Below are 72,089 nucleotides of genomic sequence, written 5' to 3'. Positions count from 1 at the left end.
ACTTTATCTCCTAACCCTCGGACATTCCATGACATTATCATTAAGGCTGTTTGGGGAGACTTAGGCTCCTGTGAAGCATGTTCAGCCATCAGAGATATAAGAAGTTTTCAAATATTCAAAGCCACATTTACTACATGTAGATCCGTCACGAAAGGAGAGTGTTGCCACAAGAACATTACCATCAACCAACACACTAAAATTCAACGAAACATGTACTCCCTTATCCCAGCTCCCACCCCCCCCTTCCTGCCTCCCTGCCTAGCAAGCCTGCAACTGCCCGCCACCCCAACTTAGCAGAGTGCTTCGACCCACCCAAAAGTGCAATACTTGCGTATCGGGGGTAATGAGTTCCGCAAGGCTCCAGCCCTTCTCAGGCCCCAAGGCTTGCCTCAGTCCAAACCTCAAAACAGCTCAGTTCGAAGAGGTCCTATATCCGCCCGATGGGGCGGGAAACATTGGCATGTCTGCTTGATCTATTCCCCCTCCAGCGACGTCACCTGGCTTGATCCACGACTTCTGGAACCTCGTTTCTCCGGGTCTTCTTCCTCTTCCCCGCGGCGGCGAGAATCATTTCCTCGCTCAGCGTGGCCCACCGGACACCACCCTTCCAATCAGTCAAGAGCCGACTCCAGCGTATCAAAGAACCAGGTTCGACTTCCAGCCACTACTCTAAGCTTTGCAGGGAAGAGCATAGAGTATGGTAGTTCCTTTTCTCGGAGCAGCTTTTTGACATCAAAGAAACTTCGCCTCCGCCTCGAGACAGCTGCAGTGTAATCAGGGAAGAAGTTTACTGTAGAGTTCAGAATGCGTATTGGAGGCGAATGCGTGCCGCTTGTAAAATTGCGTCTCTATCTCTGAAGTTGAAGAGTCTGGCCAGTACTGGCCGAGGAGGTGCCTCGGCTTTGATCTTCCTCCCGGCACCCTGTGGGCACGCTCCACTGAGAAGAAACGCGAGAGTCCCTTAGGCTGTAGTTTGGTTTTTATCAGCTCCTCCACGTATAAGTCCATTGCCTTGGCGCCTTCAGATTCTGGAATACCAATAATTCTAACGTTGTTCCGTCTTGCGCGCCCTTCTTGGTCATCGAGCTTGTCTGTGAGTAGTTTATTCTCTTTTTCAAGGTGTGCCACCGCCACCTGTAGCTCTGAAGGATCTACAACCAAGGATTTTGTTACCACCTCCACCTCTTTCACCCTATCCGCCATTTTGCGGAGGTCCGCACGAAGCAGGGAGACATCAGTGGATATTGTTCCAACAGTCGTCTGGACGTTGGCTAGAGCTTGCATGATGTCCTCGAGTGTGACTTTTGGGGTTCCCTCTCCATCTGGCGTCTTATGCTCCTAGGAGCGTCCTTCCGGCGCTGTGGGAGAGTGCTTGCCGTATGCGTATTTGTCCAATTTTTGTTGCGTGGCCTGGGTTCTGGGACCCCTGCTCGCCATGGCTCAGCAGATCAGGGCAGTCTCTGGGGCCCAAAACTGTTCGTAGTAGAAGATGCAGGTGGGCCGTTTTCAGAGCAGCTAGAGGGTACGGGGGAGTGTAGGAGGGCGTAGCGCCTTGAAAATCAATCTTTTGGCGCGGCCAAAGAATAACGACTTGGTCTTATGTCGTACCCTGGAGGTAGAGCAGGTACAGATTTGGCTCTGTTCGGGGATTGTGGGCAACAGGTCGTTGGGTGGCAGCAGGATCCGTGTCTCGCCAATCGGCGTTTGCTCATTAATTCACCAAGTTCTGCTAACCGGCGTTCAGCAAGGCCTTTGTGCCAGAGGTGGGGGGAGGGGCGTAATTCCATTGGGCCTGATCTCTGGACAATACGGATGGGCCGAATACAGCACAGAACCTCTCCTAATTGTATGCCCAAAGCCGCGGGGGCACAAGGCAATGTGGAGCCGCTGGGGCCACCGCTGATAGAAGTCATGGCACTTACTTGCGCTTTTCTGCTGTTTGCACGGCAGCCGTGGTTCGGACTCCGAAGCGGCTCCTCTCCGGCGGGAAGTTGTATCGGGCGATCCCAGGCAGCAGAACCAACACGGATCGCAGGGCCCACAGTAGGGGGCAGGAGGCAGGAGGCAGGAGGCAGGAGGCAGGAGGTCTTTAGAGATGCAGCAGATATTGCCCAAACACGGGAAACAGCCGCGCTCTGCACCACGCCACAGCGGACCCCACTCTGGGCGTCAGCCTTAACACAGTCCCCGGTCTGGCCGCCGCATGTAGGCCGCTCTACTTCAAACGGTGATCCCAGCCATGGGCAGTCACGGATTTTTACCGGAGTGCCTCCGGTCGCAGCCGCTCGAGGTCAGACGTCGGCTCCAGCCTTTGGAGCCCTGCAGACGTCGGATAAGAGAATGGATGGATGCGAAGGGCTAGGTCAATCCCAGAGCTCAAAGACTAAGCGGCCATCTTAGTGGGCCGTCAGCCACGCCCCCCTCTACTGAGGAGATTTTGACAGAAAGAAAGCTGGATGCTGTAGGAGGTGCTAAAGGGGGTGGTGATGGACGGAGCATCTGAATCAATCAAACACTCACACCCAGTCAAAAGATCTGGGTTTAATCCATCACTGTTCTTTAGCCCACTCTACCACCCCAGTTCAGACATGGCTATATGCAAATCAGTCTGACCCTGTGCCTCATGGGAACAGTCCAGCCCGAACTGCCAAGCCATGTCTTCCCTGGACCGGAAACAAGCTTCCGAGGACCGGTTTCTGGCATTCTAGCCGTCTTCAGCCCGGCTTGCTTGAATCCAGTGGCAAAGTGAGCAAGGGACTCACGTCTGAGCATACCCTGCCACACTTATGGCGGCCAAAAGCGGTACAAAAGGGGGTGGTGATGGACAGAGCATCTAAATCAATCAAACACTCACACCCAGTCAAAAGATCTGGGTTTAATCCATCACCGTTCTTTAGCCCACTCTGCCACCCCAGTTCAGACATGGCTATATGCAAATCATTCTGACCCTGTGCCTCATGGGAACAGTCCAGCCCGAACTGCCAAGCCATGTCTTCCCTGTACCGGAAACAAGCTTCCGAGGACCGGTTTCAGGCATTCCAGAAGTCTTCAGCCCGGCTTGCTTGAATCCAGTGGCAAAGTGAGCAAGGGACTCACGTCTGAGCATACCCTGCCACACTTATGGCAGCCAAAAGCGGTACAAAAGGTGGTGGTGATGGACGGAGCATCTGAATCAATCAAACACTCACACCCAGTCAAAAGATCTGGGTTTAATCCATCACCGTTCTTTAGCCCACTCTGCCATCCCAGTTCAGACATGGCTATATGCAAATCAGTCTGACCCTGTGCCTCATGGGAACAGTCCAGCCCGAACTGCCAAGCCATGTCTTCCCTGGACCGGAAACAAGCTTCCGAGGACCGGTTTCTGGCATTCCAGCCGTCTTTAGCCCGGCTTGCTTGAATCCAGTGGCAAAGTGAGCAAGGGACTCACGTCTGAGCATACCCTGCCACACTTATGGTGGCCAAAAGCGGTACAAAAGGGGGTGGTGATGGACGGAGCATCTGAATCAATCAAACACTCACACCCAGTCAAAAGATCTGGGTTTAATCCATCACCGTTCTTTAGCCCACTCTGCCACCCCAGTTCAGACATGGCTATATGCAAATCAGTCTGACCCTGTGCCTCATGGGAACAGTCCAGCCCGAACTGCCAAGCCATGTCTTCCCTGGACCGGAAACAAGCTTCCGAGGACCGGTTTCTGGCATTCCAGCCGTCTTCAGCCCGGCTTGCTTGAATCCAGTGGCAAAGTGAGCAAGGGACTCACGTCTGAGCATACCCTGCCACACTTATGGCGGCCAAAAGCGGTACAAAAGGGGGTGGTGATGGACGGAGCATCTGAATCAATCAAACACACACACCCAGTCAAAAGATCTGGGTTTAATCCATCACCGTTCTTTAGCCCACTCTGCCACCCCAGTTCAGACATGGCTATATGCAAATCAGTCTGACCCTGTGCCTCATGGGAACAGTCCAGCCCGAACTGCCAAGCCATGTCTTCCCTGGACCGGAAACAAGCTTCCGAGGACCGGTTTCTGGCATTCCAGCCGTCTTCAGCCCGGCTTGCTTGAATCCAGTGGCAAAGTGAGCAAGGGACTCACGTCTGAGCATACCCTGCCACACTTATGGCGGCCAAAAGCGGTACAAAAGGGGGTGGTGATGGACGGAGCATCTGAATCAATCAAACACTCACACCCAGTCAAAAGATCTGGGTTTAATCCATCACCGTTCTTTAGCCCACTCTGCCACCCCAGTTCAGACATGGCTATATGCAAATCAGTCTGACCCTGTGCCTCATGGGAACAGTCCAGCCCGAACTTGCTCACTTTGCCACTGGATTCAAGAAAGCCGGGCTGAAGACGGCTGGAATGCCAGAAACCGGTCCTCGGAAGCTTGTTTCCGGTCCAGGGAAGACATGGCTTGGCAGTTCGGGCTGGACTGTTCCCATGAGGCACAGGGTCAGACTGATTTGCATATAGGCATGTCTGAACTGGGGTGGCAGAGTGGGCTAAAGAACGGTGATGGATTAAACCCAGATCTTTTGACTGGGTGTGAGTGTTTGATTGATTCAGATGCTCCGTCCATCACCGCCCCCTTTTGTACTGCTTTTGGCTGCCATAAGTGTGGCAGGGTATGCTCAGACGTGAGTCCCTTGCTCACTTTGCCACTGGATTCAAGCAAGCCGGGCTGAAGACGGCTGGAATGCCAGAAACCGGTCCTCGGAAGCTTGTTTCCAGTCCAGGGAAGACATGGCTTGGCAGTTCGGGCTGGACTGTTCCCATGAGGCACAGGGTCAGACTGATTTGCATATAGGCATGTCTGAACTGGGGTGGCAGAGTGGGCTAAAGAACGGTGATGGATTAAACCCAGATCTTTTGACTGGGTGTGAGTGTTTGATTGATTCAGATGCTCCGTCCATCACCACCCCCTTTTGTACTGCTTTTGGCTGCCATAAGTGTGGCAGGGTATGCTCAGACGTGAGTCCCTTGCTCACTTTGCCACTGGATTCAAGCAAGCCGGGCTGAAGACAGCTGGAATGCCAGAAAACGGTCCTCGGAAGCTTGTTTCCGGTCCAGGGAAGACATGGCTTGGCAGTTCGGGCTGGACTGTTCCCATGAGGCACAGGGTCAGACTGATTTGCATATAGGCATGTCTGAACTGGGGTGGCAGAGTGGGCTAAAGAACGGTGATGGATTAAACCCAGATCTTTTGACTGGGTGTGAGTGTTTGATTGATTCAGATGCTCCGTCCATCACCACCCCCTTTTGTACTGCTTTTGGCTGCCATAAGTGTGGCAGGGTATGCTCAGACGTGAGTCCCTTGCTCACTTTGCCACTGGATTCAAGCAAGCCGGGCTGAAGACGGCTGGAATGCCAGAAACCGGTCCTCGGAAGCTTGTTTCCGGTCCAGGGAAGACATGGCTTGGCAGTTCGGGCTGGACTGTTCCCATGAGGCACAGGGTCAGACTGATTTGCATATAGGCATGTCTGAACTGGGGTGGCAGAGTGGGCTAAAGAACGGTGATGGATTAAACCCAGATCTTTTGACTGGGTGTGAGTGTTTGATTGATTCAGATGCTCCGTCCATCACCACCCCCTTTTGTACTGCTGTAGGAGGTGCTGCCACTCCATCTGTTGCTTTGGTGTGTTGGCCTGCTGCTAGCTGCTTCTGTCCTAGTATTGGAAGGACTGGGCTTTGCTTTCTGTATCCTACCTCCAGGGTTCTCCAGGGGCTTGAGTTGAGCTTGCCTCCTGTTAAGCAGTCTCAGGGCCATCTAAGACTTCACCTCCCAGTGTCTGGGCTCTTCTGCTGAGAGTCCTGACTTGCCGAGTAGTGCCAAATCCAGTTCCTGGGCCCTTGGAAGTGTAACCTGGTGAGCTTAAGGAGAACATCCATGCATGAACTCCCAGCACCTGTTTTATCGACGCATTTCTGCAAAAGTTCAATGCATTGCCGCTGCCTTCCATGAAGAATGGTTCCCCGCTTGATGCATCGACCACGCCTTTCACCGCAGGCCCCAGCTCAAAGTCCCAGTACATCAGAAGAATCACCGCAACGTGAGCCTCGTGCTCCGTGTCGCCAACGTCCATGACACCTGCGCTGACTCCAACGTATCGCCTGCTGCACGGCTGAGGAATCGATGCAGCGCCTGCTTGGTGGCTCTGGCATTGCTGCAGCGCCTGCATCACTGCTGTTGCATTGACGCACCGCATCTGGATTTTCGATGCATCATCCCTAAGTGCCAATTCTTCATTGACACTGCAACTCAGTAAGGAACCGAGGCCGCATGTCTGGAAAACAACGTATCACCTCCCCTGCCAGTAAGGAACAAATGCATCACTTCCCCTGCCGAACAGTAAGGAACTGACGCATCATATGCCCTACCTAGTAGTTAGGAACCAATGCATCACCTCCCCTGCCAGTAAGGAACCAATGCATCATCTCCCCTGTGTAGTAAGGAACCAACTCATCACTGTTCCGGTGCCAAACCACCCCTGTGCCTTGCACCGTGTTGAATTTTTTGACGCATCTAAGGTACTTGTGCTAAAACGAATGCATCCATTGATTTCTATGAACTAAACTTGTTTTATCTTTTAAAATTGATATTTTGACTTGTGTATGATGTATTTTTGTTGTTTTGGTCTTCTTTTATTCAGATAAATATTGGCTATTTTATTAACTGATTTGGACTCTTTTGTCTTGTTTTCACTGTATTGCTGTGGGTATGTGTGTGTGTGTGTGTATAAATACTTTACACATTTTCTCTGAGATAAACCTGGCTGCTCGTGCCAAGCTAACACGGGAATAAGGAGGGGTTATCTTAGCTGTGTGATTCCCTTACTGTGACTAGAGTGACGGTCTCTGCTTGGACAGGGTGCAAACCACTGCCAACTAGAGACTCTTTTCTAACAAATACCTTCCAAGGTCGAGTGATCCCAAGCATACACTAGGACTCAGCACTAAGGCCATGAGGGACAGCATTAGTTCCTCTACAATGGGGAGAACCTAGTCAGTGGTGAGATGGGGAGCCAAACTACTTGCACTGACCTATCAGGTAATTTGTCAGGCGCAGGGCAGACCTCACAGCGATTAATCTTGCACAGCTGAAAACGGAGTTTGAATAAATGGTGACGGAAAATGTGGGGATAGACTGTCTAAGACATTATGGGGTGAACAAGCTGCTTTACCTGAGCATGGAAGTTGCAAGTGTGGTGCATGCATGGATGAAGAAGGTGGTCAATGAATGCGGAATTGACATAACTCAGCTAAATAAGTGGTAGAAGAATGCTAGGATGGCAATGACTGAGAAGGCGTTACAGTTGTTAAAGTTGAGAGTGTTGAAGACCCATGTGAGGGAACTGACTGAAAACATCAGGGAATATCCAAAAATGTAGGGAGTTGAGCTCGAAGAAAGAGAAAGTCAAGGTAAAGCAAAAGGGAGAAGGGTCAAAGGAGGAAGGGGATAAAGGGGTGACAGTAAAGGAGTTTCCCTTGCATGAAGTACAGGTAGGTGCCTATGTACTTGTCCTGTGGTCCCTATCCGACCTTTTCCATTTTACAAATACTCTTCCAAAGCAGAGAGAGCATCCCAATAAATAGTTCACACAGATGGAACGGATTGTAACTATTGCAAAGGTTTTGTGGGAAGACTTGGGTATGTTGCTTGAGGTGGCGGTGCCTAAGGATCGGGGGGGCAGAGTGTAAGAGGGCAGTCGATTGGCCAACACAAGAACCACGTCGGGTGGCAAGGACAAATTCCCCTTCGGCCATTTTTAAAAAAAAATAACTTTATTTATCATTTTGTAACACAAAAACAGTGACGCCAGTTAATGAAAACATTCACTTAAGGTACAGTCGATCACCCTGAGATGAAAGGAAGGAAATTCCATAGCAGAGAGACAAAGGTCAAAAGACATACAACAGATATTATACATATCACACAGAGGCAAGAAGGGAGGCTCATTGGTATTTGTACATTGATGCAAGCCGGTCTACAAGGCGACATATCACAGGGTCTCACAATTAAACTTAGGAGGAGTTGCTGGCAGCATCCATCACCAACAACAAATAGCTCTGCAGAGGTTCCCATATATCCTTGCACTTAGATGGCCGCCACAGTAGGGAAGGTGCATGCGCACAAATGTAATGAAATCTGTCTCTTGGACAAAAACAGGGCTATAGCAGTAAAGCAATGTACCCCCAGTGGTAAAGGTTTGAAGTATTTATTTCAAAAGGTTTATATAGCACTGGCTAGATCTGGAGGTATCAGAGCGCTTTACATGAGGATAATGGTTACAAAAGAATAGTGTTACATAGTTTTAGTAGTTTCTAGAGCATAACATCGCGTAAAGAAAGACAGTGTTAAATAAATAACATCCGTTGGTAGCGCAAAAAATAAGAAGACAAGACAAGTCCTGAGAAGCACAGATGGTAGAAGGGGAAAAGCCAGGGGATAGGAATACGTATCGAGTCAAGGAAGACCGGTCGTGGCGAAGAGAACATCTGTGGATACCAACAAAGTTAGAGTAAGTAAGTCGAACAAGACTGGCGGCTCAGAGGGGGTCAACAAAGGGCGAATGTTCAATCTGGCGATAAAGGGTGCTGACCTGTGGCAAGAAACAATCAGAGGGACCTTCGGATCTGCAAAATGGAGGAAGCACGTATCCCCAACAATGCTAACGGGATCAGGTGAGAGTGGCAGTTCAATCAAGAGTGACACAGTAGAAAAAACAGCCCTCCAGAAGGAAGCTACGTCCATGTCAAATGTGGGAAATCTGCATGGTAAGCATGCCATTTCAGGCATTTGTGTGATCTAGTAGGGTCCAGTTTAGCCAAGAAATCAGGAGTGACACACACTCTCCGTAGGTACTTGTAATGCAATATTTTGTGTCTATGGTTCCCTGACACTAGTCTAGTTGCATACAGCAATAATACCAGATAGTGTCCAAGAGTGTAGTGCCCAAATCCCACTTCCACGCCACTCGAGCCCTATTCAACCCCCATAGGCTTCAATCTAATGGAGACTAGGTAAAGTTTAGAAACAAAGTGGCTGTTATCGGGGGACGCAATCAGCAGGGAGAGCGAGGCTAACTCCCTGCTGTAGGCAGCACCGTCTGGAACATGCGTTGTAGATGGTGGAATGTATACCTGTCCAATATAAACAATCGGTCTATGTTGGCCATCGCAGAGGTGGCCTTGAGGACTCCCTCATGAAACAGGTCCCCCAGAGTTTGCACTCCATGACGATTCGAGTGTATGTTGTACCTGGCGTTCGAGGGTCAGTAGAAGCCATGGGTTACCCCAAGTGAGTTCTGTGGAGAGTACACGCCATCCCCGTCTAGATACCGCAGCAGTCTACTCCATGCCCAGCTAGTAGTCGTCACGGCTTGAATTGTGCGAGGATTGCACAGCAGTCCCTGGGGCAGATCAGCGTTGAGGGAAAATAGTGGTAGCTGCGCTCGTTCGGGTTTAAGGAAAGACAGGCAAGCCTCGTGATGGTACCAGTGGTACACATAATGTGCCTGGGCTATATAAAATTTGAGTTGGAGGTACGGCACCCCAAAACCACCGCACTCGTAGAGGAGCTTGAGGATCTCCCAGCGGACAAGTAAGGGTGGGCAGAGTTTGCGGAGTTCTCCTACGTGGAATTCCACGAGAGGTGGGGGGCTTAGTGAAATTCCGCGGAGTTCTGTGTGCGGTGGAGTGCCGCCCAGGCCCAATTAGCATTCATCCCTTCTGTCTTAAACCCAGAGAACTCCATCTGTCTTTGGTGGGTTGCTCTCTCCAGCAAGGAAGAAGGATGTCTCTTTCACCTTGCTGTTTACAGAGAAGTCCATGTGTCAGGGTGATTAACACTCAGCAAGCAGGCGGCACTGGCAGTGTTTACTGCATTTCAAATGCAAATTCCTTTCAGTTTTTTTTACTAACAAAAGATACTATTGAGTATTTTGAATCTGTATTCCTATCAGGCCCGGCTCCAGGAATCTTTATTTGGGTGGGCCAATGGTGTATTTGGGTGGGCCACTGAGTTAGTTGCGTCCGGCATGACTCGCGGGGGGAGGGAGAGGGGTCACGCGGGGGGGGAGGGGGTAATGTAATAATATCTTTTTTTTAAATGTAGCTTACCAGGTGCCACGGCTTCTCAGCTCCTGCCCAGGATGCAAGCAGCCATGCTCCCTCCCCAATGGTGCATAATTCCAGTGGCCCTGGTTATATCAATACACCCCAGCAGGCAGCAGTTAATGACTGTGCTGTCTGAACAAATAACTATGGCGTAAACATGTTCAGTTTCGCTGGTTTTGATTAAAAGGGCTTTATTTTTTTTTCCAAGGAAGGAGTACATGATCAAACATTTGGTCTCTCAGAAAAACCATAACACTTTCTGTGGTGACCCTCCTTTGACTGAGGTAACTTAAAAGTTACACTGTGGTGGCCCTAGGGCCCAGGAAACTCGCTGCCAAGGGCATCTGCTGACAAAGCCTATACATTAAATGCCACATCTCAAAGAGATAGGTATGGTGGGGGTTGGTTTCTGGTTAAATCCTGAGTTTGAGATGGGAGGTTGGTAGAGCAGTGAGGATGCCTTGCCTGGCCAGAATGAGTTGGAGTCGGGCCAGCCATCCACTGCGAGGAGGGAGGGAGCAAAACCCTGTTTATTGCCCTCATCACTTCCTGTTCCAAGGGGAGTGAAAACTCTGGCCCGTCGTAGCAGCATCTCCCGTGGTGAGGCCTCACTGTCATACCCTAAGGCAGTGGTCTTCAAACTTTTTTGCATGGGGCCCCCCAAAGCAAAATGTTTTGAAGTTGGGGACCCCTGAAAAACTTTATTCCAAGGATCGTAAAACAGGAGAGGCAGGGCTGAGAGCAAAGGCAGAGCTTTTGAGATCATATCATGGACACTTTTTTGTAGCTTATAATCCACAGTAAATGTGAAACATATGATAGGGAAAATCATCAAGCAATAACAGAAATTGACAAAAAACCTGTTCTCTCAATAAATTGGTTCTTGTGAGCCCCTCGCACTCATGGGCCCCAATGGAATTTTATTTTCTGCACTAATTATAGCTGAGACCCTAATTAGCCCCCTACCTCCTCTGCCTCTTTCACAACTTACCGACCATGGCTATCACTCCAATCTTGAAACAGGTTATCCATCACTTTTTTGGTTTTACGTAAGGAAGACCCGGCCCAAGGGCATTGGGAAACTTTAAATAAGCACCATTTACATTACACAAATACAAGTTCATAAAATTTATTATATATATTTTTTTATTTTAGGCACTGGACTATTAAGTGATTTGAGTTGAGCTGACAGGAGGACCTGAACTAGGTTCCAAAGTAGGAAGCTCTTGCCATTAGGACACAACTCCTCCCTTTTAGAAATAATGAGCTCCAATGTGCTGTCCCCATCTTTTCGCAGTGAAGGTGCTCTCATCTCTCTGTGAAACGCCCTACGCAAAGCTTGACTGGTCACCTTTCTTTTGCTTTTTGCTATATTTGGGTATTAAACCAGCATTAATGAGGTAAAATCAATGCCCAAATAGTTTTTACCAAATGTAAAAATGACAAAGTAGATGCATGACAAAATGTTCTGCATAACCCCACATAATTTTCCTTTTCTTGCCACATAATTTAGTCAACCCTGCCAAATGATTTGGTCCTCCCTGCCGCATGATTCCAGTGACCCTGGCTTTAATCGGCCTCTCATGACACTGGACCCTATGCAACTTATTAAGCAACACACATAAAAGCAGCCGAGGAGCTAATATATTCTTTATGTGATACCATAGTGCTTTTTACCACAGGCATGGAACGTGTAGCTCTATAAATACACTAGTTACTATTTCCCACTGTGAAAACCAGGATTCAAATCGGCGACTCTCTGGTCAGACACAGAAATCTGCAGTGATTGCTTTAGATAACTGAGGTTTATAACGTAAGAGTATATTTTTGCAAAATTCGTTCCATTTGCTTTGTTTTTTCATTTACTGTGTGTGCGCTTTTTTTTTAAATATGCAATTATATGAAGATGAAAAAATTACATAGTTATTAGCATGTTGTGTTTACCCTCGAGCCCCGTCTCCCTACTCACTGACAGCGCCCCAGGAAACACTCAGGATTACAGGTGCAAACTTTTTATGCTGTTTAACTTCTGCAAATAAAAGAAGACAGCCTGTGAACTCAACAGATACACGTCGACGCTTGCAGGCGATCTTCATTCACAATTCCTTCCTTGCAGATGCAGTTGTGCCCCCCTGGGAATGCAATCACGGACCCCCAGGGGGGTGTGCACCACCGTTTGAAGACCTGTGCCCTAACGCCAGGGCCGGAGCTCCCACCACATGCTGTGCCTGCTGGCTTTGGCCCATTGTCATTCTATATGTGACAATGGGCCGCGATAATCTGTGCTGGGCTGCGCAGAGGCTGCAGCAGCCTCTTGACTTTGAATCAGGAGAGCCAGCCCGAACACTTGATGGGGGAGGAACGGCTCACATCAGGCCTCAGGCCAAGGCTCCTGTTTGGGTGGGCCAGGCTCATGTTTGGGTGGGCCCGGCCCACCCGGCCCACCCTCTAGAACCGGGCCTGATTCCTATCCTTACTGTGTTGTAATTTAATTACAACAACACAGTCATGATAGGAATACAGATTTAAAAATGCATGGTATTCATAAGCCCTGCACCCCATCGGGGCCTGCCCACTGAAATTCACTCACAGACCCCCCACAGCAGCACAGACCTCAGCAATGTTTTGCGACACTTCAGGGCACTGACGGCAGTCACAGACAGTGAGTGACCCCATACTACGCACTGTCCCTCCATTGCCCCCAGATCTTTCTCACCTCTTAGAGGGCTATGCTGCACAGTAAGACCATGTGACACGCTGCACCCCTGGTGCCCTTACTGTTCCTAGGGGGGCAGCTGTCATATATCCTCCGCTGTCCACAACATTAGCAAAACCTCCCGACTGGAGTCAGTCAGTCAGTGCTTCACAGGCAGTGGGTCCTTCTCACTTCTCAGCCCGCCCACGGGTACCAGGCCCCATTTGCAAAATAAAATCATGGCCGCGCCGTAGCTGAATTGGTGTGTCCGCTCCGGTCAGGCAGCCATCCACGGAGAGGGGGCGGGCAAAATGGCGGGCACGCATGTGCTCTACTGCTGCAGAGTCAGACCTCACGTTGGAGACAGAGAGCCTGCCGTGAGCTCAGAGCGGAAGCGCCTAGCCGCAGATCATGCAGAATGGGCTGGTGAGTGCGAGCACGACAGTAAGTTAAATCACTCAGAGAACCCCCCCAGTGGAGTGGAGTTTGTCGCCTACGCTTAGTGGACACGCGACTGAGTTTCAGCCCAGAACATGGTGATAATAAACGGCAATGGAGAAAGTGGGCATCCCTGTCGGATACCCCTTGCCAAAGGAAAGGGGACCGTGAGTACTCCATTCAAGCGCAATTAGGCCACTGGGCCCTGATACAACAGTCGTTTGAGTTTGTGAAATCCATTGGGTATTGCCAACTTTGCCAGCGTTGCGTGTAAGAAAGGCCACTCAGGAGAGTTGAATGCCTTTTTCGCATCTAACAATGCAACCACCGAAGGTACTGTGGGGGAAATTTGATTAATGACCGCAAAAAGGGTACAGAGGTTTATAGAAGTAGAGCGGTGCAGTATAAAACCAGACTGCTTTGGGGAAATGAGGCGATCCATCAATAGTGACAGACGGGTAACTAAGATTTTGGCTAATATTTTAGCATCAGAATTAAGAAGTGATAATGGCTGATATGAAGTACAGTAGTGGGCTGGTTTATTGGGTCTGAACAGGACCGTACTAATCGCTTCACGCAGTGTGGGGGGTAGAAGGCCTCGTTCAAGGGACTCAGCGTACATTTTTAGTGAGTGATGGGTCAGCAGTTGTTTATAGGCCTTGTAAAAATCTCTGGTAAACCCGTCTAGTCCCAGTGCTTTGCAGCCACTCAAATCCTTAATAGCCTGGGAGATCCCCTCGCTCGTGATCGGGGAGGCTATAAATTGCTGGGGGGCCGTCTTGAGCCACACCATGACAACTTCAGACAGATATTCAGCCAGTGCTACCTCGCCGGCACCAGGGCGGGCTGTATAAAGCGACGAGTAGTAATCGGTGAATTCCGTGAGAATAGCAGTGGCATCTGTAAGCTCCGTGCCATCCATAAGGCACAGACATGGCAAATAAGTATTGCGGTAGGGGGTCGCAGCAATTGCGCCAATGTACGGCCTGTGTGCCCACCCTCCCCATAGTGACACTCCTGAGAGTATTTTCCCAGGTACGCCACCTCGCGTTGAGCAAGGTCATGAAAGTCGAGCAACAGCTTCAACGTATCATACATCTGAGAATTAGCGGTTGCGTCCCTACTGGCACAGTCTAAAAACCGGAGCCTGCCTTCCACTCTAGCAAGGTCAGCACGGATACAACAAAGTACCCCGGCATGTTTGGAAATGCATATCCCACGTATGTAAGCCTTGAAGGCTTCTCATAGTATGGAGGGACAGTATTGCTAGAAAAGAATTTGATGATGGCCTCGCGGACCTCAGAGCGAAATACTGTGTCATATAACTCGGTGGTAAGAAAGCGCCACTGCTGAATTGCAGGGGCAGAGACCGGGACATGCAGTGTGGTCACAACAGGCGCATGATCTGACAGTTTACGAGGAAAATGAGCAATAAAGTGTAGCCATAAGAGTGCGTTTGGGGACATACACCAGTGATCGATGCATGTCCATAAATTGTGCAGAGCAGAGAAAAAAGAGTAGTCTCCTTGTTGCCGATACTTGTGGCGCCATGCGTCAGTCCGGCAGAAGGCTCCCAGGAGGTCCGCAAGGGCCCATGCAGAGCGGTTCTTTGAAATTCTGGTGGAGCCAATGGATTCAAGCTCCGGTTGGCAATCATAGTTGAAATCTCCGCCCATGAGTATATAATCTTGAAGAACCGGGTTTTCTTAGAACCCAGCGGTGCCAGGGACACACCCGAAGTCTCGAGTTCACCTGTCTTGGTATACAGAGACACGGAATACTTCTAGGTGGCATCAGAGATCAAATTTATTAGCTGCAGCTAGTAACAGTAATCCCAGCAATACAACACGGTGTACAACTCAGGAGACTGCTCAACTCTCGTAGAGCAAGACATCACTTTTTATGCTGTTTTCGATTAATTACAAATGCACACCCACTGCGGGCAAATTCTGACCAATGAAATACATTTTCACACACATTATTACATTCCAAAAAGCACACTTTACATCGTACCAAACCACAAGGTAATTATTAGGACTGTCCCAAATTCGATTACCACAAGCCGGACAAACCTATAATTGAAAGCACTATACATGTAACGAAAAGTCGTAAGAAAAGAAACAATTCAGATGTTGAGTAGGATAAGATATGTGCAAGAAACTAAAAGTTAACGATATCCTGAACATTGATTGGCAATTTTAAACAACGTATGCTAATCAAAAGGGGGAAAGGATCACTTGTCCTGCACAACCATTAGGTATGCAGGAACGAACGTGGGGTGTCCCAAATTAAAAGACCCTCATGCACGTGATGGGTATGGTGGTAACTGTAGCGGTATATCTTGGTTCTCCGCTATTTAATCACGTGTGTGCATAATCATTAGGTCGATCAGTTTATGCAGCCTCCACCAGGAGGTTCTTACCCAAGGTTGATACAGTAGTGAGCCAGTGAGGAAGGGTGTTAAAAAGCCCGGAGAACCAGATAAGGAGAACTTTTATTAAGTCTGGGTTCGGGTCTGGTAAACTCTTACATAGTGCATATCGTGAGCTTGTTATGAGTAACGGATGCACTTAGAGTATCGAAATCAGAAAGAGTGAGGGGGTTAAAAATTGGTCGACATGTTTCTGCCTCATTGGCCTTGCTTAAGACTTACGGGCATTCATCAGGACCACTAGGTGAATAGTGTGAAAGAATGGGATATTTACAGTGCTCTAAAAATTGTGATAAGAAGTAGGGAAATTATCAACCTGTTTCTTTGTATTTGAGGTCTCAATGTACCTGTAGGAAAAATAAACACAAATATATCAACATACAAGGGGTGGGGGTACGTGGGGATACACACTGAGCAGAAATCTGCTAGACATCGTCTATTCGGTGATAGACTACATAACAACTAAAAAAATGGCAATACTTCATAGACCAACATGTACATATGGCAATGTCAACTCTCTCTTTAATTCTCCAATTTCATGCAGAGGGCTATAGCATGCTAATAGTAGGTGACGCATGCATGTATTGTGAATATATCTCAAGTGGTGAGGCAATTCAGATGGTCGTCTGTGTCTATGCGACATTCAGAGAAGTGTATAGTGTTAGACTTATTATCAGGTCATATTGTGCTCACTAACCAACAGTACACACATATACCTTCACTCGTACGTGTTAACAGTAAGAGCATTAGAAGTGTTTGCTCATATTCACTCTCTGGATATGAATCGAGCTTATGATCATGTTTGTGACTAGCTAGTCAATATCCATTCATGACAAAAAATGGGGAATGTTGTTACCTCGCGCGTATAACTATCGCGCTCCGATCAGGTCGGTCGAGCTCCAGGCGGACTACAGAGACAAAGAGTTATGGTCAAGGCAATGCATAGTAAAATACTTGCGGTTTGGCATTATCGTCTCGCCGGTATCGCTCCCTATTGCGTCCGTCACTGGCGGCCTCTGTGAGTGCACTGTTCGTGCCGACCCGGAAACACAAGGTTGTGTTTCCGGGTGATTTTAAAGGAATGTTGTTTTCATTCAGGAGGGATCCTATTGGTCCTCACATGTGTTACCATGGGAAACCGGAAAAACATAGATCGTAGATACTCTTGTTTTTACAAGTAGAGCCGCTCGATTTAGTGAAGCTGTTGAATGCAGCATATGGGGATATCGCGAACAATACTAAGTATAGTGTATCATAATTTTTTGTCTCTAATTCTTTAGATTGTGACACTTGTGATATCCAATTCGGTATAGTCTTAAAAAGCATACTAAATAAGCAATAGGCTTACCCATTAGGCATCACTCACATATGATGGACCTTGTTGATTTAAATGTGAGGTAGAACGTTTTCAATCTGAAAAAGGAACTTATTGTTAAGTGAGTCTGTTTTTAAGGTATTATGAGCATCGTGTACAGAGGTCCTCAGTTATTGTGTAGGGTTCTCTCATGATGCAGGTGTAGTGTGGATATATTCACTGGGCAGGTATTGTCTTGATGTTCTTTTGGAGATGTTCGAATTCTAGATTCAGTTATCGTGTCTCATATTCAATCAAGGGTGTACAGCTCAGGAATAATGTGATTATTGTCTCGCCAGACTGAGCCATGGGATATTATCGTTCAATCCTTCACTGTCCGTTCTCAACCTGTGCACCCACCTTTGTTCTTTTTCAAAGAGGATTTTCTCAGCGTTTCTGTCTTTTTTAGGTAACATCTCGAGGATAACCCAATGTAGTTCTTCTACTGTACGGCCCATATCTAGATAGTGGTTCGCCATTTTTGTCGTGCTCCTTCTGCACTTAACATTACTGCGATGTTCACACACTCTCTGTTTTGCCTTCCTGCACGTCATGCCGATGTATCTTAGACTACTGGGGCAGGTGATCATGTAGACCACATGGCTGGTGTTACAGTTTGTGTGGGTCCTCAAGGTCCATTTGAAATTTGGTAGTAACTGTAGTTCTTTTGTTGGTCTTGTTAAGCTGCATACGGAACATGAGCCGCATGGATAGTGTCCTGTCACTTGAGGGTTGCCCCATGGGTTGGTAATTTCTCTGGGTATTCTAGGAGCAGGTCTAGTATGGACTAGAATGTCTTTCAAATTGCGACTCCTTTTATTCACGAACCTTGGTTTTGGCCATGATAAATTCCCAGATGTCAGTATCCTCCAATTTTTGTTGATGATCTTTTTGACAATGTTCGTCATTGGGCTGTATGTGGTCACACATGTCAGGACATCTTCGGAGGGTGCTTTAGGGACATTTTCAAAGAGTGCCTCTCTATTCTGGTTTCTAGCACGTTTTTTACATTGATTGATCACCCTCTTTGGATAGTCTCGGGCTTCCAATTTTTTGCAGAGGTCGTCAGCCTGTGATTTGTACTCATTCGTATTGCTGCAATTGCGCCGTAGCCTGAGGAACTGGCTGTTTGGTAAATTCTCTCTCAGGGGGTGAGGGTGGAAGCTGTTATAGGACAGGAGGCTGTTTTTAGCGGTTGTTTTGAAAAAGGTCCGCGTTTGGAGAGTGCCAGCAGCTGCATAGATGGTTACATCTAAAAAGTCAATGTTTTTCTGGTCTGCACAATAAGTGAATCTCAGGCACTCATCTCTCTGATTCAGCCAACTGTGGAAGTCGTGTAATTCACTTGGGTCTCCTAACCACATAACAAAAATGTCATCAATATACCGTTTCCAGAACAGTATATGACGGTGAAAGGGGTTGTTGTCCTGGTTTCAGCGTCATATACTGTTCTGGAAACGGTATATTGATGACATTTTTGTTATCTTATTGTGCAGACCAGAAAAACATTGACTTTTTAGATGTAACCATCTATGCAGCTGCTGGCACTCTCCAAACGCGGACCTTTTTCAAAACAACCGCTAAAAACAGCATCCTGTCCTATAACAGCTTCCACCCTCGCCCCCTGAGAGAGGATTTACCATACAGCTAGTTCCTCAGGCTACGGCGCAATTGCAGCAATACGAATGAGTACAAATCACAGGCTGACGACCTCTGCAAAAAATTGGAAGCCCGAGACTATCCAAAGAGGGTGATCAATAAATGTAAAAAACGTGCTAGAAACCAGAATAGAGAGGCACTCCTTGAAAATGTCCCTAAAGCACCCTCCGAAGATGTCCTAACATGTGTGACCACATACAGCCCAATGACGAACATTGTCAAAAAGATCGTCAACAAAAATTGGAGGATACTGACATCTGGGAATTTATCATGGCCAAAACCAAGGTTCGTGAATAAAAGGAGTCGCAATTTGAAAGACATTCTAGTCCATACTAGACCTGCTCCTAGAATACCCAGAGAAGTTACCAACCCATGGGGCAACCCTCAAGTGACAGGACACTATCCATGCGGCTCATGTTCCGTATGCAGCTTAACAAGACCAACAAAAGAACTACAGTTACTACCAAATTTCAAATGGACCTTGAGGACCCACACAAACTGTAACACCAGCCATGTGGTCTACATGATCACCTGCCCCTGTAGTCTAAGATACATCGGCATGACGTGCAGGAAGGCAAAACAGAGAGTGTGTGAACACCGCAGTAATGTTAAGTGCAGAAGGAGCACGACAAAAATGGCGAACCACTATCTAGATATGGGCCATATAGTAGAAGAACTACATTGGGTTATCCTCGAGACGTTACCTAAAAAAGACAGAAACGCTGAGAAAATCCTCTTTGAAAAAGAACAAAGGTGGGTGCACAGGTTGAGAACGGACAGTGAAGGATTGAACGATAATATCCCATGGTTCAGTCTGGCGAGACAATAATCACATTATTCCTGAGCTGTACACCCTTGATTGAATATGAGACACGATAACTGAATCTAGAATTCGAACATCTCCAAAAGAACATCAAGACAATACCTGCCCAGTGAATATATCCACACTACACCTGCATCATGAGAGAACCCTACACAATAACTGAGGACCTCTGTACACGATGCTCATAATACCTTAAAAACAGACTCACTTAACAATAAGTTCCTTTTTCAGATTGAAAACGTTCTATCTCACATTTAAATCAACAAAGTCCATCATATGTGAGTGATGCCTAATGGGTAAGCCTATTGCTTATTTAGAGTACGCTTTTTAAGACTATACCGAATCGGATATCACAAGTGTCACAATCTAAAGAATTAGAGACAAAAAACTATGATATACTATACTTAGTATTGTTCGCGACATCCCCATATGCTGCATTCAACAGCTTCACTAAATCGAGCGGCTCTACTTGTAAAAACAAGAGTATCTACGATCTATGTTTTTCCGGTTTCCCATGGTAACACATGTGAGGACCAATAGGATCCCTCCTGAATGAAAACAACATTCCTTTAAAATCACCCGGAAACACAACCTTGTGTTTCCGGGTCGGCACGAACAGCGCGCTCACAGAGGCCGCCAGCGACAGACGCAATAGGTAGCGATACCGGCGAGACGATAATGCCAAACCGCAAGTATTTTACTATGCATTGCCTTGACCATAACTCTTTGTCTCTGTAGTCCGCCTGGAGCTCGACCGACCTGATCGAAGCGCGATAGTTATACGCGCGAGGTAACAACATTCCCCATTTTTTGTCACGAATGGATATTGACTAGCTAGTAACAAACACGATCATAAGCCCAATTCATATCCAGAGAGTGAATATGAGCAAACACTTCTAATGCTCTTACTGTTAACACGTACGAGTGAAGGTATATTTGTGTACTGTTGGTTAGTGAGCACAATATGACCTGATAATAAGTCTAACACTATACACTTCTCTGAATGTCGCATAGACACAGACGACCATCTGAATTGCCTCACCACTTGAGATATATTCACAATACATGCATGCGTCACCTACTGTTAGCATGCTATAGCCCTCTGCATGAAATTGGAGAATTAAAGAGAGAGTTGACATTGCCATATGTACATGTTGGTCTATGAAGTATTGCCATTTTTTAGTTGTTATGTAGTCTATCACCGAATAGACGATGTCTAGCAGATTTCTGCTCAGTGTGTATCCCCACGTACCCCCACCCCTTGTATGTTGATATATTTGTGTTTATTTTTCCTACAGGTACATTGAGACCTCAAATACAAAGAAACAGGTTGACAATTTCCCTACTTCTTATCACAATTTTTAGAGCACTGTAAATATCCCATTCTTTCACACTATTCACCTAGTGGTCCTGATGAATGCCCGTATGTCCTAAGCAAGGCCATTGAGGCAGAAACATGTCGACCAATTTTTAACCCCCTCACTCTTTCTGATTTCGATACTCTAAGTGCATCCGTTACTCATAACAAGCTCACAATATGCACTATGTAAGAGTTTACCAGACCCGAACCCAGACTTAATAAAAGTTCTCCTTATCTGGTTCTCCTGTCGTGTATTTCTATAGGTTCTGAATCTATCCCCCTATTCCTGACCCTATTCTGGTTAAACTTACTAGCTAGTTAACTAACAGTCAGCCCATGAGGCAAGAAAACCCCCATGATGCAGATACCGTTATCTGACGCAGTCACACTACGGCACAGGAACGTGTTATCTGATTAGGTCATAACGCTTGAGATCTAATTAGACAAGCGACATTCCTCCAGCCCCTGATAAGGCATACGACGTTCTCATAACAAATCAAACCTATGACAACCTGGATAATCCGTGCGGCCATTGTTTTGATTTCACAGAGAACTTTAGTAAAGAATGTGCTAACGAGCAAGTCGTATGACATCTTTATTGACGTACCTATGTCCATCCTTACGTCAATCCCGGCACCTTTAAGGTATAAATATTGCCGACCTTGCCCTATGCAAAACACACGCGTGGTGACAAGACGGAGCAGCCATACTTGCCGAAGCAGAGAGCAGAAGCAGACCCCGCAGGCAGCAGCCCCGCCTTCCTGACGCGCTGAGAGACGCGCTGCTATCTCAAGCCGAGAGACCCAGCACCGGCGCTTCCGGGTAGCCCTCGCAGGCAGCCTGGAATATCGAGAGCAGAGAAAGAGATACCATTCCTCATTCATCCTAAATTCCAGGTACAGAACTGAATAACCCCTCCTAGAGAATTCTTTAGTTATTCACTTGGCAAAAACAAACTTAACTTAAACTGTAACTTTCTATTCCCGCCCACGCATTAGACTTAGGTCAGGTACACGGGGTAGGCGTATTTAGAAACACCAGTTGAGTGCGTTTAGTCAAATGTATATGTGTATGTAAATATATTTTAATCATTTTAAACATCATATGGCTCAGAAACCATATCAATGTTTTTACAGTATTATTTTGTACTATTGCTTTTAACGTATGCACTTTACTTAACTATAAGTATTGCAATAATATCGATCCATTTCTCTTGTACGAGAAAAGAGACTGATCAATAAATAACACCTTTTATTGAACACGCCCGTCTCTTCCTTTTCTCTACATTCTGATGAGACTAAGAATGCACGTACTGACTGAGTAAAATAATTGCCTTGTGCTCACACGACTCTTGAGATTGACTCTTGATTAGGGGAGAGCAAAGTTGTCATGTTCTATGGTTGTCAGAAACTAAATCCCTTCTTGTCTAATCAGGGAAGTTAATCCTTCCTTGAACATTCGAGAAAGTTTCTAGCGAACTCTGAGCTTAGCTGGCAAACCCAAAAATTAAGTCTAGTATCGACAGTAGTAGACCTAGTTAACGTCTGGCCTAGGCCTTTACTGCTGTAGGTACTATTCCAATGCGCAGAGCCTATTGGGAAAATAGGAGCTACACTACATGGCGCCCAACGTGTTTGGAAAGGGCGATAAAACTAACGTAAGACATTTAGAGTAACTCAGTCGTGCTTTCTCACTCAGACCCCTTTTCCCAAATACTCCAAAGACGTCTGGAGTGGGTGAAAGGTTATAATATCCTCCAAAACCTCGCAGGAGGGAACTCCTATGTATGGTTCTTGGTCTAGTCAACGTTGAAGGATAAAACAGTTCCAAAATATTGTGCATCTAATCTCTGTTTCCATAAAGAAACCTGATCTGCAAATAAACATAATACCATCCTGTCAGCAAAATGGACAGCGATGAAGAACGAGAGGTTACTAGATTAGCTACTGAAATAGCAGATGCTGATGCTACCATGCAAGCAGCAGACGCGGATATAATACTCATTCCGGTCGTCAAAAGGAGATCTATAACCTTAAAACTTATAGAAAATGGACTGACACCTAGAGGTGGCACAGTCATATTCGTAATCGAGGCACACGAATATCGGCAGACAGAGGTATACTATACATGGATACATTTTCCAGCAGCTAATACTATAACAAAGTACTTCCACTATTACAAAGTAGAGGAACCTCCTAATGAGTACACTCCTTTCGAGGAGGTGGAAGTACCACTCAAATTCCAAGAGCATTTGCTCTTATTTGATGGCGCCCTAAAACATAATAATCACATTACAAGGCTCGGTCCTTTAGGAAGACCAGGAGCAACGTGGCCGGTCTTAGCCGGATACACACCATATCCAGACATCGAAAGAATGCCTGCAGCAGAGCTGTTAATACAGCTAAAACAACTACTAAAAATTCACAGACAATTAGTTCAGTATGTAATGCGGACTTCAACAATTCAGCCAGCGATTAAACTTCCACAGCTGACCCCTCACCAGGGGAACACAAATAAAATTACACCACAGAACATCCAATCCTGCCTAGGTAAAGTTCCAGCTAAACGGGAACAGATACCATTCTGGTTGGCACAGAAAATTACCCAAATAGAGGCGGTGTTTCCTGACACCACCCCATCAGAAAAACACAGAATTCTGACTATATGTCTCCCAATGGGAATCGCACCACACATTGAGGACTGTGACACTTGGGGTACAGTCTTTGCTTCCATCTACACAAAAACGCACGGTGTTCCATCCATTTCGGTAATACCAGATGTGCTAAAACAAATTCAAGATAAATATGGTCCAGAACCTGCTTTAACTCTTGGTATGAAATTACTAAAAGACTTCAAGCAGGTCTCGGCTATATTACTAGCCAACATAAAGGGTGAAGCAGCAAACGTGGCGATCCGCCAGAGGTTAAAAGAGACAGATATAGCAGACCAACCAGCTGAAATTGCCAGAATCATAGAAAAATCCTATGAAGAACTAGGCAGAGATAGTCTAGGTGGAATACCAGTAAAACCGCAACTGACTACAAGTCCAGAAAAAATGTTTTTTAATAATAATAATAATTCACCAAAAAAGAACTGGGATGGAAACAAACAATCCAATCCAAAAGAAAAGAAATTCCAGTCCAGAGGAAGGTCTCCTAGGCGAAGAGAGAAATCTCCAAACCCGAGACAAAGGTCACCTCAGAGTGAACCCTCTGGGAATAGATATAACCTTAGAAATAGGGATAATATTAAAAAACCTGATAGATATCAAGACATTGATACACGTCCCTCTCAATCTTTTCAGAATTCCTCGCAGAAATCGGAAAGAAGAGGACGATCAGAAGAGCACGCCAAGTCCAAAGACAAGGAACCTGCTCAACTGAAAAAGAAATCACAATTTCCAAAAAAGAAGGTAGCCAGTATCAAGGTAGTTAACAATGCCGAGAATACTGAGGACACAACTGAAAAACGGAGAGTGGGCTCAGACAATGCTAGACAGCGCAGCAGAGGTGAGCATAGCTCGCAAAGTCCTTATGAATCATCTGGAGACAGTGGACACGAATGAATACCTTCAAGTGGAAACTGCAGATACCAGAGTTAGCAAGCCACACAAAATATACGAGATAACATTACGTATAGAGGGAGATAAGACTAGGAAAATAAGGGGACTATTTTGGGATAACCTCTCAAAGGGTTATGACATCCTTCTAGCTGAAAAAGACTGGCCACCAGAGTTTGTCAGGGAGTGCCCTCATGGCGAAGAAGTAATTATGCCTGCCTTCTCGAATCAAATACCGATTCATAAAAAATATACACTTGCTAGAAAGTGGGCAGTGGCCTTAGCACCTGCTTTATATAAAAATCATGTAGGATGGGATGAGGATTCTCCTCCTCACAAAGTCCAGTTAAAATCACAACCAACTGCACAAAGGCAGTACCCAATTAAGCAAGAAGCTAAAAAACAAGTAAATGAAATACTAGATCAGCTAGAATACCAGGGGGTGATTGAAACTTGCACCTCACAAATGAACAATCCTTTGTTTCCGGTCTCCAAACCAGACAATTCGTACCGTCTAGTTTTGGATTACCGACACCTTAACACATGTTGCAAAACTTTTGCAGTGCAAAACTCACACAGTGCTGCACTAATGAATAACATAGTGCGCAAAAAATACAAAACAACCTTGGACATCTCCAATGGATTCTTTTGTCAAAACATAGCACCAGAGAGCAGATATTTAACTGCATTCTCAGTAAATGGCACTCAAAAACAATTCTGTCGGTTAGCCCAGGGGTACAAGAACAGCCCGGGGGTATTCTCAGCGAGAGTAACAGAATTACTACAACAATATGATGATGAAGCATTATCTTATGTCGATGACATTTACTTAACAGATGATGACTTGGAAACTCACTTGAAAAGAGTGAACACCATAATACTTGGTTTCGCTGCAGAGGGTTACAAATTCAACTTCAAAAAGTCCAGAATTGCCCATCTGACGGTCCTATTCTTAGGATATGAGTTATCAAGTGAAGGCAAAAGCCTGGCAGACAATTTCCTAGAGAAATGTGCCGTAATCCAAGCTCCTAAAACACTAAAAAACCTACAGTCAATTCTAGGCTTCCTAAATTTCGGAAGAACATATATTGCAAATTACGCAGAAAGGGTCAAACCCCTTTATGATCTAATTAAACCAGACTTTAAAAGATCCAGTTGGACTCAAGCACACACAGAAATTTTGAGATCCTTACAAACAGACATGCTAATTAAAACAAAATTAGAAACACGTGATAATACACGCAACCTTGTGATCCGAGTCATCCCAGGGAGATGCGGATTCACATACCTAACCTCTAATGAGGGAGAAAAGGTACCAATTGCATTCAGATCACACTTGTACACAAAAGCTGAACAGAGATTCAGCAACAAAGGAAAAATTGTTCAAGCAGTTCAAACCGCAATAGCTAGAGAAAAAGACATAGCTGACGGTAGACATATCACAGTCAGAACAGCTGAATCAGCCTTTGAAGCATTAACAACACCGTGTAATTTACCAACAACAACATTGGATCCAGAATGGTTACAATGGGTAAATTCAATCACAACGGACAAAGTATACTACTTCTTTGATCCAGAACTAGAAGAATTAAAAAATCTAAAATATGAAAAAACGTATCCTCTGCCAATCGACATTCTGCCTCTACGACATTACGCCTGTGTAATCTATACAGACGGACATGCTCAACCCTCCGTTTGGGGAGAACATGCATACAATCCCACATGTGAGATTACAAAAGAAGTGTGGCACGGAGGTAAACTAAGACCTCTATTAACAAAATCACACTCAGTAGAAACTAATTCAGAACTACAAACTGAAATATTAGCTTTGAAAATGGCGCTAGATAATGCGGATCGCGAATTCCCGACACTTATAGTGTCAGATTCATATTTCTGCGTCAAAGCATATAACAAGGATTTGCAGACCTGGATTCAGAACGATTACAAAGATGACACGGATGCACCAATAAAGCAGAGACTGCTCTGGGAACAGGTAGCTCTTTTGAAAAAAGAACTACCAAAGACTCACGTGACACACTCACTGAGTCACCAGCGTGATGGCGTTCACGTTGTAGGGAATTCATTGGCTGAAACAGCCGCAGCGGCAGCCAGTAAACCGGCTCCCGTAGATCGAAAAAAGCGTACATTAAAATACATTGACGGCGAAACATTGCTGGCAGTAAAAACGTCATCAAAAGGCGACTGCTCGGCGTTACCGATCAACTATCCACTCAATTACACATACATCATAGATGCAAACTCCATTCCTTTTGCTCGAATCCCTGGAGTGGGGGATAGAGTGATTCCAAACATGGACAGGAGAAACTTGTTAATCGCAGACGCACACATGGGCGAGGGTCTCAGACACCTTAAATTAAAAGATTCTCTGGAAGAATTACAATCACGGTACTGGTGGCCAGGCATGAGCCTGCACTACACCATGTTTGTAAAAAACTGCCCAAACTGCAACAGAGATCGCAGTGGGGAGAGAAGCAGTTTAATACCTCGTCGTATCAAGGCAGATAACATCACCACTAAAAAGAATGGCTTGCGATTAACATATACAGGCTAGTTCCCACTTATAATGTAGATCCACAGCACTCGGCTGACGTCCGGACTGTTATACAAGATTTGCGAGTCTAAATGGCATATACGCTAAGAGCATGCTACGTTCGACCATTTTTTTCTTTTTCTCAGGCAATCCAGCCTGGGGGGGGGAAAGAATGGCCAAATGAGCACAGCCCAGCGGGAATCTTCTCACTTCCTTCCTGAGGGTATGGGATGGTGTAAAGAAAAAACCAAGACAGAAAGCAATCTATAATAGAAAGGATATTAGGTTCGGGAGCTGGGTGGGTCAAACATCTAATAAGTGTCCAACGTAGTCTAAATAACTTGCCAAGAAATTCTCTGAAGGGATTCAGTCCGTACGAATTATTATTCGGAACTAGGATGTTGATCTCTGACCTTGATAGTCAGACTTCAGTGGTAACAGAAAAAAGCTTTGATGTCAAAGACCGTTTGGCTATTTTGCAGGACTTAAACAAAACAAGAAAAGACCTGAGCAACATACAGTTGAAAGAACAGCCAACGACCACTGAAGATTCACCACCTGTCCCAGCAAGACCTGTCTGGATTCCAAAAGTCGGGGATCTAGTCAGGGAGAAGATCGCGGTAAAGAAGAAATTTGGGCCTTCTTACAGAAAAGCAGTTCCTGTATTGTCTGTCAACGGGACAAGATCAGTTGTACTACCGCCACTTGCTGGAAAAAAGGAGAACCGAGTTGTATCCATCGACCTGGTAAAACCACAACATGTGGCCGATAACCAACGGTAGGCCAAGTGGACTCCCAATAAGTAGCAGAACACCAAGGTTTGCTACCAGTACAGAGGTCCTATCAAAGAGGCTCATCACATTCGAAACGCCTACAGAAGAACAACAAGGACTATGCAACAATGCAATAGAACTAAGACCTCTGAAAACCCAAATAAAGACATTTAGCAGAGACACACCAATCTATACAGAAGTACCAAGTGAAAATGCAAGAAACAAAAATCCTGAACCAATTGGAACAATTGACAGAACTGCATCCGGTTACTTCATCAACTTCGATGATTCCTCTGACGGTTTCAGCGAACAAAAGACACAGCCATCATCAAAATCCTTTAAAGACAAAGCGAAGGAACTTTTGAAACAACTAAAAGAAACATATCTGATTTCTCCATGGATTGAATTTTGGGTGGGTTTTGGTGCATTTATCCTCATACTTTGGCTCATCATGGTATTTACTTTGGGACGCTTCATTGAGGGAAAATATGCTAAAATGGACACAGCAAGTCAGAACATCAACTTGGTCCTCAAACCACACACATCTTCACACGTCGAGAAACGAGAACTTTCTTCAGAACTTTCTTCAGCCAACTTCACAGCAATTCCAATACCTGGTGGGGTAGCCTGGGACAACACTGACTATGAAATTTATGGTCCGGTCGAGATCCTGAAATATCCACACCAAATCAAGATCTCCTTGAGTGACTTTGCAAAACCAAACTCATTTGCTGATGATTGGGACTTTGAAAGTATTAACAATATGATGTCTGACTTAGTAATGTCTGCTAAATTTACAAAACATGATTATTTGCAGGGTTCTACAAATTATGACAGCATGTACTGCTATAACCATTATGGTAACCATTTCTTGCATAAATCTGCACAACCTAGAAATGTTTTAAATTTTAATCAATGGGAACATTGTGCTACACCTCCAAAAGGGAGCTCAAGAACCGTGTATGGCAAATATTCATATTTTTCAGGTTTTAACACAAGTAATGCGGAAACATTTTATTTTAAATTGTCAAACAAGACAGGGACCAAAACCATGATAACCAACACAAAATTGATTTATTCTGACTTATTCTTTGAACAAATGAATACTTTTGGATTTAATTATTGGGACAAAAATGTTGATTTGAAAAGTGTTTGGGGTACAAAAGAATGGCAAGTACAGGGTATAGAAGCTTTGTTTAGAGCCTGCATGATCCCAGAACAAATGATATTTTTAAATGACACTGTTCAACAAACTACCTGTCTTGGCTTAGCCAAAATCAAAGATTTAAATAACCTGTCTATTCCAAAGCCAACAATGTTTAGCAATAACTCTGATACAGATGAAGAAATAGACATAAACCATATACTTAACCAAAACAGAACACATCCTGATTGGAAACAATGGTTGATCTGGCCCACAGATACAAATAACTGTCAAGATAGATTCCTGAATAAAACACAGGGTTTCAAAATGACCAGGCCAGACCCTAGATATCCCCAAAGACACCACCCAGGGATAATAACAACCTACAGTGTGGGCAAATTATGCCTTCAATGGCTACAAACTTCCACACTGCCTGAAATTAAGCAACACCTAACTTTACTTACTGATGGTGCTGACTTGCGTGATTTCATACTGGGACCACGCAAACAGCGTCATAAGCGTTTCATAGCAGCCTCTGTATATGCAGCATACAATGAGGCCTGGAAGGTTACTCAAATTGAGACAGCAGAAAGAATACGGGAAATTGACCGTATTAATTTGGAAAAATCACTTTCTGTAGTGGACAATGGGTTAATGACTCTGTCCTCCAGAATTTTTTCATTGGACAGCATTGTGTCTTCAGCAATCGATATATTATCGCAAGACTTACTGTTATTACAACATGGTCAGTCACAATTGCGTTCTATTGTACAGCTTGGCTGGACGTTACAAAATCTGCGTTCAGGCTACGTGCCTTGGCGTTTAATCAACACAACGTCACTATTCCAAATCTTTAACCTTACTGATAGACAAATCGGTATGGCGCAGAAGGGTGCTGATTATACAATCTTGAGCATTGAAAAACTAGAAAGATTACCAATGACAATGTCAGAACGACCTGTCAGTGAATGGATAATCCACGGAATCATAAATATTCCAATCTCAACCTTCAGGTTTCAATATTGCCAAAAATATATACAGGCTGGCATGTACGAGAAATTGGGAAAGGGGTACCTTAAAACAACTTGGAACCTGCCCTATTCACATGCATGTGTCAGTAACAAAGGACAGAAAGTGTTTCTTAGTGGCAACAATTGTGCTATGTCACTAAGCGGCACGCTTCTGTGTAACGGTATTAGTTTGCACGGAGCCTGTGAAGGGAATTCATACAACCTTTCATGTCACCAGCAAGGCGCACCTGCAACTGAAATAGAACCATTCTTTCAAAGACTCTATAATGGGAGTTACATTCTTATTGTAGACCGCAGATGTTGTAGTCTTATGCCCGGGACTCCTTATCTCGTCACTACGACGGCGAAGGTCAAGTGCTGTGGACGTTCTTTGTTCCCCAGCTCCTTTCCAGACAGGGAGGCAAGGGCATGGCCCGGTCTGAAAATTACTTCTATTCGAATAGACACTTTAAGCAGAATGAAAACAGTGCTTCTTCAGACGCCTACAAGGCTCACGTCATCAAAAGAAACGTATGATCTACAAGTCGCAAGGACGACTGCAGAGATACATACATTATTATCAACTAATTCCCCCGTACATTTCGCGGAAATCCTGAGCGAAATCTTAAATATTTCTGATACCACTGGGGTCTCAAAGGTATTTAAGACAGTATTTTCGATGGCATTAACACCATTCAAAGCCATACTGGGTATTTTTCCAGATTTCGTCCATTCGATTTTTGGCGGACTTCCCTTGATCCTGGGACTAATTGCAGGAATCCTATTCCTAGTCCTTATTTTTCGTTATGGCAACCCATGTCACAGAACAAAATCTCACGACAATGGAAGATACGATCCTAGCCATTGGATACCGGGACCGGATATCAAAAATCCTGGGACTCTCCCGGCTTAGAGACCTGAACATGACTTGGTTTCTATCATTTCGACCAATGTGGCAAAGGTGTGTTTTACCTGTACTAAGGTGTCTGCTATGCGGAGAAGAATGCGTGTTAGACACCTGTCTGACGCTACAATCGGATGCGCCGGTGGATGCAGATACACTGTTGGTTCCTACCAAGGTTCACGCACTGTGCTGCCCTCAAAGGCTGCCAATTCTGATGACGGCATTCCTGGAATCTTCACCACTGCGATTGAAGAGTAGTGAAGTTCAAGACGAAAGCAGCATCGAACAGGTACGACCTTCTGTCAGCAATGCAAATCAGAATGTCAATGGAGACAATCATGCGCACGAATGCATGGTTACCCCTATTTCCGACTTAGTGGAACTTTCCCATGAAGCTGTTGACAGTTTTTTCGAAAGCCTGAATGATATGATGTTCTCTCCGGAACAGAAATAGAGACTTTTGAGTAAACTCGCACACGGCGTTCCCTGAATTCGGCCTTCAACTTTAAAAATAAAGTCACATGAACAATTACAATCCAGTTCACGGACAGCAACTTTTTTCAGCAAGCCCCTAAAATATTTTTCTATATATTTTTTCCCGGGACACTGATCTTCTGCTTAAAGTAAGAAACTATTCCTAGAGAACTAAGATTTCTATTTTTTTAGATACTTTATAGACTTTATATAGACTTTAGCTGCCCGCTGGTATGTTCACAATATATTTTATGTGATGAAATGGTTTCGACTTTTTTTCTGTATAGCCATATTAAGAGCCATTTCATGTGTATTTCTCATATACCAACAAGCAATAATGCATAAAATGCGTGTTTACTTTTGCATTTAATTCATAGCTTAAGTGCATACAATATATATGACTGCAATTTTTCAGTATATTTGAAAATTTCAAAATGCATTTATGTATTTTGGGGTGGTAAGGTATACACTATACTCTATAGTATGTTGTACTATGTTATACTATGCATAGATTAGTAGATATGACCATAGTTAGCGTGGAGTGGGTGTCGTGTATTTCTATAGGTTCTGAATCTATCCCCCTATTCCTGACCCTATTCTGGTTAAACTTACTAGCTAGTTAACTAACAGTCAGCCCATGAGGCAAGAAAACCCCCATGATGCAGATACCGTTATCTGACGCAGTCACACTACGGCACAGGAACGTGTTATCTGATTAGGTCATAACGCTTGAGATCTAATTAGACAAGCGACATTCCTCCAGCCCCTGATAAGGCATACGACGTTCTCATAACAAATCAAACCTATGATAACCTGGATAATCCGTGCGGCCATTGTTTTGATTTCACAGAGAACTTTAGTAAAGAATGTGCTAACGAGCAAGTCGTATGACATCTTTATTGACGTACCTATGTCCATCCTTACGTCAATCCCGGCACCTTTAAGGTATAAATATTGCCGACCTTGCCCTATGCAAAACACACGCGTGGTGACAAGACGGAGCAGCCATACTTGCCGAAGCAGAGAGCAGAAGCAGACCCCGCAGGCAGCAGCCCCGCCTTCCTGACGCGCTGAGAGACGCGCTGCTATCTCAAGCCGAGAGACCCAGCACCGGCGCTTCCGGGTAGCCCTCGCAGGCAGCCTGGAATATCGAGAGCAGAGAAAGAGATACCATTCCTCATTCATCCTAAATTCCAGGTACAGAACTGAATAACCCCTCCTAGAGAATTCTTTAGTTATTCACTTGGCAAAAACAAACTTAACTTAAACTGTAACTTTCTATTCCCGCCCACGCATTAGACTTAGGTCAGGTACACGGGGTAGGCGTATTTAGAAACACCAGTTGAGTGCGTTTAGTCAAATGTATATGTGTATGTAAATATATTTTAATCATTTTAAACATCATATGGCTCAGAAACCATATCAATGTTTTTACAGTATTATTTTGTACTATTGCTTTTAACGTATGCACTTTACTTAACTATAAGTATTGCAATAATATCGATCCATTTCTCTTGTACGAGAAAAGAGACTGATCAATAAATAACACCTTTTATTGAACACGCCCGTCTCTTCCTTTTCTCTACATTCTGATGAGACTAAGAATGCACGTACTGACTGAGTAAAATAATTGCCTTGTGCTCACACGACTCTTGAGATTGACTCTTGATTAGGGGAGAGCAAAGTTGTCATGTTCTATGGTTGTCAGAAACTAAATCCCTTCTTGTCTAATCAGGGAAGTTAATCCTTCCTTGAACATTCGAGAAAGTTTCTAGCGAACTCTGAGCTTAGCTGGCAAACCCAAAAATTAAGTCTAGTATCGACAGTAGTAGACCTAGTTAACGTCTGGCCTAGGCCTTTACTGCTGTAGGTACTATTCCAATGCGCAGAGCCTATTGGGAAAATAGGAGCTACACTACACTCCGGGCTTTTTAACACCCTTCCTCACTGGCTCACTACTGTATCAACCTTGGGTAAGAACCTCCTGGTGGAGGCTGCATAAACGGATCGACCTAATGATTATGCACACACGTGATTAAATAGCGGAGAACCAAGATATACCGCTACAGTTACCACCATACCCATCACGTGCATGAGGGTCTTTTAATTTGAGACACCCCACGTTCGTTCCTGCATACCTAATGGTTGTGCAGGACAAGTGATCCTTTCCCCCTTTTGATTAGCATATTTACTCAGGAAACTGAATGGATCAGTCTTTCACCTCCCCCTTTTTGATTAGGAAATTTTAGACAACGATCAGCAAGAGAAATTGGCCTTGCAAAGGGTCAGTTTCAGGTGACGGGGTCAGCATCTTGTAGTTCACTCGCAAGTCAAAAAGAGCCTGTTAATGCTTACATGAACAACGAGGCCCATGCAACTTGTTCGTTCGTTTACCTCTACGGCCTACGTGAGGGCAACACAAAATTGCGTCACGAACAACGCAAACAAAATTGAGTCCGGTCCCGAAAACCACAGAACCTCAATCTGCTTGGAAGTAGCCCATTTAGGACAACAAGTCAGTGAACAAAATTGTGTAGCCTCTCAGTACACCCAGCACCAACAGATAGTGGCCAACAGGGTCCGTGTTAGTCTGTCGGTACTGGAAGGGGACAGTGCTACGAATGAGGATGCAAACCCTTGTGAATATGAGCTATAGTGGGAAAATAATCGGTGTGCGTCCGATGCGATGGCATATCTGCACTCGGCGCTGGGGCCAGGTGCGTCTCCTGCAGGAAGGCCACCGGGATACAATGCCGGCGCAAGTAGGCCAAGACTTGCCTTCCTTTGCGTGGATTGTTCAATCCTCTGACGTTCCATGACATGCAAGAAAGCACTAAAAACGTGTCCCCACTCATCAGTGTAGGCATAGGGCTTATCTTTGTGTGCACAATAACATGTGAAAGGGTGATTTTGAAAGGCCTCGACAAAAAACAAACCCACAAAACAATCCCTAGAACCCACCACCCACCCCAACGTAAACAGAGGCTGCAGTTCCCAAAAATGCAAACAGAAAATAGAAACTACAATCATAGTGTTGTACACCATGGGGGTGGTGACAACGCCGGTAAGAGCAGACCCAAACAATAATAATTGCATAGTTATAATGAACAGGAGAGTATACCAGTAAAAAACAGTAACAAATATTACAGTATAGGAGAGACAATACATATTCATCAAACCCAGTGCAGCAAGGCGGTGCTCAACCAGTCAATGTGGGAGTAGGCAATAATCGACACAGAACAATGGACACTTGGGGACCCTTGAGAGACATGAGTCTCGGCGATGTGGATTCAAAGTCCTGGGGGGGAGAAGCATCAGCATCCACTCCAGCAGAGGCCTAGGCGTGGGAGCAACGCTTACAAAGTTTTTCGCCATCCAATGGAGTATTGAAGATGTAGTGGCGGCCATCCGTACCGTACCATCCGTACCTGAGGCATAGTTTTTGGTGTTTGATGTCCCTACATTTTCAGCGGGCCTCCTGGACCAGTGGGGTATAATCCGGGTATAAGGAGATTGCGGATCCTTGAGGATAGATGGCCCCCTTCTCATGAGCCAGTCGCAGTGCAGTATCTCGGTACTTAAAGTTCAGGAGCCTAGCAATGATTTGAAGGGGTGGGAACTGGAACTGGATGAGGCCCACGTGTTCAATGGGCTCTTTCAACTGTAAACGCTGCTGAGAAGGATTCCCTGCCAAAGTGCCCCACAATCAGTTGTTCCAAATAAGTATCCATCCAGTATTAGCAGATTCAGGAATACCAGCTATGCGAATATTATTCCGGAGGGACCGTGCCTCCTAACCCTCGTTCTTAGCCAGGACTTTCTTGAGGAGGTGATCCACTCGTTAGAGGCGCTTCGCAGTGTCTGTGTTGCCATCCTCAGTATCTGAAATGCTTTGCTCTGCCCCTTCCATCCTCACGCTGTGGCGATCCAGACGTTCGGACATAGCGTCAAAGTGCCGTGAAAGGGTGTCAAACCTGGCATCTATTGACTTGAAGCCAGCACACAACTCAGCCATGATGGCTGCTGTACCATCTTCAGGTGGTTCCCCCATTGCAGTGTCCAAGTCATCATGGGCCTGAGGGTAGTGGGGGCGAGGCGGAATCTTGTATGGCTCAAAAATAAGTTGCATCCGTTTGGGATTGCCATGGCCCATTGTTGCATATTCGCCTTCCAAAGAGTGAATCAGCACAAGTTGTGCTCTAATGAGTGAGAATCGGCTGAGCCAACTACATGGACCGGGTACTAGATCCAAGCTGGGTCCAAATCAGTCCAGGGCCGGGGATTGCCACGGGGTTCTGCAGGTGCATGGATTCAAGTACAAGGCATCAATGGTAGGCAGGTATCGGCCCCCATAGGCCTGGAAGCAATGCATCTGCAAGTGTAGTGTATGGGTCTGACCCCACAGGCTTTGAGCTTTGATACGTGGCCTAGGCATGTACCAGTGAGACCTCTGAGTCCGCCACCCAGAGTCGTAAGCGTGGGCGAGGCTCAGGCTGGCAGCAGTGATAAACTGAAACTGAACCTGCGCGGACTGCCTCCGGTGAGGCAGTCCGCGTTGCTGCCGGCAGATCCACAGGACCCCAATTCACGGTCCTTCGATGTGTGGCAGCTCCCTGCAGTCCGATCCGGGGTCTCGGCTGGTATCCTCCCGGGCGGCCGGCGCACCTTGGCCCTGGGCTCAGGCTTGCCTGTGGGCCCTGTCCCTGCAGGGCCTCTGAGGAACATGTCAGGATGTGGTGCAGGACCACACCACAAGTAGCAAGGCGTCAATCGGGGCAAGCATGGACTCCCCCCGTCGCAGCCCCAATGCACCTCCGCTCCTCACATCAGGTCCTCTACAGGTGAGTAGGAGCTGGCATGCTCTCCATTCTGGTGCGTTCTTGGGACGCGCTCGAGGGGCTTCAATGCCGTGTGGCCTTCTTGGTTGCCTGCTTGGCCACACACCCCCTTTGCTTATTGTTAAAACCAAGTACATTGAGGTTATAAAGCACCTGAAAACAATGTCCCTCAAAAGGAGATCAAGTAGCCTAAGATTTTCCAGACCTCCCAAGAGTCGAAGGAGTTAGTGCATGCTTACTTTGAGAGATCAATGCAGGTGTATCGAGAGCACAGTGGAACGAACGACATACAGATAGAAAATATGGGAGGGTTTTTAGCATTCTGTGTGTATGGTCTAAGGCCAGAGATTAGCAACCAAATCACCTAGGGCTAGGTTGGCAAATCAAGCCAGTTGATGAGATCTTACAGTTTGCTAAATACTGCAGTGACATGTTAAGAAGCTAAACGCAAAGAGCTTAAGGAAAAGTTTATGATAGCCCAAACATAGCGCAGAATGGAGGAGGTAGGGGTGAGTTTAATGTTCTGTTCCAAGGAACCGAGTTAAACTCCAGTTTGGGTACAGTGATGCAGGGAGTTTCTTGGAATTGTAATGGGGACGTCCCAGGAATGGGGAGTTGTCGGGGAAATATGACAGGAACAAGTATAAGTGCCTTGAAGAAGATTACGCAGTGTCACATCAGCAACATGGTGAGGCATTGGAAACAGGAATCCAGACCTATTGTGGTAGATTTGCAGGGGATGAATTTAGCAGGCCAGGGAGAGTACCTCAACCACCTATAACAGCCGCAAAGGACCCAAAATCCGGAGTTCTTCAAAAATTCTGATGCAGATGCAAGGAGGTATTTACCATCTTAAACCAAACCACAGGGTACCCCAGAACCTGATGATGACTCAAGGAGGTCCAGTTCCTATGATGTCCAAGACTTCCCTAGATTTCAGTCAGGGCCAACTACGGGCCTGGAGGGGGAGCAGAGAGTGGGTACTTAGCGCACTCTTGGAAGTGGACCATATGTGGATGGAGAGTGTAACAGGCATCCTGTATCATTCCTGATAGACACTGGAGCTACTCGTTCAACAGTTAGAACAGTTGAGGGCCTCTTAGGAAAGGAAGTCCAAGTTGTAGGCATTACATATCAGCAGTGCACCGATCATATCGCCAGCCCTGTACCAGTGAAAACAGGAGATATTAGAGAGCAGCATCAGTTTGTAATCTATGATTCTAGTCCTGTGTACCTGCTAGCATGAGATCTCCTCTGTAAACTCAATTGTGCCATTTATTGCACCCAGGATAGAGTTGGAATTGTATCACAGACAGCTGACGCTGAGTTAAAGTTGCAGTCCCCAGAGCCTGTTGTCAGGTTATACACAGTCATTTCAACAGAGGATCTGCCATTAGATGAGAGGGAGGTGGTTAAGGAGGAAGTCTGGGGTTTCACTGGAAGAGAGAGTGGGCTGATTAAAGATGCTAAGCCCCTTAAGATCACTCTTCGAGCTTACACTGTTTTTCCACAGACTTCACCTTAATGTCCCCAGAAGCTATTGCAGGGATCACCCCGTCATCAAAAGCAAGATAGATCAGGGTATCTTGAAAGAAGTTATAAGGAATCCATGTAACTCCCCAATAATGGCTTTATAGAACTCCAAAAAGTGGAGAATCATACAAGACCTTCGAAAGACGGACCAGATTGTCGTTCCATGCTATCCTGTGGTATCGAACCCTGCCGTAATTTATTCCAAATTCCCCCAGAGGCTGAGTGGTTTATGGTAATTAACGTTTGACAAGCCTTCTTCTCGGTCCCAGTATCGAAGAGAACCAGTTCTTTTTTGAATTTCTGTTCCAAGAGAAGACCCTCGTGTGGTGTCTCGCCCCACTAGGCTATACTGAAAGTTCATCCTATTTTAATCAGATACTTATAAAGAACTTAGGGACTTTACAGTTACCATGTTGTTCAATGTTAATCCAAGACATTGGTCATCTCCTGATTGCCTCGATCACTAAGGAAGCATGCAAACAAGACACAATTGCCTCACTGAACCATTTGGCAGAGGACGGCATAAGGTCTCAGCTGTGAAATTACAATACTGTCAGAGTGAGGTCATGTACCTAGGACATCAGATAGAGAGGGGAGCAAGGAGTGTGTCCAAGCACATAGAGACAGTCCTTAAGATGAAGTTCCCAACCACTCAGAGAGAGAGGTAAGGATGTTTTTGCGCATGGCTGGCTACTGCAGACCATGGCTTCCAAATTTTTCCTTTGTGGCAACGCCTTTGACAAGGCTGACTCACGCTGATGTCGACGACCCAGTACCAAAGGATGACAAAATCATGGAGGCCTTTCAGAAGCTCAAAATCCTCCTATGTATCACATCCAATCTTGGAATGTAGGACTATATCAAAGAATTTATGCTCTTTTGTCACAAAAGAAATGGGTGTGCTTTGTCTGTACTATCACGAGCCCATGGGGAGACTAAGCACCCCATCGGTTATTTCTCAACTATTCTCACTCCAGTGGCTTCAGCGTTGCCTGAATGTCTCAAAGCGGTTGCAGCAGAGAGCCTGAGCATACCATATATTGAAGGGATTGTTATTGACTACCCTTTAATTGTAATGGGGCCCCACTCCATCGAGATCCTCGTGACCCACACCAGAAAACAGAATTTGACCAATAGCCGCCTAACCTGCTATGAGAGAATCATTTTAACAGCGGAAAATGCTTCTATCCGGAGATGTAACACTTTAAATCCTGCTTCTCGGTTACCAACCCCAGAGGAAGACGATGAGAGTCAGTTTGACCATGATTGTGTCAGTGTCACCGAAGTGTACATAAAACCGAGACCCGACATACTAGATGTCCCCCTTACTGAATCTGAATTTGACCATACCCTGTTTGTTAATGGGTCTTGTCTAAGGGATTTACGCAGCATTTTAAGGGCCGCTCATACTGTGTGTACTTTGGCAGGGTTGTGGATTCATCGTAATTGTGCCAGAACGAATTATCCTTACCCGAGCCTGTTGTATCTCAGGAGGCTTGCAAGTAACTATTTACACTGACAGCCAGTTTGGATTTGGAGTTGTGCATGATTTTGAGCAGTTCTGGTCTCAGTGAAGGCTTTTGACATCAGCTGATACCCATATCAAGAATGGCCCATATGTTTCAAGCCTGTTAGAAGCCTTGCAAATGCCAAGGGAGATCGCTGTGGTGAAGTGTGCTGCACATAAGAGCGGTAATGATTTTGTCACCAGAGGTAACCATTATGCAGATGAGATTGCCCGATACTGCGCTCTTGAGTCCAGCACCTTTCATATTGATGAACCATGTAATGCAAAAGGAGAAACTGTATCCAACATGTTGCTGAATACTGTACATACCTTTAATGAGCTGAGGGAACTACAGCATACTGCCCCAGAGTTGAAGAAGGCTAAATGGGAAAGGATGGGATGTGTAAGAGATGCCAGTGACATTTGGGTATCTGGAGAGGGAAAATCTGTTCACCCCAATTCCCTCCTGCCCGCAACGGTACGACACATGCATGGTCTGACTCATGTCGGTTTAGATGGGATGGTGTCCACCTTTTGCACTTATTGGTACAATCCCCATTTTTGACCCATGGCTGAGAGTTTTTGCTAGAGATGCATTATATGTCAGAAGCAGAATGTGAGCAAGAGAGTTGCGGTGGTCATGAGTCACATCAGAAAGTCTGATGGTCTCTTCAACCATCTCCAGATTGATTTTGTGGAAATGCCCGGATGTAACCAATTGAGGTATTTCCTCGTCATGTGCCTGTTCTTATGATAGGTTGAGGCAAATGGCACCAGGACATATGACAGCCTAATAGTCACCAAGCTACTGTTGTGGAAGTTGATACAGTAATTTGGGATGCCAGTTCATCTTGAATTGAATCAAGGAACCAATTTCAAGTGTGAGATAATGCAGTTATTATATACAGCTTTAGGGAACGGCCAGAGATTCTACTGTAGCTACAAACCTGAGGCATCACGTGTTGTCGAAAGACTAAATGGTATGATCAAAGCTAAATTGGCCAAAACTTGTGCCTCTACATCACTGAAATGGCCTGCCACCCTTCCTTTAGTGCTCAGGAGTATCCGAAGAATCCCCTAAAAAAACGGCTTGTCACCCCATGAGCTGTTGATAGGAAGAGCCATGGGAATACCCTCTGCACTGGCAACTGCCCTCGTGAATATCACAGATGACCTGGTCCTCGTGGACTGCAAGGGATTGTCTAATGCATTCTATCTCTCATCATGTTGATGCTGCTACTTCAGCTTTGCCCAGGTCCCCAGGGCATGATCAGAACCATGGTAACTAGATTCACGTCAAGAAGCATGTCTGTAAATCCTGCCTGGAGGAAAGCTGGAGAGAACCATACCGCTGTCAAGTGTGCTGAACTGCTGAATTGGATTCACGTCTCCCATACCAAGAAGGCAAAGCAAGAAGAGGAAGAGGTGGAGCCAACATCCACTAATTCCTTGAGTCACTCCAGGTTTGAGGTGCCTGAGGGCTCTATTGAAGAGGGAGACCAGTGTGACTGTCCACAGTCCCACCAATCCAGGGCCGAACTGGGAAAAAAACCAGCCCTGGCAAACTACTCAGCCGGCCCCGCCCTGGGGTGAAGAGGAGTGCAGCTGAGCAGTGTGCAAGGGCGGTTTCGGACGATTTTATTACAGGGGGCTGATATTGCCGACCCCCGGTAACAAAAACGGCCCCCAGGGACCCAAAAACGGCCCCCACCCTAGCGGCCTATCGGGGAAATGCCTGGTGCCCGCTATGGCCAGTTCGGCCCTGCCCTGAGCCTCAATCAAAGCCAGGGGTCAATGAGAATGCTGTTGTCCCAGCAACCACTGTGATATCCACTAGTGGATTAAAAAGATGCATTCACTGGGCCAGCGAAAACTCGTGGAAGGCAGAGGCAAATCTACTACAGTAAATCTCACAAGGAGTAGAGGCTGGGTGGAACAAGAAAGCTCCACCTTGGAGAGTGATTGTGCCTCATTAAAGGCAGTGGCATAACATTAGCCTCCACAGCCCCCATGGTGTGGGAGGCCCTGAATTCAGGGGCCCCCCGCAGTGCTGGGTCTGGGACCAAAATGGCAGGTGGAGGGCCAGGGAGAGAGCCCCCCTCCATATACTTTGCCGGAGGGCCCCCTCAAGTTTCGGTACTCCACTGATTAGAGCCGGAGATCTCAAACAACTCCAAGGGTCAAGGCACAGTTGAAGACAGTTGATTAAAGACTACAGCAACCCAGAGAAAACAGACTCTTGACACCCAAGAAGTGACAAGTGATGAGTAGACGAGCAAGAACAGATTGCCCAGATTGACCTTGTAGATGAAGGCCTAAGCGACCCTTATGAGAAAGAAAAGTCAATTTTAAGAACTTAGGTCCTGACTGGACATACCTTGTCTGACCGATGTTGATGAGCCAAAAGGATGTCATGACAGGACCTACTCACCCTTACTATTGACAACCATTGAGGAGACAGATAAAGAGTGAGCACAACAGCCAGACTACAATAGTTCCATTAAGCCTGCGGTTGACGCCGATTAAAAGTCCCGGTAGATTTTAAGATAGGTTAGAGACAATAGGGTAGGACTCCGAGAACTAACTGCTTCACTTGCTATTTCCTTGATCTGATTTGGATTAACATGGTGCAGCCACGCTGCACAATGTTGCTTATAAGTATGGCAGTGGCAATCTCTGTTTCTATGCTTGGATAGTTGTTGAATGTCAATTTGTGGGGAGGGGACATCTCTCATATATAAATCAACTCTACCTTTGCACCTAGAGTTAGACCTTCCCTTTCGAGTAGAGTGACATACCTTACCCAGCACAAGGGTGTGTATAGTTATCATGTATATTATACAAATGTTAGCCAAATATGGAGGTGGAGGCAATACAGCTTGCATGGAGAACATGGCTTCCCCATAAGCCCCTGGCTTGGCGGCATCCCCACCAATAACAACGCTGCAATTGCAGTGTTGTGATTGGCTTAGGGGAGGTGAGGAAGCCTGGCTGCTTCCTGTTCCTGCCGGAGACAGGAGACCAGAAGCAGGAGCCGAGAAGATGCGGGACTGGGCCGGTGGATAGGTACGTTAATTTTTTTAAATTTATTATTAAATTAAAACTCTCCCATTCCAACATGACCCCGCTTCCCCATCCACGAGCCATGCCGACCGTGATTAAATCCTGAGAGAGCAAAACTTCTATGTTCATGGTTTGTCATACAGGGTAACAAACAACAAAACCATTACCTACTGTGGTAAACTGTGGGATTCCATGTAACAAAAATCATATCTGTAGGCTTTAATTATAGTAATAACAATCCACACCTAACAATAACAATACCTATTGACCTTAACATTTGCATTTCACAATGTCAGACCTAATGCCTTTATAATAACAGTAAAAATAAAAACATCATACTTATAGCTATAATTGGCTTGCCACAATTAGCAACTCAGTCCTACTGTATCAAGTATGAGCTTTGCCACAAGTCAAAAAGTGCAATGCAAGCAATCGTTTTTGTAAAAGAACACAAATTTGTTCCAATCAAATCCTGCCCGCAGGGGAACCAACATGTAAGAAGAAACCTAAGCCTCTCTTGCCTTCGTACTCTGAAAGCTCTTTTTTGTTGATCACATAAGGTCATGCGACTGTATCACTGTCAAACCAGACCTAAAGCTCCATATAGATTAGTGTAGCCCTAAGCATCCCAATACTACTCTCAAACACAAAACTACTCTCTGAAATCTACAGTTAACAATCTAAGACAAGGGTACTTGGACTACCATCTGTGCTGCTGCCAGTGAAAAACAAAGTCGTAAAATATATAGTTATCTAGAGCACTTTAACAGCATTACAGTCATATCTGTTTCCCTGAAAGCTGAAGCTCTGGCAGCTAGATAAATGAACAGAATAATCACACCTGTGTGGAGGGCAATCACTATTTCTGTGGAAGAACACAACTTTTATCAAATAAAAACATGCATGCCTGGCTACCAAAATGTGGGACGGAGCCAAAGCCGCTCTCTGTGGTACTCCTGTTATGTTATGTTAAATGATTCTTGTTAAGCGCACTAACACCCGAAGGTTTCTTGGCGCTGGCTGAAGGGACATATAAGTGAACGGAGAAAGTCTATTCAGAAAGGGTAAACGAAAAAGTCTTAAGGAGTTTCCTGAACTGAAAAAGGGAGTTGCTAGATTTGATGGTCAGAGCAAGAGAGTTCCAGAAATTGGGGGCAAGAAAAGCAAATCGACGGCCTCCAAATTTATTAAGTTTAAATTTGGGGATGACAACCAAGTGATGGGAAGCTGAACGGAGAGAGCGAGCGGGTTGATACAGGGTGATCAGGGATTTCAAAAAAGCAGGACAAGAGGAATGAAGGGATTTGAATACCATGCAGCCCATCTTGAAGGCTGCTCTCTCCTTCACTGGCAACCAATGAAGCTTACGCTTCTTTGTTAGGTGATCGCATTATGTCTGGTGACAGCTGTGCTTTCCAGCTAGACTTAAACATCTAGTTATAATGGACACAGAAAAACTAGGACTATATCATTGAAATGCACTGGCCATGTTTGGGACAGCCCTAAACAATAGTGCACATTTTTCTCTGGGAAGCACATATTCCTGTACTTTCATACAGATTCAAAAATTCAAATAATTTTCTGTAGATTTTGCATATGTTGTGAAATAACTGCAATTGTTTGTGTCTCTGTCCAATTCAAAGACAAAGAAAAGCTGCACTAAAGCAGCAGAAAATAAAGGAATTAATTATGCAGTGGAGGAGGATTTAGGAGCACCAGTCAACATAGAGTAACAACATTGTTGGCATTAAGAGGGGTACTTGCTCATAGCAGCCAAGCTGATGACTCCGAAATGAGAATGAAGTCAGGAGTTTAAGAGGTGATCCCAATAAGCAGCTGATAGCATTCCGAGCGCGTCCCCTGCCCCCACTCCAACAAACCACACCAGCAACCTCCTGACCCTAAAATGGCGACAGCCATCTTGTACTCATTCTACCCCCTCACTGTCTTTTGACTTTCTACCCTCCAAAATGGTAGCTGCTGTTAATGTCCACAGAAAGAGGACTGCTCATTAAAAACAAACAAGGGCCCTTAGCTGAATGCCAGCCAGGCTGGCTTTTCAGGGAGTAGCAACAGAAAGAGGACTGCACCAGCAATACAAGCTAGGGCCTATTCGCTCATGTGGCGGCCATCTTGAAGTGGCACCGACCGGCTGCAACAGTCTACAAAAGACCTGTTGTCTCATGGAAGCTCTCACCTACAACCCCGCCAATTGGATAATCTCCTACAAAACTCACCATCTTAATTACCATGATCATAATGACTTTGGCTGCTTACTGATCAAGGTCTCCCCGAGTGTGCCCAACCCTAGCCAACATGGTTGGTCCTGGTCTGACTGCCTCTGGGGCTAATTCATACACCCTGGTTTACCCCCCAAAACTCTCCAAAACCGCTACAAAAGCCTTCAAACACCTCACCCTGAAAAATCACCACGAGTCACTAATCTCTGACCTGCGTTTCTGTGCCGACCACGGCACAGTCATCATCAACCTTGTTTCCTACTCCAGAAATCCCCTCTTGGTGCAATACCTTATCGCTCCTCCTCAATGTACGCTCAACCAGGAACATTCCTTACGGCACTAAGCTCACAATAGCGCCCTAAGCGACCCTGCGAGCTGACCTCACCATCACCCTTTACAAAAGCGGCATTGTATTGATCCAAGCCTCAACCAAAAACCTTAATAAATTTGCTGATCTTTTTACCATCCTCCGAAACCATGCGCATTACACTGGGAAGGCGACCAACACCCGTCCTGACGATCCTCCGACCTACATGCCCACCATGACTAACTTCCCATAAGCCACCCCCCTAAGAGTCTCCAACACAGTTCCTCCTAACCCCCCAGTTCATCTACCTGCCTTGCTAACACTACCACCCCGAGACCCTGGGTCTCCACCCCTCTATCTCCTCCCTCGGTCTCCACGGTATCTAACACAGCACATCCAAACCTCCTGAGTCCTCCTACCAGCCTCCCCAACACAATCGACCCAACACCCTTGGTCTCCTCCATTCATGCTCCCCACTCGGACTCCACGGCTTCCAAAACAGCACGCCCAAACCTCCTTAGCCCTCCTACCAACCTCCCCAACGCAATAGACTCGAGACCCTTGGTCTCCCCCCTTCATGCTCCCCACTCGGACTCTAAGACCGGTGCGCCTCCAAGGACTTTTGCTGATGCAGGTCAAGCTAGCCCCTCTAACAAACAATCCACACCTTCTATGACCCCTAACACAGTCCATCCTAACCCTCCTAGCACTTCTACCATGCTCCCCATTACACAGATATCAATACCGTGCATTCCAGAGCCACCAAAATAATTCAGAGCATCCACTTCTCCATCCTGGATCTAATGAACCTCCTTCACCTCGCCGTACTCTCCTTCGTTAGCCTAAATCCTCAGCTGAAGCCCACTTCCCCTCCTGTCCCAGAGTTTCCCAAACACCCACTACCGACATCCTTGAGACATCTTCGCCCTCGTAAGCACCCTAGCCACCTATCGGAGGAGGAAACCCTGGCCCTCGTCCTCTCCTACAACCCTTCCCTCATCACATCAAATCCCCTAGACCTCACTGAAAAGGAAATCCTAGACATTCTCCAGGACCATAATGCAGCCCCGGTCACACCCTGTCTATCAGACGTGAGTGCTGAACGTCCCATCCGCACGGTCGCTATCAACCCCTGCAGATCAGCTTCCCTCTGTAACAGAAGGGTGATCAGAAGCAATCTAGCGCCTGTGCACCTGGCTGCCCCGACTCCTGACACCTCCTCCTTTCCCTGACTGGTCTCTTAATTAAATGCCGATCGGCAGTAAAGCATGCCGCCGATGTCGCTGCTCTCATCCTGAACAACAAATCTGACTTAGCCATTCTAACAGAATCATGGCTTAATGATTCCTCATCCCCATGCCTGGACCTCTTAGACCCCCCCAACTATAACATTGCTAGGCTAGACAGACAACATAACAAGAAAGGTGGTCGTATTGCCTGCATCTATCGCTCTAACCTCCTTGTCACAGAGCTCCTGGCGGATACCACCGATTCCTGCGAATACCTAGCCCTCTTAATTTGTAGTAACACCATCCAACTGTGCAACCTGCACATCTTTTACCACCCCCCAGGCACCAATGATGCCTTCACTGACCACCTCATGGAAATTCTCACAGCAAAGAGATCCTCCAACACCAAAGATATTTTCCTCGGAGATTTCAACCTACACTGGAACGATCCCAAGGATCCTCATGTCAATGCCATTAAAGACCTCCTGGTCGATCAAGCCCTGACCCAAGCTTGTTCACTCCCAACCCATTCGAAAGGGGCCACTCTTGACTGGATCATCTTGAAGGAGGCAACCGTCAAGCTTATCTCTATAGACCCCTGTGACTGGTCTGACCACTACACCATCGCCTTCCTTCTACCTGGCACCCACAAGATAAGGACACCACTACCGGTGCTTCCCAAAAGCTGGGTCAGAGACACCAAGAACCTGGACCGCAAGGAACTTGAGGTCCGCTGCAAATCTGACCTCCCCCCACCCCACATATCACATCGGTCAGTGACCTCAATGATCACTACTCTGCAGCTATGTCAAACATTCTGGATGGCCTAGCCCCTCTTAAACTAAAAAGAACTCAAGTCAAAGATAGAAACCCATGGTTCACTGGTTACCTCAACAATGAGAGGAGATTCCTCCGACAAGCCAAAAGAATCTGGAGACAGCACCCCTCGGCCACTCACCTAAAACTTCTCCGCCAGGCCAGAAATACATACAACAAGAACATCCTCAACTCAAAAAAGAGTTCTTCAGAGCGGAACTAGGAAATGCCCAGAACAAACCAAGCAAACTCTTCGAGTTGGTCAAACACCAATCGAACAAATTGGCCAAAACATAAGAAAACCCCAAGTCTCTCATCACTTCCGATGAATTCTCCTCGTTTTTCGCGAACAAAATCAAAACCCTAGGTAATGGACTTAGCTCTGCCTCACTCTCGCTACTGAACCCTGACCTTCCGCCTCCTCCCCCTGTGCCTCCACAGACCTCACCTAACAATCAAGCACACTGGACCGACTTCTCACTCTACGACGATGACTCTGTCGCCAAAATCCTTTCCCCCTTAAACCCAAACAACCGTTTCAACGACCCGCTGCCCTCAAACTGTCTGACGACCGCCGCCCAATCAATTATTCCTAGCTGGACTGCGATAATTAGCGCCTCTCTCTGGCAGGGATCAATCCCTGACTCTCTGAAAGCGGGCTAAGTCCGTCTCATTCTGAAAAAGCCGTCGCTGGATCCAACCTCGCCAGACAATTTCAGACAGATTTCCAACATTCCTCTCTTAGCTAAAGTGCTGGAGAAGTGTGTGCAACTGCAGCTAAGTCACCACATCAACAACTTCCACCTACTCGATGACTGCCAATCTGGTTTCTGACCTGGACACAGCACTGAAACCACCATGCTCCACATCGTCGATGATGCCCTACAAGCCCTTGACCAACACAAAACCTGTATCCTTATCCTCCTAGATCTATCCTCGGCCTTCGACACGGTCAACCACATGAAGCTACTTGAACGCCTCAAACTTAGGATGGGATTAGATTGCCCTGTCCTTGACTGGTTTAGATCCTTCCTCCAAAACCGGTCTCAGAGATTCCTAATCAATGGTAACCTGTCCGCTCCCTCCTTGGTCACGGTCGAAGTCCCTCAAGGATCAACGTTATCCCCCACCCTTTTCAACCTTTATTTAGAACCCCTTACCGAAGTCCTTAGCCCGCAAATATCTCCTACCATATGTACGCTGACGACACTCAGATCTACATAAAAATCCCATCTTTCAAGGAGATTCTCTCTCTGAATGAGGCCCTGAAGCTGACCGTCCAATGGCTCTTCTCCAACCAAATTAAACTCAATGCAAAAAAACGGAGTTCCTTCTAATCTCCCCACCAAACAGCAACTCTGAGATCCAGACATGGATCAAAGCCATCACAGCCTTAAATTGTCCCCCGACCATTGTGGACAAATCTCTGGGAATAACCTTGGATTACAACCTAAACATGCGAGACCACATCAACTCAATGGCCAAATCTGCCAGATTCCACCTGAGCTACCTATGGAAACTGAAACCCTTTCTTGACGCTCCCGACCTAAAACTTGCAGTCCAAGCACTAGTCATCTCTAGGCTGGAATATGGCTGCTCCACCCTCTCTGGTCTACCCAAGATCCCCCTAGCACCCTTGAAAGCCTGCCTCAATGCAGCTGCCAGGCTACTCACCGGCATTAGGAAATTTGATCACATCACTCCTCATCTGAAAGCGTTGAACTGATTTCCTCTCAAGGCCAGAATTCAACTCAAGCTGGCCTGCATCACGCACAAGGCCCTACACTCAAACTCCCTGACGTATCTTACACAGAAACTTGTGATATCCGGAGGTAGCAGAAACTCACGATTGATTTTGAAAAAAAACCTATAACCGGGCTTTCACGGGGGCTGCACCAAGAATATGGAACTCCTTCCCACCTGCCATCAGAAGAATCCCCTCTCTGGCACGCTTCAAAAAGGAGGCTAAATCCTTCCTCGTGGGTAAATTCCTCGGCTAACCCCGTCCCACAACCACCTCAGAGACTATTGCCATCCTCCTTCGACCTCGCCTGTCCTCCGCAACTGTAATATTGACTATCCTTTTATACTCCCATGCCTCTTGTAATCAGCACCCCTTGTCTAATGTACAGTATACTTTGTTTTATCATGCCTCTTGTATGACTCTTTGACTCTGTAAAGCTCTCTGATACACTAACGGGTCAAGTTTGCGCTCTATAAAACACTAAAATAAAATAAAAATAATAAATCATCCTGGACGGCAAACGTACCATGAAGCGCAAAATCATCAGTCGCCTCCTCTTGCCTCCACATACTCCACATACTCTGTAGAATCTTCAGATGGATCCCCCTCAACACCAGGAAGATTGTCACCTAGGCTCTCCTCACAAGCCGTCTTCACTACGGCAACGCACTCTACTCTGGCATCTCCAATCAACTCCTTAAGAGGCTCCAGACCAAACAAACCGCTGCAGCCAGACTCATCCTAGACCTTCCCTAGCTAGCCCACATCACCCCTCCACCTTAGGAACCTCCACTGGCTCCCCATCCAGATGAGATGCCAGTTCAAAGTCTTACATATGCCTACAAAGCCTTACACACGCCTACAAAGCCTTACACAACCAGGGACTGGATTACATCAACCATCAAGTGAACTTCCACCAACCCACCAGACAGCTGCGTTCCACCTCCCTGGCCCTCGCGCACACCACTCGCATTCTCTGCAGACACTGCGGTAGCCGTTCCTTCTCCTACACCGCGGCCAAGACCTGAAACGACCTTCGCCTCCACCAGCACCCTCCCTGGCTGACTTCAGGAAGAGACTCAAGACCTGGTTCATCTACTAAGATCTTGCAACTTCATCACCCAGACGCCCTCAGGGGCGATAGAGTTGCGCTCTTCAAATCCTAAATGAATGATTGAATAAGGAAAGGGCAAATTAACAGTTTTTGTAGGGGGGTATAGGTTTTCAAAAGAAGGTGACTCCATTGGAGGAGGCATTTTTTTGCCAGAAGGACGAATACCAGGGCGAGTTGGCAGGTATGCTTACTCATAGTAATAAGAGCTCGGACACGTTGTAGGCTGGCTAGAACAGTGGGAACCACCATGAGATTTTGAATGAACGCCAAACATCAAGAGTTACCCAGACACCCGCTGGTTTCTTCCTATTCCCCCCCCCCTCCCCCCCACCAAGAAAGGAATGCGGCAAACACTTTTTTTAATGGAGTGGATATAGATCATGACATCAGGAGGTGTGGAGGTGTAGGTATATTTAGAAAGATCTGCACAGGTGAGACCCTACATATATCAAGCTGTCTACTTTTTAATACTTGAATTTCTGAATTTAAACAGCCCTTCACACGAAACATTGACAAATAAAAAGAAAGCCCATAGATTTTCTTGTTTATATCATTATATTCCGATTTGGAAATACAAATACAGGTTTTCGCTGTTATTTCCACGCATTTTGTACAGCTGCAGTTTAAAAAAAAACTGTTTTGGATTGTATAGCTTACATTAACATCAGTCGAATTATAAAGTACTATAGTGTTTTCTTTTTCCTGAGATACCCGCACTTAAATTTGCGTTGTCAAGCACTTGCAGTTCTTCAAATCTCCAGCAGATGGCAGAGCCTGAATGAGATTTCCTGACTCCCAGGATCTGCAGAGCTGACCGTCAGAGGCGTATGTAACGCAGCCCCCTGAAAATCCTGTGGCACAAAGCGTTCCCCAATCCTAGGGGGGGCGGGGGATAAACATTCAAGCGGGACCCATTCAGCCCAAGGTCAATTAATATTTGGAACACTCAGGGAACCGGAACCCTCATGATATAATTCTGCAGCAGAGATCCATAATTTTGCGTTACTCCCAGTGATCTAAATGGCCGGGTCTTTTCAGTGCTCAACACTGGTAGTTTTAAAAACCAAGCATTTGCAATGCAATAGGTCTCGCATTAATTAGGTTTGAGCTATTGGCATTGCTAAATATTGCAACACCAATTGCAGCAAAAGTCTATAAATTGTTGGACAAAAAAATGTGTATTTTTTTTGTAGCAATGGTGGCATGCTGTGCTTTAGATGAATATATTTAAAAGTAAAGTGCGCCATACTGCGATTGCTACAATAGTTAATTGTGAATGCGTTAGCAATTGATGTGTGCACTGATGGCTGGTGGTGTGTGTGCCTGTAGAAATTGTGCACTGATGGCTGGTGGTGTGTGTGCCTGGTGGAAGAGTGCACTGACGGCTGGTGGTGAGTGTGTGTCTGGTGAAAGCGTGCACTGATGGCTGGTGGTGAGTGTGTGCCTGGTGAAAGCGTGCACTGACGGCTGGTGGTGTGTGTGTGCCTGGTGAAAGCGTGCACTGACGTCTGGTGGTGTATGCCTGGTGGAAGCGTGCACTGATGGCTGGTGGTGTTTGAGCCCGGTGAAAGAGTGCACTGATGTCTGGTGGTGTTTGTGCCCAGTGAAAGCGTGCACTGATGGCTGGTGGTGTGTGTGCCTGGTGGAAGCGTGCACTGACAGCTGGTGGTGTTTGTGCCCGGTGAAAGCGTGCACTGACGACTGATGGTGTCTGTGCCTGGTGAAAGTGTGCACTGACGGTGTGGTTGTGTGTGTGGTTGTGTGTGTGGTTGTGGTTGTGTGTGTGGTTGTGTGTGTGGTCGTGTGTGGTTGTGTGTATGGGTGTGGTTAGGTGTGTGTGGTTGTGTGTGTGGTTGTGTGTGGTTGTGTTTATGGGTGTGGTTAGGTCTGTGTGGTTGTGTGTGTGGTTGTGTGTGGTTGTGTGTATGGGTGTGGTTAGGTGTGTGTGGTTGTGTGTGTGTGTGGTTGCATGTGTGTGGTTGTGTGTATGGGTGTAGGTGTGTGTGTGTGTGGTTGTGTGTGTGTATGGTTGTGTATGTGTGGTTGTGTGTGTGTTTGGTTGTGGTTGGTTCTGTGTGTGTGTGGTTGTGTGTGGTTGTGTTTATGTTTATGTATGCTTATAAAGCGCTTGAATGCTGAGGTGTCTTGGCGCTGTGGTGTGCAGAGGGAGAGGTTGTTCCAGAGTTTGGATGCACCACGCGTAATAGCTCTACCTCCCCATCTTGCCCGTCTTATCCTTGTGGTATCAATGAAGCCCTGGTTGGCTGATCTCAGGGGACGGGTGGGAATGTAAAGTGTAAAAAGAGCTTGGAGATCCTCGGCACCACCACCATAGATTGCTTTGTGTACCACAGTTAGAGCTTTGAACTCGACACGCTGTTTAATAGGCAGCCAATGCAGGGTTTTTATGCCAGCCGAAGTTGGCTGACCTCAAGGAATACCCAGTAGAAGTCTTGCTGCAGCGTTTTGCAAAGACTGCAATTTTTGCAGCTGGTACTTATCAATTTCCAGATACAGGGCATTACAATAGTCCAGTTTCGATAGTAGGAGAGCGACCATCACGGTCTTTTGAAGGTCTTTGGGAATGTACGGACCTATTTTCCTCAGAGTTTTTAGAAGATAACAACATGATGAGATCAGTCCCTACCCCTCCAAATCTATTCAGGTATGTTTTATCTGTTGTAAAAATAATAGGAATATTCTTGACCTGTAGGCCAACTGGTATTGTGTTATTTTTTAAATGCTCAGAAAGTACCTGAGCATGTAACTGTGTCCTGATATTCTTTTTCTTAAGCTGTTTCAATTTTGCAATTTTATCAACATTAGTGACCTGTGCTATCGATTTGTCACCACTTAAGAATGATGGAGTTTTTGACACTAGAGCACTTATTTCTTCTTCGCTATAAGTGACAGTGATAGGTTCTGACATGTCTCTCCAAAATTCTCTCTCTTATTTCAAGGGTGTATATCCGTGATTAAGTCTTCATAACAAACAACAAAAAACAATTTCCCATTCTCATATATAGACAGAAAATAGATGAATCAACCAACACTAACGTATTAAACTTTAGACCCACAATCATGGATCTTTCAGAAAAAATCAACACTTAAACCCTCACACTTAAAAAAGTGTAATCAATTCTCCTACTATCAAGGGGGCCACCCGTTAGACCATATAGGCACCCGGGAATACAAACTAGACTTTTACAGAGTGATGCCTATGGTACTAATTTATCTAAATCTTTTTTAAGACAGATACCATGAATTAACTATTTTAGGTTTTCTAAACAATATTTCAAGAGTTAATCTTAATATCACTCAATTTTGCTTCATCCATTCGCCATCTGATCCACTCAATAAATCATTCACAACAAAACTTGTTTTTTTAACTTATTTTAGTCAACCAATTTTTTGTAGAAAAAATGAATTTTTCTCTTATTATGCTTCTTGTTTCATTCTTTACATTTGTTTTTTTACACATATGTATACATTTTGATCATTTCTTTGAATATATATACATTTTTTTACACTATACACAATATCTACAGCTATAAACAAAAATATAAAGTACTGAAGTAATTCTGAACCCAATATCTGGTTCCAGTGCCCAATTATTTACATCAAAGGAAAGGTATAGCACATAATTATCAGTCCTTATTCATTTTTCTTGGTCATCACAATTCTCTAAACAAAGCAGCCTGGGAAGAATCAACCCTTTATACTTCCCGTTCAAATAAAAGCTCTTAGAAAAAAAACGTTTTGATTCAGTTCAGTCTTTCCGTGATGCCAACATGAACTATAGTCGACACGTTTCAGCCTGTAATTATTTAGGCCTCCTCAGGACTTGGGCAGCAAACATATATGTTCTACAAGAAATACTTCAAAACACCATATATTACACTTTACAAGACTTCAATCATACAGGATATTACACCATATTTTTGATATATCAGAGCTATATATGAACCTCGAGGTATAGAGGCAACAAATTATTTATCAAAATCACCCGAAGGAGTGCTCAAAAGTGTATTAATATACAAGAGAAGGATCACAAGCCTTAAAAAACAAGCTGTTACCACACCTAGTCAACTTGTTAATGGCAGTCAATATGTTATTAGCAAGCAGTAGACCCAAAGTGCTCAGTGAAAGAAAATGGAGGGCAGACCATGCCCACTCGACTCTCATAATTTAAATGTGGGCCTACCCAAACTACTCAGAGATTACTCAAAAATACCTCCAGTCATGTCAAGGTGGCTCGCCACGCAACACCGGACTCTCTGTGTAGCCTTCCCAACCGGGCTGACGGCTTACGTTAATCACGACCCCTCTCCAAGTTTCTGTGGCAAACTAACCACACTCCAAATCTCTACAAACGACAAAAATTGAGCCCCATTGTCAGGATTATCCAATTTAGCAATGGGCTGCCCGTCAATCAAAAGACGCCAAACATACATAGTTACAAACCTTAAATGTAAATATTCTAGCCGTCTCTGGCATTAATTTCCGTTATAACGTTGTGAAAACCGCTCCGCAACCGAGTCAAAAAACGTTCTGTGCTAGGTCTGCACAACCAAGGGCTCTTTAACTTAAAACAAGCTCTCCTTGTGTGTGTGTGCGCACGCTAGGCGCAACGTGACTTCGGGAGTAATCATCATAGAAAGAGGACTCCTCATATTCCTGCACCAGTCGTATATTAGAAACAAACAGACTCCCGATGTAATTTCAGGCGGCGATCGGCATCTTAAACAATCAAACCACCAAGGAACCCTTAGTTCTAGCCAACAAATAAGGGAGCCACTTAATTTAAAACAATTGAGTTATAAATTTAAATCAAAATGAAAATTAGAAAATAAAATAAATATTTAAATAATAATAAGTGAACGTGTGCCGTTATACCTTATAGCCCAAATATGTTGCCTCACCTCGTACAATCTGAAAATTCAAAATTGAAATAGAAACACAATTCTAGACTGATATAGTGAGAACACTAATTTTCAAGGAAACAGAATCACCATTAATTCATGCTAGTAAAGCCCAGATCTCATCCCTGTCATTCAAACCAGTTTTTGACGTTTGGTACTTCTCTATCATCCTAGCCTCTAGATGATTAAGTTTATTTTCGGTTTTTCCTTTGTGCAGATTACTGACACTAAATAATACTGTCCACTGTATATCCTTTTCAGAGTGGTTGTATGTTTGGTAGTGATTTATGCTGAAGGATACGGGATTTGACTATTTGGGTTGTTTGACCAATATAAAACCTGTCACATGGACACTTTATACAGTATATTGTATTTTTTTAATTGCAATTGGTGAATGATCTCTGTATGTTAATGATTCCTTTGATCATCACGTTTTTGGAATCTTTAGTTAGGCAGCAAGCCGCACAATTCTGACACCTAAAATGTCCCACCACTGGTGGTAATCCAAGTAGATCCCTTGTATCTTTAGGGGGGGGGGCACATTTTTCAATGGTGTTGCTCGCACCAATTGGTTGCGAATATTTTAACCTTTCTTAAAGGCAAAAAGTGGTTTTGGTATATTGAGTTCTCCTAATATTTTCCATTTATTTTGGATTATTTTTTTCACTTTATTTGCCCTAGGGTCAAAAGTTAAAACGCATGTGAGTGGCGAGTTCGTATCCTTCTCCTTAGGTGTTAAAAGGGTTTCTCTGGGGGTGTACCAAGCTCTCTTGAGAGCTACTTTAACAAGTCTTTTTGGATAGCCGCGTATTACCAACTTTTCTTTCAGTTATTTTAAATAAAGCGCTCGTAATGGAGAAAAATGCCCAACCATAAATTGGAAGGGGTGATCCCTCAAGATAGAAAATAAACTTACCTGTTAGGATGTCGGTCAAACTGAGATGTTAGTGCAGTAAAACAATTTAAGAGAAGTAAAATACATAAAAGGCAGTAGAATACTTTAAAAGTACGCAAGTCAGTAAACAGTTGTTATTGTTAGACGCATATAAGAACACTTAGAAGTTCAATAAGCCTATAAATCTTATCTAAGTATCAGAGTTAAGGGAGATAAGAAGAAGTTGTACTTAACTCTCCGGGGAGCAGCAAATAAAAGAGGAAGATAGTTGGTTGCCATGGAGAATTGTTATGTTATTTGGAATGTTTTACTTATGATGTTATTGTTACACTTTGAAGGTCTGCATGTCTGGGCAGCAATAAAAGTTACATAGCCTCCGGTCTTGTAATGATATCTCATTCAGGATCTGGCATCTGCTGGAAATTTGAAGAACTGCAAGTGCTTGACAACATAAAGTTAAGTGTGGTTATGTCAGGAAAAGGAAAACACTATAGTACTTTATCATTCGACTGATGTTAATTTAAGCTAGACAATATGTAAAGTGTTTCCGTTGTAAATAATGGCACTATGCTGAGTATGGTAAGTAGAGATCTTTATTCTGTAGATACAAGTACAGAGGAGCGCCGGCCGGCGCTTCCGATCACTCTCTGCTCTTCGCGCGCTCTGCCTCCGCCTGCGCGCGCAGCTTCTCACGTGTCCCGTCGCACGTCACGCCTACGTGACGTGCAACAACTAGAATGCGTATGCTACATATCTCCCCCTTTTTATTAAACAAGAAAGAGTCACTTACAGTTCATTGTCCAATTCAAAATCTCGGTATCTGGAAGGTCTTACCACCTGCCTTCCACTCCTTGTGACCCTGACTGGGTTCTCCATTGACTCTTGACTCTGGGTCTCAGGGTTTACTGTCCCTTCGTTCTCAACTCTTCCTCCATGCATGCTTCTCTCCAGCCTGTCCCATTCCAATCCTTGACTTCCATTTTCTCCTTCTTCTCCACTTTCCGTTCCAGCTCTCTCTCCCACTTGCTGTTCCACGTCTGCTTGATTCTTCTCCACTTCGGGGCCTTCCTTGTCTTCCCAGTCGACGCTCTGTTGTTCCCAGCCCAAAACTTTATTGCACCTGGCCATGCGGTCTTGGGACCACACGTTCCCATCGCTTAGTAAGGCAGCCCGATCATACACTTCTACCACTTGCAACGGCTTGCTGTACTTGCTTTCTCCCTTCTTCTGCAGGGTGGCCAACCTTACTCTTACCCACTCTCCTTGCTCCAGACCTGTGCCTTTGACATTCCTACGTTTGTTGTAGTGGTTGCTGTAAATTGTCTGTGCTTTCTCCAGGTTGGCCCGCACCACTGCGGGGGACCATTCACTGGTGATGAGCTTCTCCTTCCAAATTCTGTTGTCGTGGGTAAAGGGTTCACGTCCTCTCAGTATTTGGAATGGACTATACCCCGTTCCAGTAGGGGTTATTCTGTAGGCCCATACCATGTTCTCTAGCGCCTTCTCCCAGTTCTGTTCACTTGAGATGGCCGCTTGTATGGCTCCCATCACTACCCTGTTAAATCTCTCCACTAAACCGTTTCCGGCCGGATGGTAGATTGAGGTGTGTTTGACAGTGACGCCATTTCTGTGCATGAACTTGTTCCACTTTTCTGACGTGAACTGGGGCCCATTGTCACTCAAGATCGATTTAGGTATTCCTTCCCTCGTGAAAGTCTCGGACAGAAACTTAAGGATGTTCTCCGTGTCCATGGCTTCATCTACTCTCAATTCGGGCCACTTTGAATATCGGTCCATAAGCACACACACGTATTTCTGTGTGCCTTGGTCGTCTAGGACCGGTCCCAAAATGTCTATGGATAGTTCTTCCCACGGATTTGAAGGGGGGTCAAACTTTCCCATCGCTGGCCTCAATGGTTTTAATGTCTTGTCCGCCCGTTGACATTGGGGACACTCTCTGACATGCCTTTCAGCCCTTATGTCCATACCTGGCCACCAGTAATTTTGTTTGGCGCGTGCCTTGAGTTTCCCTATGCCCAGGTGTCCCTCATGTAGCAAGTCCATCAGTTTTGAGGTGAGGGTCCTTGGGGGAATCACCTTTTCCCCTCTGTATATGAAGATCCCTCTGTCTCCTATCGACAGTTCTTCCCGCACTTCGAAGTACGGCTTGAGGGTTGCTCTTACGTTCCTTTTATCGGGCCATCCATGTGCTATGTACCCCTTCACTTCCTTTATGTCAGTGTCTTCTTCATATGACTCTGTCCATTCTTGTAGACTGATCAGTTTCTCTTGGTCCTCTATTAGAGCTACCAACTCCCCACTGCCGGCAGTGTCTTCCTCTCCTGGCTCCATGGCGGCTGCCCTGCTCAGATAGTCCGCTACTCGGTTCCGGCTCCCCGGAATGTACTCGACATCATACCTGAACTCGAGCAACTTTAGAGACATCTTGGATATCCGAGGGGTGGCACTGGCATGTCCACTCGACGTCAGCACCTTCACCAACGGTTTGTGGTCTGTTCTGAGTAGGAAGCGTGTTCCCCACAGAAATTGCCGGAATCTCATCATGGCCCATACAACCGCCAGCATTTCTTTCTCGATCACGCTGTATTTGCTCTCTGTATCTGTCAGTGCTCTGGATGCAAAGCTGATGGTCTCCATCTCCCCTCTGCCTCTGTCTTGCATGAGTACAGCACCCAGGCCTTTATCACTGGCATCTGTCGTCAGTATTGTGGTGCCTTGTGGGTCGTACCCCTTGAGGGGAACAGCTCCGGTAACATCTCTTTTGATCAATTCGAACTCCGCTTGGGCTTCCGGTGTCCATTGGAACACTGTGCTGTCTCTGGTCAACAGCCTCAAATGGTGGGTCTTGGAAGCGAAGTGTACCACGAACTTGCTGTAGTACTCCGCCATCCCCAGGAACGACCTGACCTCTTCCTTGTTCCTGGGTGGCGGTGCTTCAGCGATGGCTTTGACATTTTCCGTTTTGGGGGTAACGCCCTGTCGTCCGATCTCGTGACCTAGGTACGTCACCGACTGCAGTCCCAACCGACACTTCGACCACTCCGCTGTGAGACCTTTGTTCTCTAATGTTTTCAACACCTTTCCCAGCTTCTGGTCATGATCTTGCTGGTCTCGCCCCATCACCAAGATGTCATCCTGGAAATACTGGACATCCTTGCAGTCTCTGAACAGTTGGTGCATCATTTTCTGGAAAACAGCGGCTGCTGAGGCCAGCCCAAAAGGCATCCGACAAAATTGGTAACACCCAAACGGGGTGATGAAAGATGTGAGCCGTTTGCTGTCCGGGTGCAGTGCAATTTGGTGATAGGCCGAGGTCAAGTCGATAGTGGAGTACCACTGCACCCCCCTGGTCTTGGCCAGCATTTCCTCGATTCTGGGAAGGGGAAATTTCTCCACAACGATATTCTTATTCAGTTCTCTCAGGTCCACGCAGAGCCGGACCTTCCCATTTGGCTTCATTACGACCACCAGGGGCGCCAACCATTCTGCACATGTTATCGGCTCAATTATTCCTTTCCTTTCCAACTCTTGGAGTTCAGTTTGGACTGCTTCTCTCACCGCAATCGGCACATTCCTCACCTTGTGGGCTACCGGAATGGCCCCTTCCTTGAGCACAATCCTGTGTTGGAAGTTTTCCATCCGTCCTACTGTGCCACCAAATACCTTCGGGTAGTTCTCCTTCCATTTGTTCATGTCCGGCCATTCTTCTTGCTCAGTAAGTAAAATCTGCTCTTTCCCTCCTGGATCCAGTTTAATTCCTAGGTCCCCCTGGTCTAGCCATCCCAGGACCGAGGGTCCCTTTTCTGCAATGTACAGCTTGCACCATGCTGACCGGCCCCTGAATTCGAACAGTAGGCGGCGGAACCCCAACATTGGAATGCGGTCCCCATTGTAAGTGACCGGTCTGATGTCTAGCTTTTCCAACTCCGGTCCCAACTTGGGTCTGAATGTTTCTTCCCATACTGCCTGTTGGATGATGGTGAAAGGGGATCCTGTGTCCGCCACCACGGTGATGGTGATCCCTCCCATTGACATGTCCAGGATGGGTTTTGTGGATTTCCTCCCTTCTATGCTCATCACTTGGTCGTATATGCACAGGACCGTGATCACCTCTTCTTCTGCTACTTCTTCCAGATCTTCTTCGCCTTGTTCAACACATTTCACAGTTTCCTTCGAATGTTTCTTCCTACACACCTTTTCATAGTGGCCCAGGATACTGCAGTGTAGGCACTTGGCTCTGAACGCAGGACATCTTCTGTCACGTGCATCGTGGGACCAGCTGCCGCATCTGTAGCACGATTTCTTGCTGTCACTCCCTGGTTGTTTCCCATGCCACCTGCTCGTTCCTTTGGCCGTTGCGTCTTTTCCTCTTTGGTCCTTACGGTGGTCTCCTTCTTGTACCCTGTTCACCATTGTCGGAGTGACCACATCTTTCTTGGTTGCTGCAGCACAATTTATGAATTCATCCTCCCACAGCGCGTATTTACACGGGGCCGCTAGTTTCCTTAAGGCCCCTACATATTCTTCTATGGTTTCTCCAGCCCATTGTTTCCTTTGCTGGAAGTTGAACCTGTCCACAGACACACATATGGTGGGGCGGTACCTCTCATCCAGGTCTTCTACTGCATGGGCATATACATCCGTATCGGTGTCCTCCCTCTTCTTGGGCACCAGACTCTTGTAAATCCTGAGACCCTCTGGTCCCAGGTTCAGCAGCAAGATGCGTTTCTTCCTTTGGGGGGTGAACTTCTCTTCATTTTCGTCCTCCAGGACCCCAATGAAATTGTCAATATATTCCTTCCAATCCTCCCACTTCATCAGGGGTTCACCCGGTTTCGGTAGGAATTGCACCGGTGCGATTGCATAGCCTGCCGGTGTGCTCATCTTCACCTCCCTGCTCTCTGTCGCTTTGACGGCCTTGCTGGTGGGGCTCCCTGGGGTGCTGTCTTTTACTTCTGTATCAGCGTCCTCCTGGGGACTCCTAGTGCCAGTCCCCCCTTCTTCCCCCTTGGCAGCCAGCGCTGTTCCTACCTTCCGCGGTGTGATTGGAAGGTATTTGCGGTGATCGGTCCACTGTGGTGTGCAGTGCTGCCTCTCTGGCCACTGCGCCGCCCCTCTGGTTGCTGTGGCACTGCCACGCTCCTCTGCCTGTCTTTCTTGGTGGGTGCAGTCTTGCCCCCTTGTGTTCTCCACTCACTGGCCCAGTAGCGCCGCTCTGTGCTGTGTCCCCCGTGGCCTGGGGTCGCCTGCTGTGCTGCAGCCCACGTGGGGGTGATGGTTCGAATTATGTATTTTTTTTTTTTTCTGTTGGGTGCCGGTGGAAGCCTCCCGTCCTCGTCGCCACTGTAAAGTGTTTCCGTTGTAAATAATGGCACTATGCTGAGTATGGTAAGTAGAGATCTTTATTCTGTAGATACAAGTACAGAGGAGCGCCGGCCGGCGCTTCCGATCACTCTCTGCTCTTCGCGCGCTCTGCCTCCGCCTGCGCGCGCAGCTTCTCACGTGTCCCGTCGCACGTCACGCCTACGTGACGTGCAACAACTAGAATGCGTATGCTACACAATACAAAACACATTTCTTTTAAACTGCAGCTGTACAAAAAAAAACGTGGAAATAACAGCGAAAACCTGCGGTTATGTCAGGAAAAGGAAAACACTATAGTACTTTATCATTCGACTGATGTTAATTTAAGCTAGACAATACAAAACACATTTCTTTTAAACTGCAGCTGTGCAAAAAAAACGTGGAAATAACAGCGAAAACCTGTATGTATATCCAAATCGAAATATAATGATATAAACAAGAGAATCTACGGGCTTTCTTTTTATTTTTCAATGTTTCGTGTGAAGGGCTGTTCAAATGCAGCAATTCAATTATTACAACGTAGATAGGTTGATATATGTAGTGTCTCACTTGTGCAGATCTTTCTAAATATACCTACACCTCCACACCTCCTGATGTCATGATCTATATCCACTCCATTAAAAAAAAGTTTTTGCCGCATTCCTTTCTTGGTGGGGGGGAGGGGGGGAGGGAATAGGAAGAAACCAGTGGGTGTCTGGGTAACTCTTGATGTTTGGCGTTCATTTAAAATCTCATGGTGGTACCCACTGTTCTGGCCAGCCTACAACGTGTCCGAGCTCATATTACTATGAGTAAGCATACGTGTCAACTCGCCCTTCTATTCGACCTTCTGGCAAAAAAATGCCCCCTTCAATGGAGTCACCTTCTTTTGAAAACCTATACCCCCCTACAAAAAATGTTAATTTTCCCTTTCCTTATTCAATCATTCATTTAGGATTTGAAGAGCGCAACTCTATCGCCCCTGAGGGCATCTGGGTGATGAAGTTGCAAGATCTCAGTAGATGAACCAGGTCTTGAGTCTCTTCCTGAAGTCAGCCAGGGAGGGTGCTGTTCGTAGGTGGAGGCGAAGGTCGTTTCAGGTCTTGGCGGCGGTGTAGGAGAAGGAACGTCTAACGCAGTGTCTGCAGGGAATGCGAGTGGTGTGCGCGAGGGCCAGGGAGGTGGAACGCAGCTGTCTGGTGGGTTGGTGGAAGTTCACTCGATGGTTGATGTAATCCTGTCCCTGGTTGTGTAAGGCTTTGTAGGCATGTGTAAGGCTTTGTAGGCATATGGAAGACTTTTAAACTGGCATCTCATCTGGATGGGGAGCCAGTGGAGGTTCCTGAGGTGGAGAGGTGATGTGAGCTAGCTTGGGAAGGTCTAGTATGAGTCTGGCCGCTGCGGTTTGTATGGTCTGGAGCTTCTGGATAGGGCCTTTGTTTTCCCCTTCCAATTTCGAAGATGAGGGTACAGCTCCATCAGAAACTTTAAATAAAACCCTCTGGAATATATTTACTTTTTATTTGTAGCGGGTGTGCAAAATATCCAGCCTTCAGCAGCTAATCACTGTACACATCTTCCATTGAGAGCCTCAGCTCTGACCACCACGCTGATCTCTCTTGCCCCCTCCAGATCTCATGGCGTGCGCTTTCAGATCACTATCAGGAGATCATACCTTTCGATTAGCTGCTGAACGTGGTCAAGATGTCTCCTCGAATTTACATCAAAGGCTATAGGGCTACCGAAGCCAGATGTTTTTCACATTGAGGGTGGGGGCAAATATAGAGGGTCTGGTCTCAGCACTTGAGGCCTCATTTACGAGGCCCCTAGTGGCACTTTTGAGCTGATGGATGGAGCGTCAGTTTTTTTACACTCCGGCGGTGTAATGTGCTGCTGCATATTTACAAGGCCACGCAAAGCCACTTTACGTGGCTTTTTGTGGACTTGTAAATAGGTGCCCCTTTCACGCAGAACACTGCGTGAAAGGTGCTGTCTGTGGGTGTTCACACGCAACACCCATGGAATCTGAAACAGTCCAAGATTTACAAGGAATCGTAAACCTTGGAATGCGTCACATTCTAAGGCCACCCCTGGCGTTATGGAGGCGCAACAAGGAGAAATATCCTTATTTCTGCTAGAATTTTCCTTTTTCTATGTGTTTTGCAATCTGCAGCACAGATAAAAAGAGGAAAACATCTCTTGTGATTGTTTTTGGCAGGAAGGTGTCCCTTCCTGCACAAAAACAATCACCCCAACAACGCAGACACCCTTGCACCATGGCGCAAGGGTGCCTGCGTCGGCGCATGGCTGCTCATTGTGCACCAGCACAGGGGAAAGGACATGCGCCATATCTTTTCTTTTTGGCGCAGGACAGCATAGCAAGATTCCTTGCGACGCTGCCAGAGCCAAAACCTCGTAAATGAGGCCTTTATTAGGTCTCGCCTAAGGCATTGCTTTAGCAATGCTTGTTGGTGAGATATTATGTAGGGGCTTTAAAAAATGCACCCAAAGGCTTTTCTAGGCGGATTGCCTACAGTGCATGTCTGCCGGGCGCATGCACATCGCACACCATTTGCCAGCTTGTGAGCCTCGGCATCAGACTTCAGAGAAATCCGCTCCCCCGCCATGCAATGCCGAGAGCTTGTTAAAGGAGCCGCTTCTCCTGCAAGCTCTTAAACACAAGAAATCCGCTCCCCCGCCCCCGCCACGCAATGCCGAGAGCTTGTTTTCTTTGAGAGAGCTTTTCACGAGCGCCAGTTACAATGTGCTTGTTGCAGTGACTCCCATGTAAGTCCCACACTATTGTGCATAGTTCATTGTCCCCACGTTTCTGTGCACATTTCAATACCGCTTTTCTGTGCCTCGTACATTTATAAATTAATTTTTTCATTGCAGTTACTCCCATTTAATCCCCACTTTTTTGTGCACTTTCATTGCTGCTATTCTGTGCCTCGTACGGACAGAGCCCACCTGCAGCCCCTTGGAGTCTGCTTGTTTTTCCGTTATAGCAGATGCTTTGACCTGTGACCTCACATGCTCTCCACTCCTACCCCACTGTGACTGTCCCGGCAGGCACGCGCATTTAGAAATTCCATATTTTCCTTCCATGTTTCTATAAGACGCGCTTTCACAGTCCGCACCTTCATTCAGTGGCCCCTCTCCCTGCGCCCAGCCTTTAAGGACACAGCGCTGAAGAGCGCACCTCTCAGCCTTTCACCTCCTCCGAACACTCCCAATTTGGAAGAGCTCCTTTCCCGCGACCACTACCCCCGCGCCCCCCGTACAACCCCAGCCCCCAGCAGGAGGCTTATGCAGCACCGAGGCGCTCAGGTAGTGCAACCATCATGCACCGCACAGCAAAACATGTTCACTTGGGATCAGCGTTACTGACAAACGTTGCTTTCTTTATAATTCACCAGCAGTAAAGTAATCTGCAGGTCTCAACTTTAGAACACACAATACTAGCCATGGTAATGCAATCTAAGCCTATATTTGTACAACTGTAAGGGAATGAGAAGTTCCGATAAGTAATGAAAGCAGCAAGGTATTTACCTCCTCGTCGTCTGGCTTGTTATGTAATATGCCCTCACCCACCACCACATATCGCGGCCGCGCGCGGCCAATGCTTGTCTTAATTGTCACGGAGCAGTGTGCAATTAACATTAGCTGGTACCTTGGGGTAGTGACGTGCGCTGTGAGCCTGCCCCCATCCTGGCCATTTGTTACCACATAGAAAGACTCCTCTGATCCCCCCACCCCTGGGAATGATAAAATCGGGGCTTCTTCAGAGTTAAGATTGCACCTCCTGGAACTTAAATGTGCGGAGGCAGGGACCCACTTAAACAATGGAAGCTTCTGAGGATGCTAAAGAGCTCTTAAACTGCACGTGTGTTTAGGCGCTCACACTTATTCACTGACTTACAAAAGTCTACAACTTTCACTTTTTAGTGGTGCATAGACATATGTGCAGAATACACTGTGGCTAAAGGCACGGGTCTGTGACGTCCTCTGCAAACATTCCCAAAGGCGCTGGAAGTTTTATGCTTCGCGGCAGTACCTTGCTCTGGGCTGATATCTGGGTAACTGCTCTGGGTTCAAGGGCTTCAAAGCGAAGAATAAACCCATGTTTGTCTCCACTCCTCTGTGCTGGGGCATGTTTATTTATATATATTTTTTTCTAGCGCACAGCCTCCTGCCGTCGGGCCTTCAGGGAACTGTAGAAGGATTGAGGAGCGAGGCGAGGACAATTTAAAACAAGCATTGGCATAGCCAATATGTCTTGTTGGTTTTACTCATGGTCCTATAATTATAATATGCTTTACAAGTTGGTCTGATTATCAGAAAATCAGAGCCATTCTCTAAGCTATCCTGTGTGGATGAGTAAGCTCCCCTTTTTAGGTTGAGCCTAGAGCAGCACATGCGTTGCTTGCTCCACACCACACCCATACACACACAACCACACACACACACACAACCACACCCACACCCACACCCACAACCACACACACCACATGCACCACACGCACACACACAACCACACACACAACCACACACACAACCACACACACAACCATACACACAACCACAACTACACACACAACCACACCCACCCACACACACACAACCACACACACACACACAACCACACACACAACCACAAATACAACCACACAACCATACACACAACCATACACACAACCACACCCACAACCACACCCACACACACAACCACACACACATAAAGCAATATACTTTGGTCTCAAAGTGGAGAGCCACACTCCAATACACAACCTAAAACATCTAAGATACGAACTAGATGTGGGGAAAACTGAAAGATGGTGTGTTTGAGTCGGCACTCGAACCTTGCCCCGTCTTCTCGGGAAATAACAATAGCGAAGCTGCCCTCCAGTTCAACAACTGGTTGAGGTCATCACCATGGTACACGCCTGAGCTCAAGCATCTAAAGATTTGCTGCACGGCCGCAGAATGCCTTTGGAGACAGGACTATGATAGCCAAAAGAAACTTATATATAATCACGCGATCTCTCAATATAAGGAAGCTATTACTGCCTCAAAAAAAAATTCTTTGCTATCAAAATCAAGGAGGCTGGAAACTACACAAAAGAATTGTTTAAATCAGTTAACATGTTGACAAAACCATAACAAGAAAACACTTTTAAGCCTGATCAATCTTTCTGCAACAGACTGGCCAAACACTTTCAACAGAAGGTGCAAGGGATCTGCAATGATTTTTCCATAAACACTACATCCCAAGTGACGGCTGCCCCCCCTGTATATTGACATGTTTTCAGACCCCCACAAACGAAGTGACGCATAAACTCCTACTTTCTATAAAATCTGGGGTGCCCACAGATCCCTGCCCACCTTCCATTATGCACCAGGCAGCTCATACTATCTGTGAAAACCTCACCCCGGTCCTTAAGCAAATGATAACATCCGGCTGCTACCCAGCAATCTGGAAGACAGCATCTATCACCCCTCTTTTAAAAAAGACCAATCTAGACCCGACTGACCCTCAGAATTACCGTCCTATTGCTGGCCTGCCAATGGTGGCCAAAGTGCTTGAAAAACATCTAAATACAGCTCTAACTAAACATCTTGAGGACAACAGACTACTGGACCCCTCCCAGCACGGCTTTCGCTCGTGCTATTCCACTGAATCTGCCTTAATCCTTGCCACAGAAAAAATTTGCAGGGCAGTTGATAAGGTAGGGAGAGCGATCCTCGTGCTTCTCGATCTCTCAGTCGCATTCGATACCGTGAATCACATCACTCTGGTAAAGCGGCTGGGAGACGTAGGGATGGGGGGACCGCCTTAGACCACTGTCCTCCTTCCTAGAGGCGAGAGAGCAGCGGCTGTTCTGAGATGATTTAAAATCTGACAGCTTCATCCTCCCATGTGGTGTTCCGAGGGTTCCGCCCCCTCCCCCACCCTGTTCAATCTGTACGTCACTCCGCTGGCAAACCTCGTCAGAAGGCATGGCTTTGATTTGGTCTTGTATGCCGATGACACACAACTTGTCATTTCTATAAGTGATCGGCCAGAGACCATAGCAGCCAGTTTTCACATCTGCCTCTCCGAGATCATGGCCTGGATGAGCCAGAATCACCTGAAAATTAACACCAATAAAACGGAGGTGATGGAGTTCGGGCCGGGACAACCGCTGTGGAATCAGTCCTGGTGGCCCTTGGAGGCAGGAGATTGCCCCTCCCCGTAGAAAAAGTCGGGAACTTGGGTATCATTTTTGATACCAAACTGAACTTTGGCCCACAAATAAACAACTTAGGCCCAGATGTAGGTAAATCTGATTTACCGACTCTAGAATACTAAATTTTACCGATTCGGTATTCTAGATTCGGTAAATCAGATGTTAGGTAAATAATCAATAATTTTTACCGAATCTGTATGATTCGGTAATTACAGAATCGGAAATACCGTTTAGGTAAAATTACCGATTTTGCAAGGGGAATAGGGTGTCACTTTGACACCCTGTTGCACCCCTGATTTTGGCATGTGTGCCATGTAACACACATACACGCCCTTGGGGCATGTATGTGTGCCGCATGGCACAGGTGTACATGCACAGATGTGCATGTACACAGGGATTCGTTATTTACCATGCAATAGTATTACATGGTAAATAACGAATCGGTAATGGCCTGTGGCACTGTTTGAAGTGCCACCTACATCTGGATTTACAGATTCGGTATATTTACCGATTCGGTATTCGGTAAATTTACCGAATCGGTAAATATACCGATTCTGTAAATCTAAGGCCCCCTACATGTCAAACACCAAATACCGGTCGGTAACGGCCGAAATCGTCCGTTACCGACCGGTATTTGGTGTCCTAAATCTGGCCCTAAATCTATAATACTGTTGTTCTATTCAGAACGGTCCTTCACATAGCAATTGGAATTTTCCTAATCTCTTTGAATATGGTGTTGGAACCTCAAGAGACTTTTGAGGTGAGATTCTCCTTAAAGCTTGGTCCAGAATCATGATTGAGTTCTGTAATTCTGCTTATAGACGCTTAGTAGCTGTCCTTGTACAACCAGGCGCTATATGGCTGAGTCTGTTTTTCTTTTATTTTGCCTTTCTCCCTTCTTTTTCTCTTTTTCCTCTTTTCCTCTTTTTTTCTTCTCTCTTTCTTCTCTTTCTTTCACTACTTTTTCTTTCTTCTTCGCCTCCTCGGTTTGCTTCCCTCCCCATTCTTCGCTTTAAGAATAAAATGTACCTATTTTCTTTCTCCCCTAGAAATTAGGTAAACATGAAAATAATTGATAGGATGTGAATACGTAGATGTCAAGATTGTAAAAATGTATATATATATATATATATGTGTATATATATATATATATATATTATTATCCTGCAAAAAGCCCTAGAGCTTCAGAGGAGCACACAACGCTGCCTCCAGCTAACCAGCCTTGCTTGCCTCGCTGTCACTTGCCTCCTGTCCACCTTCAATAATTGCCCTTTTCCGACGCGTTTCGAGGCTGAAACGCCCCGTAATCATGGAAAGCTGCACAGAGGGTCAGACAATCAGCGCTTTATTTGCACATTTATTCATTGAATTGTCGCCGCCCTAAGTGGGCGCGGCACCCTCAGGACACTGGAATGCTGGTAAATTGAGTCCTTGAAAAAACGCTGTTCAGTATTCACCTTAGTAGGTTCTGTCCTTCGGTGATGTATTGCGCTATATTTAACCTTTAGTAGGTGAAAGAGTCCAGGTACACAAGCATAATCACCCAGGAAGCAGCGTGCCTCACACAGAGAGGAAAAGTTCCTTTCCGAAGCCGTTTCTTCAACCTTCCTGGAAACTGGTGCTTCCTCTCACGGCCAGGGCAGCCGTGTATGTAATGTTATCCTGCAAAAAGCCCTAGAGCTTCAGAGGAGCACACAACGCTGCCTCCAGCTAACCAGCCTTGCTTGCCTCGCTATCACTTGCCTCCTGTCCACCTTCAATAATTGCCCTTTTCCGACGCGTTTCGAGGCTGGAACGCCCGGTAATCATGGAAAGCTGCACAGAGGGTCAGACAAGCAGCGCTTTATTTGCACATTTATTCATTGAAGTGTCGCCGCCCTAAGTGGGCGCGGCACCCTCAGGACACTGGAATGCTGGTAAATTGAGTCCTTGAAAAAACGCTGTTCAGTATTCACCTTAGTAGGTTCTGTCCTTCTGTGATGTATTGCGCTATATTTAACCTTTAGTAGGTGAAAGAGTCCAGGTACACAAGCATAATCACCCAGGAAGCAGCGTGCCTCACACAGAGAGGAAAAGTTCCTTTCCGAAGCCGTTTCTTCAACTTTCCTGGAAACTGGTGCTTCCTCTCACGGCCAGGGCAGCCGTGTATGTAATGTTATCCTGCAAAAAGCCCTAGAGCTTCAGAGGAGCACACGACGTTGCCTCCAGCTAACCAGCCTTGCTTGCCTCGCTGTCACTTGCCTCCTGTCCACCTTCAATAATTGCCCTTTTCCGACGCGTTTAGAGGCTGGAACGCCCCGTAATCATGGAAAGCTGCACAGAAGGTCAGACAAGCAGCGAATAATTTGCATATTTATTCATGGAAGTGTCGCCGCCCTAAGTGGGCGCGGCACCCTCAGGACACTGGAATGCTGGTAAATTGAGTCCTTGAAAAAACGCTGTTCAGTATTCACCTTAGTAGGTTCTGTCCTTCTGTGATGTATTGCGCTATATTTAACCTTTAGTAGGTGAAAGAGTCCAGGTACACAAGCATAATCACCCAGGAAGCAGCGTGCCTCACACAGAAGGACAGAACCTACTAAGGTGAATAAATGTGCAAATAAAGCGCTGCTTGTCTGACCCTCTGTGCAGCTTTCCATAATTACGGGGCGTTCCAGCCTCGAAACGCGTCGGAAAAGGGCAATTATTGAAGGTGGACAGGAGGCAAGTGACAGCGAGGCAAGAAAGGCTGGTTAGCTGGAGGCAGCTTCGTGTGCTCCTCTGAAGCTCTAGAGCTTTTTGCAGGATAACATTACATACACGGCTGCCCTGGCCGTGAGAGGAAGCACCAGTTTCCAGGAAGGTTGAAGAAACGGCTTCGGAAAGGAACTTTTCCTCTCTGTGTGAGGCACGCTGCTTCCTGGGTGATTATGCTTGTGTACCTGGACTCTTTCACCTACTAAAGGTTAAATATAGCGCAATACATCACAGAAGGACAGAACCTACTAAGGTGAATACTGAACAGCGTTTTTTCAAGGACTCAATTTACCAGCATTCCAGTGTCCTGAGGGTGCCGCGCCCACTTAGGGCGGCGACACTTCAATGAATAAATGTGCAAATAAAGCGCTGCTTGTCTGACCCTCTGTGCAGCTTTCCATGATTACGGGGCGTTCCAGCCTCGAAACGCGTCGGAAAAGGGTAATTATTGAAGGTGGACAGGAGGCAAGTGACAGCGAGGCAAGCAAGGCTGGTTAGCTGGAGGCAGCGTTGTGTGCTCCTCTTAAGCTCTAGGGCTTTTTGCAGGATAACATTACATACACGGCTGCCCTGGCCGTGAGAGGAAGCACCAGTTTCCAGGAAGGTTGAAGAAACGGCTTCGGAAAGGAACTTTTCCTCTCTGTGTGAGGCACGCTGCTTCCTGGGTGATTATGCTTGTGTACCTGGACTCTTTCACCTACTAAAGGTTAAATATAGCGCAATACATCACAGAAGGACAGAACCTACTAAGGTGAATACTGAACAGCGTTTTTTTAAGGACTCAATTTACCAGCATTCCAGTGTCCTGAGGGTGCCGCGCCCACTTAGGGCGGCGACACTTCAATGAATAAATGTGCAAATAAAGCGCTGCTTGTCTGACCCTCTGTGCAGCTTTCCATGATTACGGGGCGTTCCAGCCTCGAAACGCGTCGGAAAAGGGCAATTATTGAAGGTGGACAGGAGGCAAGTGACAGCGAGGCAAGCAAGGCTGGTTAGCTGGAGGCAGCGTTGTGTGCTCCTCTGAAGCTCTAGGGCTTTTTGCAGGATAACATTACATACACGGCTGCCCTGGCCGTGAGAGGAAGCACCAGTTTCCAGGAAGGTTGAAGAAACGGCTTCGGAAAGGAACTTTTCCTCTCTGTGTGAGGCACGCTGCTTCCTGGGTGATTATGCTTGTGTACCTGGACTCTTTCACCTACTAAAGGTTAAATATAGCGCAATACATCACCGAAGGACAGAACCTACAGTACTAAGGTGAATACTGAACAGCGTTTTTTCAAGGACTCAATTTACCAGCATTCCAGTGTCCTGAGGGTGCCGCGCCCACTTAGGGCGGCGACACTTCAATGAATAAATGTGCAAATAAAGCGCTGCTTGTCTGACCCTCTGTGCAGCTTTCCATGATTACGGGGCGTTCCAGCCTCGAAACGCGTCGGAAAAGGGCAATTATTGAAGGTGGACAGGAGGCAAGTGACAGCGAGGCAAGCAAGGCTGGTTAGCTGGAGGCAGCGTTGTGTGCTCCTCTGAAGCTCTAGGGCTTTTTGCAGGATAACATTACATACACGGCTGCCCTGGCCGTGAGAGGAAGCACCAGTTTCCAGGAAGGTTGAAGAAACGGCTTCGGAAAGGAACTTTTCCTCTCTGTGTGAGGCACGCTGCTTCCTGGGTGATTATGCTTGTGTACCTGGACTTTTTCACCTACTAAAGGTTAAATATAGCGCAATACATCACAGAAGGACAGAACCTACTAAGGTGAATACTGAACAGCGTTTTTTCAAGGACTCAATTTACCAGCATTCCAGTGTCCTGAGGGTGCCGCGCCCACTTAGGGCGGCGACACTTCAATGAATAAATGTGCAAATAAAGCGCTGCTTGTCTGACCCTCTGTGCAGCTTTCCATGATTACGGGGCGTTCCAGCCTCGGAACGCGTCGGAAAAGGGCAATTATTGAAGGTGGACAGGAGGCAAGTGACAGCGAGGCAAGCAAGGCTGGATAGCTGGAGGCAGCGTCGTGTGCTCCTCTGAAGCTCTAGGGCTTTTTGCAGGATATATATATATATATATTATATATATATATATATAACCCTGTGTGGCCCCTTCCTTCTGTTCGCTGGAGGCTGTTTTGGATATTTTCGCGTCAGCCAGAGACGCGTTAAGGAGCCCCGCTCTGTGAAGTTGGCCGGAGATATCACTGGCGTTCTGCTTTGCAGCTTGTGTTTTGCCCGAGGGATCGGATTGCTCCAGCCCACCCCCTAA

This window comes from Lissotriton helveticus, chromosome 3_1 (genome assembly GCF_964261635.1).
Source record: "Lissotriton helveticus chromosome 3_1, aLisHel1.1, whole genome shotgun sequence".
NCBI classification, from domain to species: domain Eukaryota; kingdom Metazoa; phylum Chordata; class Amphibia; order Caudata; family Salamandridae; genus Lissotriton; species Lissotriton helveticus.
The sequence above is the reverse complement of the archived record's forward strand: the minus strand, read 5'-3'. Positions refer to the sequence as shown.